The following is a 54,339-nucleotide window of genomic DNA, read 5'->3' as shown; positions in this document are numbered from 1 at the left end:
TGGGAAAAAAGAGAAGGTAGAAAATAGTACTAATAGTATTATTGAATAGAGGGTTAAAATTAAACTCAAGAAATGAGGGTCCCTATTGTCTTGGTGAAAGGCAACAAGAAGTAGTAAACCCAATGGCATCATGTTTATACACACAACCTAAAAACACCCATGGTCTCATCTTTTGCCCCCACATGCCCTTGTTTTTCCAATTTTATACTACCAAAAAACAAAATTAATAATTATATCAGCCCATTTAAATTTTCAACTCAAATTAATTAACTCCCTACTTTAAATATATAGTACTACTACTATATATATAACTCACTCACCCTCATTTCTTTCTCCACACCCTTCTTTCCAACTTCTCTCTCTCTTTAAGTTGATCACTTTGTTACTTGCAATGGCCATCAGAAAATCTAACAAACTCACACAAAAAGCAATGATCAAGCAGATCATGAAGCGGTGCTCGAGCTTAGGGAAAAGGCACGGGTACGAAAACGACGAGGCTGCCACTGGACGTGCCAAAGGCACTTCGTGGTGTACGTGGGCGTGAACAGGAGCCGATACATCGTTCCTATCTCGATTTTGAACAGGCCGGGAATTCGTGAGCCTGCTTCAACGAGCTGAGGAAGAATTCGATTCGATCACGACATGGGGATCACAATTCCTTGTGATGAACAAGTATTCCAGTCATTCCTTAGATAGAAAATAAATTTTGTGCTTCAATTATTTATTACTATTAGACTTGAAAATGGATTAGGATATATAGGAATCTGGAAAATATTTGGTCAATTTTTGCTCTAGCAGTGGTTGTTTGGCTGTAATTAGTTTTGATTACAGGCGTCATTAATTGTACCATGTTGGAGTACTAGTAATTAGTAGTAATATATATCAACTTAAATGAAGATGAGTAACATTATTCCATTTCTTGATTTCTTTTACATTCAATTTTTTTCTCTTTTACATGCAATAATTATTCTATATACGTACATCCATTTCGAAGAGGATGAGTAATTAATAGATGACGAATGAAATTATGAAATAGATTAATAATTGGACCACTTAACACCTAATTTTAATTAGAGAGAAACAAGTCAGGAGAAAAAAGAAACCAATGACAATATAAGTAAATATGGAATCTGATAATGATAGATTGTGTTGTCTATTTTTTTGGCATATATTTCCCATGTGCCATACCACTGCATCTGATGTAAAATTTATATCATGCTGAGTGATTTTCCAATTTTTCTAGGGTAAATATAATTTTAAATCATATATTAATATTATTTCTTAAAAATATCATGCGTCTATTTTGGAGCCTTGAAATTTTGACGTCGTTGGTACCATTGTGTAGTTTTTATTTTCTTATATATATAGTATATTGTTTTATATGAAATGACACTCAATTTTTTGCCCTAAGAAAATATTCAAGTTGGAATAATCGTTTTTGTGTTGTTTCACTAAAAAAAAATTTGGAATTAAGAATTACACATCGGCAAGTTACATCAAAATTTCGGGGCTGAAAAATGGATGCATGATATTTTTAATACAATGTCGATAATTTTGAAACTTAATTAAATAGTATAGTTTGGGTCTTTGAGATAAATGTGGGTATAGTTTAAGATTTAAAAAAAATCACATTCACAATTAATATATCATCTTCGCATAGTTGATTTATGAATCACGATTTACAAATACTCAGAAATGGTCTAATCCTGCAATGATTTTTAGTTCTTCGTGAAAATATTATATTTTGTTGAAAAATTATAGGTAAAATGAGTTGGATAAAAATTTTCTTGATCGCAAAATGCAACACGATTGCCCAAAGTGTAAATATTTGAATTCCATAGTGCTGGCTCAGAAATTGATAGGTTGACAAGATTAGTCGAAATTTCCTCTTACATAATTTTCAAGTTTTAATACTACTACATTGTTTTCTCAAATATAACAAAATTAAAATGCAGCACGTAAAAGATAAAATAGACTATATTGGAAAATTTTATTTTCTATGTTCAAAAAACCTTGATCTATATTTAATTGATTTCGACTCACTCTAATTAGGTAGAAATCCCCTAATATTAGCTTATTTCCATCACTCTCCTTCAAATTGAGTGTTAAGATTATTTGATACTTAACTTGCAAATCTTCAATTTCTTCATTCCAACACTTAGACTCAATCAAGCAACTATTTTAGTTTTTCTCGTGACACTTTTGACTCCTCACGAGCCATTCATACGTTCTTGACAGTTTTTGCTCATGTCTAGGAGCCAATTTCAAATTTTCTTTTAACACTTTAGGCTCTTGTCTAGGAGCAAACTTGACAGTTTTGTTCGTATCCAAGAGACACATCAATTTTTCGATATTTTTTCCGCATACTTTCCATCGGAATGGGCTCGTTATCCCAAAATCGAATGTTTGAGGTCAAAGCCAAAAAATGTTGAGCCCCAAACAAATATAATTAACTTGAATAAAAAAATTTGCTAGACATATGGTTGATCTAAATTATTTACCTCTTTAATTTTATTTGTTCATTTATCTTAGTTACCAAACTCTCCTTTGAATTCATGTAACTACCCATGCATATATGAACATTAGCAGATGTTTACGCGAAAGCGACCTTATTTGCATTTGCTCATCCAGCTTTAAATAACGTAAACTTTGGACTATATTATTTCTAGAATATTAAGTACTATATCCGTAGAACACATTTTTGGTCCATATTTCACTATCATCATAAAACTGCTTCCTACGCTAATAAAGTTTATTTCCTCAATTGCTTAATTTCAAAATGTATATTACATTGTTATCAAATATCACAATAAGTGATATATATTTGATTTTACATTAATACCGATAGACAATTTAAATAAAACATAACCTGAGGTTTCTACAATAGTAATGGCACTCCCTTCGCCTTCCAAAGTCATTGCCCCATTTTACCATTTTCGTCTGCTCCACAAAGCTATTCTACTTAATTTACCTAGACATCAAATAGACACTCAATCTCCTCAATGTGGGACCCTTATATATTCCACTACACACCTTCAATTAATACAAAGTCAACGCGATCAAATTAAGACAAACTTTGGGACTGAGGGAGTATGTGTTAATTGGTGATATAATTATATTCAGCTATCAAGCTTTTCTATTTATTTCTCATTATTATTATTATTATTTCAAATCTTCAAATAAATCACGAAATATCATCATATTTTGTTCCAACTCACAATTTTTAAAAACTGAAATATAATTGTCCATTAAATATGAAACGCTTGCTTTTTCATAGTGTTTTGGAAAAATGATACTAATAAATAGTTAAATTGAAGAAAAATAAAGTAAAAAAGAGAAAAATGTAAATGGACTCTCCTCTACATTATTTTCTTTCTTACTTTTTTTTTCCCACGTTAGTTATTTATATAGTATAAAGTGAAAAAGCAAATATTTCATATTTAATAACAAAGGATACAAAGTTAGCAATTTTCGTAACTATCTCATCCATCACCTGGCCGTTGAAATGGGTGGAGTAATCTTAGTGATATGGCACTGATGTGTTAAAATGAGCTAGTGGTGCTCATGTGGTGTGAGATTAGTGAGCCATCTTAAAACGATGTTGTTTAAAAGAAGGTCATGTGAAGTCGTTTCTTGGTCTCAGATTTAATATACGAGTTTTCACCTTCAGACATCGAATAGTTAAACCCTTCTTCGATTTTCAGACATCGAATAGTAAAACCCTTCTTCAATTTTCACATCAAACTTCTTCTATTTTCATTGTTCGTCGTTAAATTTATAGTGTAACACCCCATATTTTTAATACACTATTCAAAGCAATATTCACTAAAAAAAAACCCTTGTAACTACCGACGGATTGTCGATGAAATACATGTAGTCCTGTTCGGTTCCCAAGATAACTTTTATCTTCTCCATTCACATTTTTAACAAAATTTTAGCTAACAATTGTAGATTTAGGTCTGCTTTTGGCCCATTTGAATGGACTCCTTCTCCCTAATCTCATGACTATCCATCTCACCTCACCCCTCCTACTAATTAGTCCATCTCCCTCTACTCATTATTCTCCTCTCCACCCTACTCTACAATCATACATAAGACTAATTTAATCCTAAACCAAGGTCTATTTTAGTGTATTTTACAAATACATCTCAAGACAATTTTGTTTAATGAACCGAACACACGTAGTCTACAACTAAAAAAAATTACCGACGTATGATAGGAATTATCGACAAAAAAATTCGTCAGTAAAATTGTTGTCTTTTAGTTATCTCAACCATAATTGGTGCTCTCTAACTAATATGAGGAATTCTTTTAAATGTGTGGGGAGTAAAGACAAGGCTTTTGGCAAGAGGAATACACACAACATATTTTATCTGACGTGTTCCTTGTCATATTGCATATACCCTTTTCTTGCATAGAAGTTTGTTTGCTCAATTCTTGTAACTTCGTTAAATTTGTCAGTACTTTGAGGGGCTTTAATAGCTTGAGAAGTCGTTTTATTTTGAAGCATATCCGAGAGACTAGCACATAATTTGTCTTGTGGAAAGATAGTGTTTCTCAACTCTGACTTATTGTTATTTTGTTTCACTGTTTTCATTAAAATTTCCATTTTCATTCTTTTTCTTCGAATGTAATAGTTAGAGTATCGTTTGTACAATGCTTGAGAATTTTATCACATACTTTCTAACAATTTCAACTAAATACTAAGATCATGAAATATATTTTAAATTTTTGTATACAAGGACACGTCACTTGTCCATTGAATCTTGAGTCACGAAAATATTGTCACTCCAACCTATGCTCAGACTATTGCTACTTTACTCCATCGTTACAATTTTATATTTTCAAGATCAAAATAAGTTGCAGCCAAACAAACTAACACATCTGTCTATGAACATACTGGGGACCATAGCTAGTGGTTTAGTATTATTTTATTATGCTTAGTAACTTGATAATCCACAAAGCAACTTGGAAGGAAACAAAAATGAATCAATTAATTAAGTAGAGAGTCATGTCTGATTGTATACACAAATGTTCATCCATTAAATCTAAAACAAAATCACTTTTCAAACAAAAGCAAGATTCTACCATCTCCAAATGTGCCCATCAAATCTTACACTAAATTACAAGTATAAGAAGTAGAATAGATTTTACCATCATGTACACAAATGCTTACATCTCTATATGATAACTCCAAACTATAGTAGGTCGTTAGATTTCAAGATTAGATGTCAACCGATGACAAAGATGACAAACATCAACGAAAATGTCAACTCAATGTCAACACTGTCAACCTAATGACGTCTAGTTTACTTGTTGACATTGTGTTGACATTTTCAATGTCAACACAATGTCAATATTGTCAATCTATTGACGTCAGATACATTTTCTGTTGGACGTTACTTAACCTTATCATCTATTAACATCAAATCTGTTGACATCAAGTCTTGAAATCTAAATATTTAGATCATAGTTTGGAGTTTGTAGGAAATATGTAGTTTGCATTTTATCACTAACCTATATACACATAATATGTGTATATATATAGCATGCTGAAACCACTAATAGACATTCTTCGCTTTAGAGGAAAAGAACCTGCTAAATCCACGAGCATGTTTCTCCGGTGTTGGAGTATTCGAAGCAGAAGAAGAGCCTGACTTTGTAGGGCGGTGGCTTGGTTGTTTTGAGCCGACCGGAGATCTCAATAAGTCGTTAGCTTCAAAATCAGATGGACTGAAAGAAGCATTAAACAGATCCATAGGAGATTCTGAGCCAGCTCTGTGCAAATGGAAAGAAGCAGCAGTGTCTATTTCAGGTGGATCAAGATCTTGTAAATTCATTCCACTTATAGTTGGTTCTTCCTCAAAAGGGGCTTGGGTTTTTTGACTCCTCGGTTATTGGGGGCTTTCTTTTTGTGGATGAGGTTTTCTTTTGCTTCCAAAAATTGGTTTCTTGACACTCTGCAATTTTTCTGCTGCGCTCCAACTCCTTCTCCTAAAATGTTTATAGTGGTTTGGGTTTCCAAAAACTATACAAAATTTAAGATTTTTCATGAAATAACCAATTCAAATGTCTCAGAATGTTTCTTTTCAATTTAAACTACAAGCTACTAACACCCCATTTCTGTTTTTTCCTTTCACTGTTTCTTTAAAAATTTTAATATGGATTTTCACTAAGTTGCATTTTAATTTCAAAAATAAATAAATTTAATATTCAGGCTAAAACCCAAATGAATTACTTTTTAAGAAATGGTATAATTATAGCCCACCTGCAGACCTCTCAACAGTTTCAGCTCCCCAAATTACAACCTGAATTTGAATTCATAAAAAACATATTAGTATAAAAAGGAACTTTTTTTGAAAAAACTAAGAAAACAAATGAAAAAGACTTGGGGAAAAAAAAAAAAAACAAATGAAAGAAATTTTTCCATATGATAGAAAAATTGGATAATTTGGTTCATTGTTTTGGTTTTAATGAAAACGTTAAATAACCAACCAAACCAATTTTAAAAACCCCCTTTTAACAGGCCAGCCAACCATTTGGGAGGAATTTTAAAATTTTGCTCAGTTGTACCTTCAAGCTGGTCTTGAAGATCTTTATTGTTAAATGCCTCTTTATGGCTTCTTTTTTCTCTAAAGTTTTTTCTCCAAATTTTTATTTTCCTTTGGAAAGGTTTTTCAGTCTTTAAAAATTGAACGCGTTTCAAGGAATTGTATATTCTGCCAGCATTTGAGCTGTGTCTCAGCCAGGCTGTTTGACTTCTGAGCTGTCTTTAAATTTGGGGTTTTAAACCCCAGCCAGAAAAGGTTTCGTTTCCGCAACTGAGACTTGGAGTTTCAAATTTTCCAAAGATCTAGCAAAATTACTGCAGTTTTCCTTGTCCATTTTCAATTGTTCAAACTCCTCCAGTGAACATTTCCAAGAAGTGGCTGTTGATTCAGAGATTGGAACAAGATTCCCATCGTTAGGAACATCGGGTCGGATGCAGAATCCGAGAAGTGTGCACACCCATCTGGATACCTCTCTCCTAATGATTCCACAACAATCTTGTTCTCTGGTAGGGCAATCTTGTCTATACAATCGGAGCTACCAGTTTCAACTTCAGAACTTCTAAATCCAATAGCATTCAGATGCAGCTCGCTTGCTTTGTTCAATACTTCAGAAACGTCAAGAACAAAATCATTCAGATTGAGATAACTCTTCCTTGCTTCATTATATTTGGCAGAAAATATATCAATTTTTTTATTCAACCCATCTTCTCCATCAGGCCTTGCTTCTGTGACAGTCTTCACTTCTTTACCAAGATTAGTGATAAAGTCAGAAATCTGCATAATGGCAACTTCTACTTCTTCATTAATGGCTTCAAAATTATTGACAGATGAGCTAGCATCTCGAGGCACCAATGTCTCAGTTGTGGCTGTCATCTTGGCATCCTCAGTTATTTGATCAGTTCTTATGCCACAAGGAGAATTTGCCTCAGTAAAACCATTCACCGAGTGGTGATGTAAAGTTTCATGCATGTCCTGCATAGCTTGTCTAACTTCCTCTATTACTTTTTCCATGTCCCTTTCATTAGAGACTAATTCAAGAACCCCAGATATTTTTGACTGGAGTTCCACAAAGACCTGTGGGTCTGCTTGAAGTTGACGATTTACTACATTTGCATCTTCTTTAGAAATCGCTTGAGGTTCCAACCCATGCTCACCTGAATGAGGGTCTGCACTGGTGGCCACTTCAACTGAAGCTTCACACTTTACAAGTTCAGATCCTTCATTGACTGTTCCATTCGATTGATATGCCAGCTTCTCCATCTCTAAGAAGTCGTCCATAAGGTCCGCATGATTAGTACTTTCAGATTTCTGCGGACTGTCCATGGACTTTTCCTTCTTCAGATGTGAGAGCTCAGACATCATTCCAGCAGTCCATGAACCAGAACAGCTTATATTATCATAATTTCCATCTTCCGACATAGTGGTCAAACTTGATGGAATACTGGCTTTCTGACTACTGAGACTTTCAATTGGAACCTGAGGATTATAAATGTGATGATTTTTCTGCTCACCATTAGCTTCTAGTTGTGCTTCCATATTTTGAAGCTTGCTAGCCGTTTGAGCACAGATACTCCTAGAAGCTTGCAATTCACTGTTACGCTTTGCCAATGCCTCTTTAAGCATTTTTGTTTCTTCCTCCATTGCAAGTAGGCGTTCTGTGAGTAACTCATTTTCTTTGAGGCACTTCTGGGCATGGTCCAGTGAAAGTCTGGCAGCTGAGACAAGTGTGGAGTGGTAGGCTTCACAGGAGATCTCCTTAAGCGAGAGTCTCCATAGTCTCGACCCAAACTCTCAACTTCCAATTTCATTTGGGCTAGTGCAGCTGGACCAGGAAGTTTCTTCCGAACAAGGCCTCGTAATCTTTGACATTCCGCCTCAAGCTTAGCAATTTTCTTGACTCCTTCAAGGTGATGTTTGGTTGCTGCCTCGGCCGACCGCACACTCATGTTTTTCTCCTCATTGCGAATTTCCACCTCTTTCCTAGCGATATGGAGTTCATATTTGAGTGAGTTTACTTCTCTTTCACAAGACTCAATTTCACTTTTCAAAAGTTCTATCTCGGCATTAGCCTGCGATTTCTCTTCATTAATCTGGATCAACATGTTAGAGCGCTCTTGCAAGGACCTCGATAATGCAGCATTTTCAGCTGCAGCCTTCATTAACTCTTGGTCCAGATAACCTATTTTTGCTTCAAACTCTAACTTCATCTTGTCAAACAACTTTGCTTTGTTAAGAGCAAGTTCCTGCAACTTTTGTTCATGGTCTTCCTTCAAATTCTGATCTCCCTCATACATTCTTTGAGAGCACCATCCAGATGTGTTGCCCGATCTTCAGCAGTAAGCTTTAGCAGTGTGACAGATTCCAGGTGATTTTTCAGTGCTGCAGCTTCAGCCTCAGCCTTCTCCCAACCTGTCCAATAAAATTGGCGGCCATAAGCTCTACCATCTTAAAACTTTTATTAAGATAGAGATATTTGACAATAGTATCTACGAACCTGACACAGCTTCTTCAGCGACTTTGGCATGTTGTTTGACCAAATTTTCCTTATCAGTCATTTCAGTATCTGCTTCAGATAACTTTTCATTGAGTTCTTTCACTTCCTCCTCTAAGGTCTGCACCTGTTCTGCATAGGACTTCACTTCATCCTCCAATCCAGTTAGATGTGTATATGATTCAATAGAAATTTGAACATATTTGGGCTTTTATTTTCTTGTTTTGCCTACATAAAATAGATCAAATTAAGAACCAAGATAGAAGTCATTAGGTACAATAGTTCAAGAAAATGGGCATAACAAGAAACCAAGACTAATATAAACGAGTACGAACAAATTTGCAGAGTTTTATCAATGAGGCAACTTGAGACTTAAAGTCTTAATCAAGATGGCCTTAAAAGAACTAGAACTATCAGGTGCCTAATGTACACAAGCAAAACAAAAAATTATAAAGGGAAACTTTGGAAATAATTGAGGCAATTTTCGACTAGAAAGTCATAATTGGAATGGCCTTCAAGCATTTCAATCTCTAGAACTGTTGAGATGCTGAAGACCTATCTCAATTAGCTTTACTCAGTGAAGTTATTAGAGTTTTTGGTGTCCAAATCAATAAAAATGAGGCTTAGCAAAGTAACTGAAACTAAATAGACAGAAACCAGAATTTCTTGTACATCGGAACAAGTATGGATCATGTAAATAATGTGATGAGGGAATGATAGCAAATGGTGACTGTAGCATATAATTCAACATGAGAATCAATCATCTTAATATGAAATAACCTTGTCGATTTGAGCTGCACTTATATCTGAAGCAGTTGTAGAAGACTCTGATGCAGTGGCAGCTGCTTTCTCAGCAGCCTGCTTATCAGATGATTTCTTCTTCCATGGCCAACTCCTTTTATCCATCCTTATCTGTTAATGCAAAGAAAATTTATCAAAAAATGAAGCTAAAAAGTAGACAAGGTGGCACAAACATAACTTCAAAAGTACAAGAATACATGTTTAAATTGTTAGCCTTTCAGGTAAAAATTGCTACATGCACTTGTTTCCGATTGTAGCATTGCATAAATGTAACTATACAAGTGTGTACTCAAGAACATAAATATTTTTGTACACTAAATATCTCATGAATACAAGTGATATCCACTAAATGAGTAACAAACACATACTATTACTATGCTTGAATTGCTGCACCTGCCAAGGCTCCTATGGAATAAAACTTGTAAGCAAAGTGATCAATAAGCAAGCAAGCTCATGCACAAATTGCTACAGGAAAAAGAATTTATATCAGAAAAACCAGCCAATAACCAAATCAACCGACAACACTCTAGTAAGTGCAATCTTGAAAAAGGTCAATCAAAAGTCAACTTTTTTAAAGCCCCAAACTTGATCGTCAAATTTGTATCTCTTCAAATGCTTCATGAGCTAGAGGGGAAACGCAGAGGAAGAGAAACTGCATTTCTCTCTGTTCCTCTTTTTCTGTCTTTTCGAACAACAAGATGGAAAAAAGTTTATATCCAAAGAGAAAAATCATTATAGGCCATCAGATCATGGTCAAGAGCATAATCAAAGGGTCTACATGACTACTCTACAGTCATATTCTCAACACGGATACTGCACTAGCAGCTGATCATTTAAAAAAGCATACAACTACCGTAGAGTTTAAAACCTAGCAAATGAAGATAGAAAAGGATAGGGCAACCAATCCACCATGAAAAGGACATTCCCAGAATGTAACAAAATACTACAAAAAAATATAGTTGGCACTCTATTGCAGGAAATTTCTTAAGAAAGTGATACATTATCACAAGTATTAAAAACATTTTAATTAAATTAATATCCAAAACTGAGTTTGATCACACCATAAATTTCCGATGAGCAGCAATCTACCTCATTGAATCTAATTAACATCTAAATGTTCAAGCACAATTTCCTCGAATTTGAAAAACTTTACGATTTTCAACAGAAACTAGTTTTCGACACCAAACGCTTATATAAATATAGGAAACAGAATAAGCACAAAACTCAACAACCTGCAGGGCCTTATATAGCAATTAGCTGTACTTAACAATTAATACAGTTAAGTAGCTTTCAAATTTTAGATGCAATCTCAAATCAGAAACGCATTGCGAAAATTTGCAGAAATCAAGCACAAAAACATCCATCCACATCAAACCACCGACACTTCGAAGCAATTCTGAATCAGGACGACGAATTGCTAACCAACCGAAAACGGCGAAGCAAAATGAGCAAGTGAATCGGAACAATGAACTCAGATTAGATACTAAAAAGGCACAAAATCGAATTTCAAAATTGTGTAGCAAAATAGAGAGATTTTGCCAGACAAAGCAACTGTGGTGAAAACAAAGTCGTCAATTAGCTGCTCGTCATTCCGAAGAAGAAAAATCGGAAGCATTTGGAGCATGAATCTCACCGGCGGTAAGCAATGCGGTGGATGTGAGATTGAAGTGGAGCAATGGAGATCTGATTGATGGAAGGCAGTAGGTGTAGAGGTTAGAGAGAGGTTTTGATTGTGTAGAGAGAGAGGGGCGAGTGGTGGCGGGGTGGTGGTGGTGGTGGTGGTGGGGATGGGTGGTGAAAATGTCTCAAGCGTTTAAAGGCAAGACGACGGAAAGCTCCAAAACATCGGCCTTATTTAAAAATTGATTAAATTTGATTTCTTAATTTCGGAAAAATTTAAAATATTGGAATTGAATATTAGCGCTGCTGTGACAGAGCATTTTCTATTCAACCCCTCTATTTTTGTCTAATTCATCTATTTATATAAATTACTTTATTAATCAAGTTACTTCGAGATTGTCCTTATATTAAGTACTATGAATAATTACCTAAATTAACAATATTTGTAAAATTAAATTTTATCTAATCCACTAAATCAAGTGTCAAGTAATATTATAAATCTCAACCTTTCCACCTTTTTATAAGATATTAATCGATCGATGCGATTTCTTCTCTATTATCCTGCATGCCGTTCAGATGGTCATCTTTCCTTTTTGTTTGTCTTGTCAAGATGAGCGATCACTTCCAATTTTGAAAATAACCATTCTCTCATTTCTCCTCGTTAAAATATTTAACTACATTTTTTCTTCTCTCTTTATTTCACACACGTCAAAATACCGTGTCACTCGAGAATGTGGCGTCTTGAGTGGGACAGAAAATACATTTGTTTTCATAAATTTGTATCTTCCTCGTATGCTAGTAGAATCTTTTCTTGCATTTGGTACGTTCATAGTAGTAGAGTCATTTTCTTTCGTAAAGTCAAGCACGTTTCTTACCTCTTTCTTCTCTCTTACTTTCTTCTCTCTACCTTTTTAATTTCCTACTTTATTAATTCTTAACTCACTTCACACTTTTTCTTGTCTCGATCTTGAAAAGAAAGTATGCCATCTTATGTACGACGGAGTAATTGATTTGGTACTAGGCAAAATTAAGTTAATTTATGAAGATGGTGTAAAAGAAAGTTAATAGTAGCATTAAAAAAAGGTTTAAAAGGGTGAAATGACAAAAAAGGGCCTTAGGAAGTGAGTTATTGACAAGTGGGTGACAGAGTAAAAGGGTGAGCTGTATTTGAGAATTGGGGACCACCGTCACTTTGTGTCCAGCTCATGATTAGAGCGTGGCGCCACTGCTTCTCCACTTTAGATTCCATGTGCACCCGTCGTATCTGATTCCTTCCGCTCTCCTTTTGTAAATTTTATTTTTACTCATCTAGGAACAAGTTTATGATGAGATTAATCTCTATAATCACATACTTATGCAGAACTTTGTTGGTCACAAAAATAATAAACTTAGGTTTGTAATGAAATTTTCTCAAATTGGAACTGAATGAGATAAATTCATGATTTATGAGACCAAATTTAAGTTTGTAAAAAATACTCCTACAAAATTTGTACTCCAATTTTATATATTAAAAGCTCTACTATTTTTTCTAAGGTAATAATATAGGTCAATATATGTTAATAAGTATATTGTTTGAGCATACATTACAAAACTATTTTTGTAAAAATTTATACATGCAATATTTATAAAGTTTTCTCCTTATCTACAAATTTATAATGTATCTCACTTGATTTAGTAAAGTAGACAATATTCTTCTATTGCAAATTAAATTCACCAGAGTCAACTATTTAATAGTACACACTTAATTTTATTGGGTAATTAGTACTCTCTCTATTTCATTACAAGTTAGCACCGTCTTTACGAATGTTGTTATACAAAAATGATAATAATAACTAGTCAAAGTGAAGCAAAGTAAATTAAGAGAGAGAATAATGTAAATTAAAGTTCTTCTATATTCCCTCATGAGCAGTTAAAACTTTAGATCCGGTTTCTTATTTTTGGATGTCCTACTTTAGAAGTACCGGTTAAAATATTTCATAAATGGTAATAGGTACATTCATTAACTTTTCTTACTCTGCTTTATTATAAAAGCTAATATATAAAAATAGGATTTACAGTTTAAATTATCTTTTCTTAAAATCGTCTTTGAATCCAAATGAGACTCTTAAAGTGGGATGAAGGAGTATTATTTTTTCTCTTATTTTATTTTGACTTAGCTTTACTTATTTATTCTTATTATTTTCGCAAAATAATGATCAAAAAGAAACTGATCACTTGCGGTGGAGGGAGGGTATTAATTGGATGATAATATGGGATTATTAGAATATGAAATCATTTAAGAAAACATATGAAATATTTGACTATAAACATTTGACTTAATATGAGAAAAAAAAATACTACACCTTTTTTGTCCTGAAACACATCATACGCGTTGCGTTTTTGTTTTATTAAATTCTCGAAACAAGTAAGTGACAGAATATTTAATGAACACAGAGATGAATCTTATTAATGATCATACTTCTTACACACTATTAATTAAATTAAATTTTCTCCAATTTAAGATGGACAGCAAAGATAAATAAATATCGATATTAAATAAATTAAATAAATAGTACTGTAGTAATAAAGTTACATGAAAAAAATATAAAAAATGAGAGAGAATATTTTTTTCCTCAAATTAACACAACTCAAAATGGGTTACCACTCACAAATAGTATTAGTTTACTAATTATACCCCTAATTTTACCAAAAAAAGTCACATTTTGTTATATCGTTTCATTAATTAAGAGTCACATTTTTTTTTTTCCCCAAAATAGTAAGTAAGTCTTGTTCAAATTCCTTCCCCCTATTCATTATAAAACCAATAAGATTAAAAGTGACGTATTAAACTTTTCAGCCCATTATTCTTAACATTTTTTAAATAAATATCCAAATAAATGTGACTCCTATATCGGGATGTATGGAGTAATATATTTGTCACGGTTTACTTTTTTGTTGATCGCAATACTTGTCACTTTATTTTTTGGCACTTCGTACTTACTTTATTAATGGACCCCCACATTCTTAAGTCTTACATCATATTTTATTATAAAATTAATATTATTCGTCCTTCATTAATTGACACTATTTTTCTTTTGGCTACTTTTAGTGATGGATAGACATTAAATAATTTATCACATTTTATTGATATAAAAGTTGGAGCCACCTTCCCCGATATAAACTTTCTAGTCTATATTTTTGAAATCTCATGCCGTTTAAAAAATGTGTCAACTAATGAGATCGAGAAAAATATATAAAAACGGATTCATATTTCTTAAATTTAAATTATCATTTTTAAATCGTATTTTTAAAATTTAAAACTTACTTATATTTTAAAAGCAGCATTTGAAAAAAAATGTGACAATTAATATGGGAACTAAAATAGTAGTAATATGGATTCACCTAGAAATGATTGGATGCAAATTTTACAGCCAGTCACCCACGAAGCGCGGGCCCCACAGTTGAGAGGGTGTGTACATTGTAACCACAAACGCAGAAAAGGTAGAGCAGAGCACCAGACACGTGTTGGGTCGCGGCGACCGTATTGTGTTTCACCCATGTTTGTAGCCTCATTTTACCCAAACTGGATTTTGTCGGCAGAGTGAAAATATTCCTCTTCAAAAAGCGGCCGAAATAGTAAAATTAAAGTTTTTGCATTCATGTGTAAATCCCACAAGTAAAAGGAAAATAATCCGTAAAATAAAATTTGAATAATTAATATTTTAATTATAATAATAATAAAAAAAGTAAAAAATAAACACTTAATTAACTAATATTTTAATAAAATGATCTAATTCTTACTAAAAATGATTTTTTTGCAAGTAGTTGGACGGATCAAAGCGAAAAGTGCGGGAACTTAGGGCGGATAGGGGAAAGTATTTTATTCTCTTTCTATTTTATTTTTATCCAATTTAAATATTAAATTTTAAATTATGCATTTGAAAGAAATGCATCAATTAATATGGACGAATATACTTAGTAATTTTTGTAAATGTATTTTACAAAAAAAAAAATGTATAGCTTGGCGTTATTCAATAAAATAATAATATGGGGTAAAAAAGCAAAAAAATTAAAGAAGCCAAAATGAAGTTGTTAAATGCTGGCTAAAAAAGATGCTGAATTGGTGAATTCCGTAATTGACGTTGACTCCTTGGGAAAATTTTTAACATAGATTGAGTCCGCCGACATTCGCAAATTTAACGTATTTTGTATTTTAGTAGTATTTGAAAAATGACAAAAATTATAAGTATACATCAGAAAATATGGTGCATTTATTCTTAATTTAATTAATAAAAATAAATTAAAAATAAAAAGGAGAATAAAGCCCGACCGCACGTGTAGGGTTTTTTTTTGTTTAATTGCTAAAGTATTTTAAAACACTGATTTTCTATGATTGTCTGAACAAAGTTGCCTCAATTCATAAAACAAAAATGCCCAAACAAAAGAAATCAGTATTAAAAGCTGTACATTTGAATAGACCATAAAACAAAATTCAACAGGCATATAAATTAATTTGGCTTATTTAATTTTAATAAATATTTTAATGATGTTTATAACATTTGAGTCATAATCATAAATGGTGTTAGATTTGCAGTCATCTGAAGGGCCCACCATTTGAAGTTTTGAACTTCTACAAAAGTTATATTTTGACATTTTATCTGCGCTTTTCTTTTAAGCAAAACCGACTGTTTAAAATTAATTGTCATTTTTAAAAATTAAACTTAGCATGCTTGTTATTGGATATTGAATTATATGCTAGTTGGCTGAGTTCAACTTGATCATTGACTATGATTTATTAACTTAAGGGTATTTGATATTATGTCAACATTAAAGAGCAAAGTGGTAAAAAAGAAAGAATATTAAAAATATATTAGGAGCAAAACTATATTCCAATATGTTAGGCGTTTTTTAGATCTATTTAAGAAAATTTATGTTAAGTGAGTTAAATAAGGAAGAATAAAGTAGGGATAAAAAAAATAAAAAAAACGAAAGAGAATAAATTAAGTGAAGAAATGTTTGATTTTTACTACTGCAAAAAAGAAGAAGAAATGACTCAACTATTATAGAACGAATTTTAAAAAGATAACTGATCTTTCATGGAACGAAAGAGTATTATCTTGTGTGAATTGGTCTTATTCCATTCTCATTCCTCCTCAACACCTAATGCTGAAAATAAAATATCGAATTGGATGATTATAAATTGACGGGTTTACGTAAGCTTATCCACACAATATGAAAAATCACGAATTTCTACTTTGATCCTACTTTTTTTTTTAAGGATAAGGTGAAAGGGTGTTTATGAGTGGCTAAACGGTAGAAAGATAATGTCGAAACTAAAGATCTCGGATCCGAATATTTCCCTGGCACGACTCTTTTTTAAAATTTTTTTTATTTCCAATAAAAAAAGAGAGATAAAATAAAGGTGAGAGATTTTTTGATACTATTGTGCAACATTATTGGATGAAGAGGTCATTGTCTGAATTGGACTTTGGGCATATTCAAACGAGGGATCGGCTAAAATGTCAGAAAATAGTATTAATATATTGAAATTAATATAATTAAGTAGTTTGCGTGACAATTGATTGGGACAGTTCAATCATGCAAATGTTTAAGTTTTATAAAATATTGATTGCATTTTTTAATACGAATGTGGTCAAATTACAACTATATTCTACGACTTCGTGTACAATAATGCGGAATCACACCTCATTTTCCTTATCCGATTTCAATTCCGCAAACCTATATTATAACATTAATAGGGAGTAATAAAACAAAAATAATGGTTCGAGATAACAAATTTTAGTTAATACATAATGGATTGTATATAATGTTTGGTTTTTTAAAAAAACCCCCCCTCTTAAAATGACCCCGGAACCGCTTTATCCCAAATATTAAAAAACCCCTTTAAAAAAATATTATAAAACCCACAATCCAATAGTTTGGGCCAGATAACTGTTTGATACCCTTCCTGAAAATTTGGGTCGTATAAAAAAGACTTTTGGGGCCTTCCCTTTTTCCAAATTTTTTTTTACAACAAAAATATTTTATTATTCATTCACAGTACAAAGATGGGTTTTAAACAATGAAAGGGCGTTTTTTTAAAAGGGAAAGGCAAAACCCTAACAGCCCCTTACATATAATCATCTTCCTATCACTCCCCACACACAAGTGGAGGAATACTATTTTTTTAATAATTCAAGACTAAAACAATAAATTATTTCATCAATCTCTCTTTATACATTATATACACAGTACTTAATTTAATGATGATTATATATTTACTTATTTAGTATGGATGGCATTATGCATATAATAAAACTAAATATCCCTCTTTCCCCCGTTTTTAAAAGTTATCAATTAGTAGTAGTATATATCCATTATAAATTTCTTTTTTCCACAAATGAGCAATTTTTTATCTGAAAATTTAATTATATTTTATAAAAAGCAATCTAAAGGGTTCATTTAGTCATTTTACAGAAGTTTAATTTTGTTAAACTGGTAAGTACTAGTATTATTAATTAATTAATTATGTAAACATGATCGTAATTTTTTTTTCTAATGATAGTATTTTTTCTTATTCCCCCCAAATACTAGGGCAATTGGGAGAAGATTTGCCTCTAATAAAAAGAAGTACAATAATAATTTTGGGTACTTTTTCACTTATAGAATTAATGTTATCATCTTTTTTTTCTTCATATATAGTAGTAGTACATCACTAATTAACAGAACACATGTATTTTTTTTATGACTCATGAATCTTCAATTTTACGGGCATATTTTCACCGTCATTCATTTCACCTTGAGAAGGTGAATAATTCAAGAATGTGTAAAATAAATTATAAAAAAATAAACTACTAATGGGGGTATATAATTAGCTCCACCCAATTCATAATGATATGCATTTTAGAAGGGCCTACAACAAGTTTTCACTTATATATAGTTTTTAAAGATTCTCAATCCATATATAGTTTTAACTTTTTAGGTTAAATACTTACTAATATCATAAAACAATGCATAAATCAAGAATTTATTACTCCCTCAATCCCACTTAAATCCCAATTTCATACGATTATTTTAGTTTATTATGTTGAGAGAGAATATTATAAAAAAAATAATACTTTCAATGGACATTTTCTATGAGTATGATCATAACTCATAAGAGTCCTATTAACTATGAATTGAAATAATACTCCATATAATAGCTTTGAGAATTTGCTAAAGTACCATTATTGGTTTCAAAATACCCAATTTTCCAAGAAAAACAACTACACTTTCATTATTTTTGTTACTTTAATTATATCCTACAACCCATCAACATATCATATGCTATGAAGAAATAGCACTCAAGTTATTGACTTTGGCTTCCACAAAAAAAAAAATAAAATAAAATTTGAAAAGTGTAAAAAGAAGATAGTGGCATAAAGCATAAATGATAACAACATGACAACAAGATTTAGCAACAATTTCATGGACTCCTCAACATTGGAAACTTTTAACTTTGCTTTCGCAATACGAAATGATAGTAACACCTATTTCCTTTTTTTGAAAAAAAATTAGTCGTCGGTGTCTCACTTGAGATTGACACAAATTTTAAAAAAAATAAATAAATGCAATCAGAAAATATTATTTAAGAAAAAAATACTTCATTTCTCCATTTCTTTATATAGCAAAATGAGACAAATAAAGTAGTTAGCATCACGAAATGTTAAATTTATTAGTACAAAAAATTGAAGTAGTTATTAAATAATACTAGCAATTCATTATAAATAATTTTCATATAAAATGTACTATAAAATTACATTTCTATGTATATTATTATTAGCCTTCTATGCTATTGCTACACCTCACCTACCCTTATATAGTGTTATTATAAGTAATACACATTCACTAGTAAATTTTTGCTCTATTTGTGTGGACAAACCTCAGTGTATATATTAATATTTTCAGATGTTATCTCGAACTCGAAATAAATATTTGCCACAAATATCTCCCCCACTATATTAAATAAATTAAAAATATTAATCTAGGGAATTTTTATACATGGCCCATTGCGAATTTGTCTTTATTACTTTCTCGTTTCACACTCTAGGAATCCTAGATTTTTTCTATGTAGCTTTTTGTTTCACTCACCGATCTCAATTCACCTCAAAAATGCAATAATTTTTTTACTTCAAACAGATGTAAAGCCAAATCTTTACTATCTGTACTTCCATCATTTATTTTTTATTTATTTCTTAATTTCATTTGTTATTTTTAAATTTGAAATAAATAAATAAAATTTAAAAAATTACTATATATTTGAAATAAAAATTGAAAATTTTGACAATCAGAAAAAATTACATAATTATTCATCCACTGTAAGGAGAAATAACAAAAAACTATTCGAACTACCTTACCGGTCGACAGGATCTACAAGGGGAGCACACCTTATGCGAACCTTTTAAACCCTTGCACAATATTTTCATTGTGATTTTTATTGAAATTTTCTTAAACCATTCAACTTTACTAAATTGACACAAATAAAGATAATAGTCTTAATAAGTTACTACAATATTTTTTTTTCAGATCCGCATTGCTATTGTGATCGAGGGAGACACACACGATTTTGCGCGACCATACTTGGGGTGCTCGCCGGATTCTACATATCGTTTTTGAGGCTGCGTTTTGGATGTTCTAATTATCATAACCGGGTGCGTTCCGGGTGCTCTAATTGTGATAACTAGATAACCTAATACACTTTACTAGTAATAAATTTCTTAATTTTGTAATTTTGCAGATGAGTCTATTATTCTTCATTGTATTCCTTCATTGAAACTGAACTGTAAATGTTGGACAGTACTGTCAGTAGCCATCCCATGTGCGCCCACCTAATTTTTCCACTTTCAGACAACTACATTCCCATATCGTTAAAAATAAAAAGACAAAAATATAAAAATAAATTCATTTCGACTTATTAAAGTACTACTACTAGACTAGTTTATTTTCATTTTCAAACATCCTAAAAGAGTCCAGTAGTTATTAGTATACTATACTTAATTGTATATAGTTCGAAGCCACTAATTTAATGTATTTTCAAGTTTAACGTGTTATATTGATAACTAAATTCGATTCATTGAGTATCTTTCTATAGTTAGTTAGGAGAGAAGTAGTATTTATTATTGGAAATGTTTTTGCACTTATTTGATTTGTTTGTCCGCTTTCAAACTTTGAATGATAAAATTATGTAGTCTCAAAATTTCAACTGTCCATTCTACCAAATTTAATATTTATAATATAAATGTGTGCCAATATTCATGCAAATCTAAAAAATTTTACACGTTACACACGAACTCAATCACATTTGTTTGGAAAATTAATCATCTTGAGACATGTGAATTTTTAAACTTCGGTCATTCAAATATAAAATAAACTAAGAATTTAACTGAATCTTGTGATTTACATGCAATCAGCTCCTTTTTACAACTATTTTATAATTTTAAAATGGTAGCTACTATTTTAGTCTAGACAAAATTGCTCTTTTATTTGTTGCCTCAACTTATCATGACACATTGTTAAGTGAAAGCTTCACATACATATTGTGTAGGGAGCACACTCATATACATCCATCCATTCCAATTGAATTACAATTAGAATGAATAAATATTAATAAATTGAAATAAATTAAATTAAAAGTAAATAAATGCATATAAAAATTAAAAAAGTACAAACTTTTTACATTAGGATTGTCATTTAATAGCACTGGGGCTGTGGCTGGGCCATGTCCTTCTGAATTCGAAAATCTAACCCACCACTTATGAATTAATGATTTCATTGATGAGTAGGCCCAATTTAATTGTCTTGAATTCCAATAATTTCATGCACATGGAAAATGGTGCACGTGTTGAATCCTCCTTATTACACCAAACCGAAATAAAAATGATAATTTCGTCATCAATTGGTTGTAAGATCAATTTATGTAGGCATTCATAGAAAGAAAAGTAATATTACTCATTTTAGACGATACGACCCTAAAAAGAATATGCAATCGCTTATAATGAGATGAACTGAACACATTTTATTTGATCGGCCACAGAAGGAAATCAAGATGATTTTTTCGTTGCGGGATTAATTAGTATTTTCTCTAGATCTAGATCAATCTTGATCGAACCACGTATTATTCGCAGCCATCTTTCTTATTTTGCCATTTTCTTTTGATATCTTTTCTTAACAAGAGCTTAAATGCATACCCTCTTAACAAAGTAGAGGCAGGAAGAGTTGAGCTCTTAACTGACATACTTAGTAGATAAGAAGTTGAAGGAATTCATTGCCGAGTTCCTCTTGCTCCTCTCGTATTCTTCGAGCCGAATCCACGACAGAATCACTGCAGCTATCCAACTTTATAGATTGAAGCGTTGGTATATCTCCGATGCTCGAAGGAATCTCCTTCAACAACGATAAATCGCAGAGAACAAGGTGCACGAGGCGTGGGAAGTGGGTGTTGTCTGTGATCCAACACTCTAGATCACAACTTTCAATCAGCAAGTACTTGAGCCTAGAGAATTGGTCTTCAAATGTTTCCCACTCAGATCCAACGAAGGAATAATCTTTCAGTCTGAGAATCTGAAGAAGGGGCAACGAACCTATCTTCGTCTTCATATCTTCCCACGGGAGCTTGTGTTTGTCAATGTCAACTTCTTGAGGAATTGGGAAGCTCACTTGTCGACCAAACCGGAAAAGTGTGTGTTCTTGGGAACAATTAAGGCGAAGAGACTCGAGTTTTGGAGACGGTAGAGATTGTTGAGGCAGTAGTCATCTCCTCCACTTAACAAGTTTTCGTCGTAATATAACTTGAGCGCTTTAATGTTGGGGATTGTCTAAGCAATCCCTCACCGGAACTTGAGATTGCTTACTACCAAAGCGTCTGTAGGTTTTCCAACACCATTCTTGCGACTGAGGTCGGGACATAATAGGCACCTTTACGCTTTTTGGATTGCTCATGACATGCCAAGCTGCGGCATCTTCCAATCTCAAACGAAATCATGGCCAACTTTGACCAAAAGTACCGTCTGCAAATTCCAGAAAATGAACCAAACGAGGAATCTTTATGAACGGATGGTCCTTACCAGCACAGGATAAAACCCCAAGTTAACCAGCCGAAGTAAAACCCATCTTCATTTTCACTTCCCTTTTCTGCAAAGATTGCATCAGAAAGACATACCCTCAGCAATCGAAAATTATTCGATAAAGTCTTGGGAAATTGCCCTATCCAAGAACGAACACGTGATGTGGAAGGGTCCAGAGATTGAAGAAGTTGTGGAGTTGGATATGCCATAAACGGGGCTTCCAATACGCGTTGAGAATTTATACCTTGGGGAAACGCTTGCTCTTCCAACACATATAGAAACTTTAATTTTCGAGTTTTCTCAAGCACACGTCCCTCAACAAATCATGGATTTTGAATGATTTTAGTTTTCCATAATGGTTGCGATTTATGACTAAAAGGAGATTTCGATCAACAAGTTCCTCATATAGTCTTCCGCTGACTCTTCCAAACTTTTCCCATGAATTGGTTGTAAAATCCCCCCCGCAACCCATAATGGGATGATTAAACTGACTTGAATCTCCATATCTTCAGGAAAAAATCCCATATAAAGAAAACAAGGTTTTATATAAACCGGCAAATTATTATAACTCGTATAAAATCTGCAAGCAAGTTTCATCGTCCTCCAAGTTCACAATTGAACTTAAATTTTCTTCAATAAAACCCCAGTTTTCTTGTGTTCGTTCAGACTTTGATAAGAATCCCCAATCACAACAATCGATAGTGGAAGGCCTCTACAACCTCTCACAATCTTCTTTCCAACATTCTCTAACTCGAGTGGACAATTTTCTTTGCCAAACACAATTTTGGAGAATAGGTTCCAACTCGTTGCCTGGTCCAAAAATTGCATATCAAGACCGTTCGAGTAATTAAGCTCAGAAGCCAAGTTCGATAGCCTTGTAGTCACTACTATTCGGCTCCCATTTTGATTATCCGGGAAGAACCTCCTAACTCTATCCCATGCCTCAATGTTCCACATATCATCCATCACAACAAAATACCTCCTTCCTATTAAATATTTGTACAACTGTTCTCCTAATTCATCTTCTCTCAAGATCGAACAAGAATTTGATCGACAATATAGGACTCGATCACATCTTCAGCATGATAAGCCGCTTCTGCAATCCGACTCTCCCAATAGTCTTCTTCTTCAGTGCAGCCAACATGGGAAGAATAGCCTTCAAGAAAGTCTTGAAGGAAAGTAACTAGTTCAATTAGAGATTCAACTTGTTTTTGATGGAGGGAAATAGGAGGGTGTGGATGACTTCGAATTTGATCTATAATAAACTTAACAGAAACTAGAGCTCCATAGGCAGCCATTTTAGGACCTTCACACATGTGCAGGGTGAGTCAAGGATCATAAGAAAAAGTCATAAAGCAGTTACTTTCCCTAAAACATAAATCCCACAACTTTATTAAAAAATGTAATGCTAGTTGTAAAACTGGATAACTAAGTTGACAATAATTGAGAAAAGATAAGAATAGAAGTACTTTTTATAACAAGGACACTTCACTAATTAACTTATTTGAATACAGTTTTAGCATGGACAAATTCTACAGGATCAAACATATGGGACATAAGGAAAGATAAATGATTATAACAAAAAGAGAGTGAAAAGAAATTAAGATGAACAAATTCAAACTTAATAAATTTCCGATTCTCAAAGAATGAGGGCCAAGTGGATTGATCGAGAAAGATCTTGTTCTTATTATAGGATCGTGATTGGATCCGCACATGTTTAGTAAAGAGAATAGCCCTGTGTGGCTTCAGTGGCCACTAGATCAACGCCTTATTTCTTCAAGATGAACTTCCATATGTTTGGTGAAGAGAAATTCTTTTCTATACATTCGAACCAAGGTTGGCCATATTTCTCTTTATCGAGAAACTGAAGAAGCCACACAGGGGTTTCCCGGGCCTGTTCATACGGTATCTAAACAGTAGGCCAAGGTATCCTACGATACCAGTAGGAAAACAGAATTTTGCACTTTACTTTATCCAAAATGTGAGTGTGGGGGAGAGAGAGAGAGAGGCATGTTATCAGCATCTGCTATGAAATTCTGATATCTAATATACAAACAAACAGCAGGATAGTAACCCTCCATTCAAGGTTGACAACTAGTTAATAAAGACTATTACTTGAGGAAATAACTTAACTAGCAGTTGATGAACAAAGACAACATGGACTAAATCAAATTTGAACTTTCATCTTCAATTTTACATTCCTCAGAGTAAGCTAATAAAGGACAGTCTCCGTTTTCAGCTTCCTTATTTTTCTTGCCTACTTTCCTATAAGAGCATCTCCGACAAGCCTTACCGTGAGTATACAGAAGACAGTTGAGATCAAATTTCAGTTCGGGTGGAATCCGCTGATTGAGATGGAGATATGTGGTCTTGACATCGGCAACACCAGGTACCCAACCCATTCTCTTAGCTATTTGGAAAATCTGTAGCAGCACCTCTTTAGCATTTTCTTAGCTATTAAAAAAAAGAAGCGAAAGGCATATATATGAAGTACTCACATGTGTGTCCACTGGGAAATCGTCGTGTTGTAAATTAAACAGCAGGACACACGAGACCTGCCAAAATTTTCAGATAATTGTATTACAGTACAATCTACAAATTGAATTTCTAAGAGTACTAATAAGCAACATAACCAATTAATTAGTACCGCGGTAAATGTTATTTAGAACGTGTTTGGTTTAACTTATAAGCTCGTGAGAAGTGTTTGGCAAAACAAGCTCCTAAAGAGCTGTGAAAATCAGCTGCAACAACTTATAAACGCCTAAACAGATAAACTCTTGAATCATCTTTTAACACATGAGAGCTTATATAAGTTGTCTAAAATAAGCTTACCAACACACCCTCTTAATTTAACCGTGTGATGTGACCATATCTTATTCATTACACATCATTCATTCCCTGTATAACAGATTTTTGCATCATGGTCTTTTACACTTACAAGCCACTTGATAGTAAGTCGAGTACCAGCATAAATAAACGTTCAAAATGATATTCTGGGAATACATGAACAGGTTTGAATGTAGCTTTAATGAAGTTAAAATAGGCACATTTGTTACTTGGTTAACATCGCAAGCAAATCTTACAAAGAAGGGAGTATATAATTCAATAAGATTTGATTCTTGTAAGAAAATAATGCATACAAAAGGAGACATATCATGGACCTATGATTCTATATTAGACATATCAACACTAATGCAGTCATACGTCCCTATACGTGCATTCGCCCCAGTTAAATCATGTAATATGGAAAAGGAAATACTTACGGTTTTGGGACCAATTCCCTTCAAGAGAGAAAGCTCTGCCTTGACCTCCTCAATGGACAACTCTCGCAAATACTCCATGCACAATTTCCCTCTTTTCTCAAGCAACACACTCAACAAGTTCTTTATACATGAAGACTTTGTCGGAGCAAGACCTCCACACCTTATTGCATCCTCGACATGTTTGGACTCCGCCTCAAGAACCTAAAACAAGCAGGCAAAATGCACTGAGAAAAACAGTAGCAATAACTGGAACGAACCAACAGATACAAACACATAAGGGGAAGGATACAAACACATCCAAAAAAGTGCCTTAACTAGTTAAGTCCTTTTAATATATAGCAACAAAAAACTGCATTCTCAGGCCATAAACGCCTGAGAGGCTGACTCAACAACACTATATTCTGTGATGGGATATCCCAAATTAGTAAGCAGTATGTCTATTCAAGTCACTGAAATAGAATCCCATGAATAAAAATCAAAGCTTTAAAAAAGAAAATGCAAGAAATAAACGGCCAAGAATCATAAGGTACAGATAAATTCATTCACATTCTCATAGCAGCACAAGCATATCAAACCAAAATCAAGAACATATCTGAAACATCTGAATCCAAACAAGAAACTTCATTAACACAGATTGCTGAAATTGAGGCAAAAGCTGAATACTTAAATATACTACTACCATACATGTTGCCAAGTGGGGAAAGCTTTCTTGAGTGAAGCAAAAGCCCTATCAGAATTAAGCTCAGTGGTGTTTTGGGAAAGTATGGTTTTCACTAAACCATCCAAAACACTCTCAATTCCATCCTTTTCTCCTCATCTTCCAAAGGCTTGGCCTTTTGAGTTGAGATTTTGCTTCCAATCTTTGGTTGCGATATTTCAAGAATTCTGGGGGAAATCCGTGGAGGGACAAGAGGTCATCTCTTACGGAAACGCATTCTTCATGGGTCGGCCGAGAATGATCCGGAAATGGACTCTGACCGGCGCCGCCGCTACTGTTGGCGGTTGTTTTGGGTGATTTGGCGGAGGATTGCTTTCTTTTACGCATTCTGTCGAACAGAAAATAGTCTACTTTTGTGTGAGAATTTGAATAAAAATTTACTGCTACTATTTCGTCAAATTAATGAAAAAAATCAGTAATTCTTAGTATATACCCTGCAAATTTAAAAATAAGTCAAAACAAAAATTATGAATTTTAACATTAATTGTTAAGTGCGTTGTTAAACCTCTGTTCACCGTAGTTAGTCGTTTTCCATTTCGAAGTCTCATAGTTAGTCATTTCAAATTTATAGTAATTTTTTCCCCTCTCTTACTTTACTCTCTCTTACTTTTATTCTCTACTTTATTCACTTTTTACTTTATTCTCTCTACCTTTTTCTCTTTCTTACTTTTTTATCTATTTATTTACACATCAACATTCATTTCTTAAACTCCATTGAAAAGTTCAAGCTAACTATGAGGAACGGAGGGAGTATTAAATTGATGAAAAGTATGAATATGAAAATTTAGATGAAGATATTAATTCAATTTCAGCTTACATTAAATACGATTTTACCAAATCAAAGCACGTGAAATAATTGTAAATAATGTTAAATTTTTTACTTTTTTACCTCTTTTCAAAATTATGGAATAGCTCAAAATTTTACTAATAAATGATAAATTTCTTGATAAGAAGAAAAAAAATCTTACTGTTATCGAAGAATTTGGACTTCAAATCAAAAGTGAAGGTACGAAGAATAGAAAAGAAGCGAATAAATAGAATAGAAGAGAGAAATTTTTTGCGTATATTTTATCGTCTCTATTAAAATCCTCAGATTTGAAAAAGAATACCTAGGTTAGGCTAGGAAATCAAAATCCTATTTTTTTGCTCAACTTTTCTCATTTTTAGGAATATGATTACTTTTCTAATTTCTTTAAAAATCGAACAAACATTAGAATTTTAATAATTAGGGAATCAAATTACTTTCCCTCCTAGAATCCTACAACCAAACATGACTTTTGATTATTTTTAAAGTAATCTATATAATATATATAGTGTCTCCTGTTGAATTTATTAACGAAACTATAATTAAAATAGTAACTAGATTCTCACTGGTATCAAATCATAGTTAGACTAAATTAAAATACGTAAGTCGTTTTTAATTTTTTCATTTTCTATTCCCCATTTCGACAATTTTTTCTTAAACTAATTGTTTGCAATAATTTTTGTTCGTTTATATTCGGTCTCTACCAATCTTCTAATAGAGCAGAGTTGATCGACTAAGCAATAGAAAAGTTTTGATTAATTATTGATTGCTTTCGACGTATTCGATAATCGGATATAGTAAAATAAAGAATGTATTACAGTGACATATATGATATGAAAATAAGTTGACTTGAAAAGTCTCTCGTTACGTTTGATTCAGTAGTGCCAATTTTGTTTATATGTTTGATACTTTTTTATGTAGATAAGCCTACATTGAAATAGTATTATAAAACTCTTTAAAATAAGATGTTTTGTGATCAATTAATCCACTTTGCATACTGATATATTTTTTCACTTTGTTTATTGGTAATGATTTCACCTCCATGCGGTACTATATTTAAAGTAATTAATATATAAATTTTTTGCTTTTAATTTGGAGTCTGATACAAGTTTTATATTTATATTCATTTATTAATAAAAAATAATAGAGAATGAAAAGGTCTAACATAGAAATTCATATGACGAATCAGTTACAAACTAGCTATAACATAAAATATGGTTTGACGGTTTTTTTGTTAGTATAATCGTTTACTAGTTGTATTAATATTAGGGAAATGATGAGTGGTCACGCATTCATATTAGTATATTGGAGTAATATTTATTTCATTCTAATCAATTTGTTTTTCTATACTAGGCACCAAATTAAGTGCAAGTGTCATTATTCTGTTCAAGAAATGTGGATGACTTTTTAAGAAACCAATAAGCTAGGTATAAAAGTATTGGACATGAAGAATAAGAATTAGTACAAGCAAAAAATAGGTAGATTTCGTCACAATTTTGAATAATAAAATCATTCTCAGCTTATATCTAAGTATATTTAAAATTTATTCGCCCTTTGGCAGTTTGATTTTCACCACATATATAAGACTCCATATAATAGTAAATGTTAGATTCAATTGTTGTAGATATATTATACTCCACTTAATTGTAAATGTTCAAATATGTGTGAATCATGCTTATTTTTGTATAAATGAACTCATGATGATGATGATGCACTAAAGGTAAAATATCTTAATTTTAGAAGTGGAACAATTTAGGGACATAAAAAGTATATGTATATATAATTGCGTTAAAATGACAACACCTCTAAAGTAACACATACTACAATTCTAATAATCATTTGTACACGCTGATCTAATAATCACGCCATGTGCAATCATAAAAAATGTTCAAGGGTAAATTTTCTACGCCAACAATATCCAATACATTGAAACAATATCCAATACATTGACAATAATTTTTTCACAATGAATATCCAATACGCTGACATCAATTTATGATTGTTGTATAGTGTTTATACTATTGTTCAGTAAGCGTTTATAATATTGTTGGATACGTGTAGTCACGTTATACTTTAAAAATATTGTCATTTTAACACAAACCCTATATATATAACTGCAAGTTTAAACCGATATTTGTTAACCTAAGAATTTAGTACCAATGACAATCCTTCTATATATCTTAAAAGTCTACGAAGATTTTTTTAAAATCTTACTGATGAATGCGCTTTTGTATTTGAATTGTAAAAATTCAATGTAAATACTAATCAAATATCTCATTGAATTTTTACTATTTTTGATAACTAAACTTCGTACATTACTAAATTCCAAATCAATGTTAACACGTTACTTATGACAACATATTCTTTAAAAATTCTTACTTTCTATATATACATATTTCCTCATTCTAACTTCCATAATTCAAATTTCCCAATTATGGCCTTCCAACTATTTTCAATCTTCATGATCATCTCAATTTTCCTTCTTCTTCCGTCATCCATTTCCCCCGGTCCAGTCGCCAAACCCGATGTCCGGACCGTGTGGAAGTTACCCATCCCATATCCATTCGAGTCGGCCCGGACTGCTTCCTCGACCCGTCCTTCAACATCAGCTGCATAAGTTCCACTTCAACGGATCCTCCAAAAGCGTACATCACCATTCTTGATAAAGAAGTGATCGAAATAAACGAAACTTACGTTCGGGTCAAGTACCCCAACTTCGTGGCGTCCGCATGCTACGGCTTGCCGGGATATGAGCCGCACGGTGCGGCCGTTAATTTGACTGGGACTCAATACACGCTGTCGTCGGAGAACTGGCTCACCGCCATCGGCTGCGACGATATGGTGCTGGGGAATGAGCAGCCGAATGGGAGCTCGGTGGGAGCAGCTGCGCCTCGCTTTGCGGCGAGAGGAATCACACCGGCGGCGTTGGGTATTGCCCGATAACGGGTTTTGGTCGGTGCTCGGTAATGGCTGTTGCCGGCTCCGTTACCGGAGGTAATCGTTAATTTTATATTAGGGCAAATTGTCTGAAAAATCATACTCCCTCCGCTCCGAATAAGAGTTACTACTAATTTCCATTTTGGTCCATCCCCCATTAAGAGTAACGCTTCACTTTTACCATAAATAGTAAGTAGTAGGTCCCACATTCTACTCATTCACATTTTATTACAAAACAATATAAAAAAGTGAATTCACATTCCACTAACTTTTTCAACCAACTTTTCTTTACATTTCTTAAAACCCGCTACCGGCAAAGCTTTATTCCTAATGGGACGGAGGGAGTAAAATTTTATTCGTATTAGATTCATGCCGCCACTTTAAAATCGGTCTAAAAAGCATGGATTTTTACAATCTTCTAATTTTTCCATGACCAAAATTTTGATTTCATATTTGTAACACGTAGTTGATTTGACGCACACATGTTTTTAAATTGATGCATAGGTGAGTTATCTGCAAAGTGGCACTTTGAGAAAAATGATAAAATTCACGTGTGTTGTTGCCCTCGATGAATTTTTCAGATATTACATTAGATACAATTTTACTCAAATTAGACCTGTGGTAAAATCGAGAAAAAATGTTAAAAATTAATGATGTGTTGATTATCAAAGTTGCAAGACATATCAAGATTTGAGCAAAACTACAACTTATCCTTTATATATTTAGCACCAACTAGAAAGGAGAGGGAGAGGTAATATTAAAATTACAAAATGAATTTAAGTTTTTCATTTGTTTTTAAATAAAACCTTTATTTATTTATTTGGTAAGGAAAGAGTCACTATTATTTTGCAAAATGGCTCATTAAATGGTGGACCAAGATAGTATTTAAATATTATTTTTTGGTATCAAATACTGTAATGAAGTTATTATACTCTATCTTTGAATATATCAATCCCTAATAATGAACCATTAAACAATAAAAGTCAAATTAAATATTTTTAAAAATAACTTTGCACAAGTTGATGATTAAAAAATCAAACCAAGGTATAGAAAAGTGATAAACGAGATAAAAATAATTAAGTTAATTAAAACATACAAAATGGAAATTACTGACTCTAGTGTAGAAAAACTTGTTCCACATCAGTCGTGTAACTGTAACACGAGATACGAGGTTTATAGACTAAATGAGCTTTTATTTACAGGCAGCAGTTTCCTAAGAGCACAATTAACTGACCTAAGTGGAGCACTGGTACAAGGTAGGGTTTTCCCATGCAGCTACGCCTTTATCCAGGAGATGAGATTAGGAAGTGGAAATCAATCGGTATTTTCGTATAACTTGGAGTTTCTACAGAATAACTCAAAGGCATTCTCTGATGAGTTTATGGAGACGTACAATGGCGCCAGTGGTGCGTCTGGATTGCGGATTGGGAATAAGAATTGCAGTCAGCAGATACTCAATGATCCTAGTTATGCATGTAAAGATAGGAGTATTTGTGGTAATATGTATGAAGTTGATGGATACTATTGCAGCTGCTTTCAAGGATACACGGGCAATGCCTACCTCCCCGGAGGATGCCAAGGTATTACATACCGATATTCATTCTTTTCTTAAGCTATAACAAATTATCGGAAAAACATGAATTTTGGTCAATGATGTGTCCCAACTTTAAAAGACGTGAAGTTTGGATTTATTTTCAGTTGGTGAAATTGTGTCTGATATGGCATGGTAGTCGGAAAATTATATGTGGACGATGTCGTCTATTCATGTAGAAAATGACGTCTTTTAGTGGAAAAACATCAAAATTATACTATACATAAGTGATGAGAGTTTTTCGTTGTGGGCTAACAAATTCAAACTTCATTTTTTCCGATATCGCTGAATAAATCTGAACTTCACAAAAAAATTCAATTGTTCCAAATTATATATATTAATCACAATAAGAATGTAATTATAGGACAGGTTCACCCTAATATTAGTCATTAACCTTTTTTCTTCTTCTTCATCATCCATCAGCATATTCAATACCAGTTGCTAAACCTGGATGCTTGGACCAATGTGGGAATTTATCGATTCCATATCCATTCGGAATTGGGGCAAATTGCTACATGGATCCATCGTTCGAGATCAGATGCAATGCCTCCACCAATCCCCCAAAGCGTACCTCTCTGCTCTCAACGCTGAAATCTACGACCTTAACCTAACCCAAATTAGGGTTAATTACCCTAAATTTGCCTTCGCCTGCTACAATTCGTCAGAGAGCCGAAGCTTGATCATTGATTTGTCAGCAACTCAGTTCACACTGTCGACGCAGAACGTGCTCACCGCCCTCGGCTGCGACGACATGGCGGTGGCCTACGGAAAATCCAAAAACACAAGCTTTGTAGGCGGCAGCTGCGCGCCTTGTGCACCCGCTCACTGATCGCGGCGATTATGGCTCCTGGCAGAATTCTTCACGCTTTCTTCCGGTTTGGATTGGTATATGCCGGGCAGCGGCTGTTGCCAGACCCCCATTTCTAGAGGTAAACCCTAAAAAGTAGAACCCTAATCTGATTAAAACCCTAAAAACTAGAACCCTAATCTGATTAAAATTCCTCTAACAAATTAAAACAATACAGGTATAGCTTACATGGAAGCAAATTTGACAGATTTAAGTGGACAGTGGCGTAGGAAACTATTCCCTTGCAGCTACGCTTGTTATGGAGAAGACGATGTATTCGACTACTTACCCACTGGAATATCTTACTAATCTCAACTGCACCAATCACAGATGAATATTTCATTCTGCCTGTGTTGGTGTTGGATTGGAGGATTGGGAAAGAGAGTTGCAATGTAGCACAAACAAGAGGTGATGCTTTTGGTTGTAAGGCCAACACTAGGTGTGTTGATTTTGATGAAAATGGTGGAGGCTACCTTTGCCACTGCTTGGAAGGATACCAAGGCAATCCTTATCTCGGACAAGGATGCCAAGGTCGGTATTCATATTTCACTAACTCGAATTCATTTTATTTGTATTGAACCGGTTTATATAAAAGTCGACTCGTATTCTTTAGAGTTTGTGTCGAGTGTCCGACATAGTACTAAGTTGGGACAGATGAAATATTCTTGCACATTGTTTGGTTCTGTTGAATTAATCTGATCTTTGTGACTCCACTTTGGTCAATTATCATAAATATTTGAGGGATAAGGGAAATGGGAAAAAATATCAATAGTGAAATACTAACATCAGTGCTATAATATGATTGTTTCTACTTCTGAAACTGTAATTATAAGTTGGTTATCAGTCTAATCATAGCAACTTCAAATGTGAGCCTTATTTAAGATAAATCTTTTGTTTACAACTTTACATGTTAAATTAATAACTCCGTCAACGGAAATTAGTCCTTGTAGTATGCAACACGAGTATTAATGCGAAATTAGTCAAGTAGGGTATAGACACAAAGAAAAAGTAGTTAAAAAAATTTGTTAGTGAAAAATAGAACCAACCTTATTGCATATGAAACTTACCATAAAAGGATAAAGACTAATTTTGGTGGAAAGACCAAAGTGGAAAAAACATAACTATTTTTCGTGCATGAAGGTAGTAATATGTCTAAATTGATCATTTTCTTGTGATGCTTTTTGTCCTAGTAGATATTGATGAATGTGGCGATGATACAACAAATCCATGCAATTCAAATTCAACTTGCATCAATACTCCTGGTTCTGTTAGCTGTTTGTGTCCAAGTGGATTTTATGGTGATGGAAGGAAAGATAGCATTGGCTGTATTAAGGTCACACAATCCAAGTCCAAGACCATAATCATGACGGGTAACATTACAATTACATCATCATCATTCATTAAAGAAAAATCAATAAGGATGTGTTTTGATGAGTAAATTGTACATTTAGGTATGGGATCTGCATTAGGGTTTCTACTATTCCTCCTAATGTGCTTTGGGTTGTATAAGATGCTGAAGAAGAGAAAGGACAAAATGGTTAAAGAGAAGTTCTTTAAACGAAATGGTGGTCTTCTCCTACAACAGCAAACCAATGAAGGTGCACTCGGAAAAACAAAAGTTTTCCCCTCACAAGAGCTTGAGGTCGCCACGATTACTTTAATGAAAGTCGGATTCTTGGACGCGGAGGGCAAGGTACTGTCTATAAAGGAATGTTGTCTGACGGTAAGATTGTGGCGGTCAAGAAATCAAAGTTGGTCGAGGAGAATCAACTAGATCAGTTCATAAATGAGGTGGTGATACTGTCGCAAATCAATCACAGAAATGTGGTCAAATTGCTCGCTGTTGTTTAGAGACGAGGTTCCTCTCCTTGTTTATGAATTCATGCCAAATGGGACTCTTTTTGAGCTCATTCACGATCCAAATAATGAATTTCCGATCTCTTGGAGCATGCGTTTGAAGATTGCATCAGATATAGCAGGGCACTTGCCTACTTACATTATGCATCTTCCGTGCCTATCTATCATCGAGATATCAAGTCTAGTAACATCCTTCTAGATGAAAAATATGTAGTCAAAGTATCGGATTTCGAACTTCAAGGTCGGTTAATGTAGATCGGACTCATTTGACTACTATGGTTAAAGGGACGTTCGGATATTTAGATCCGAGTATTTTCAGTCGAGCCGTTTACGTAAAAGAGCGATGTTTATAGTTTTGGAGTAGTTATTGTCGAGCTTCTAACAGGACAAAGGGCGATATCAATGGGGAAAACAGACGATGATAGAAGCCTAGCGACACGATTTCTTACATGCATGGAAAAAAAACATCTTGACAAAATTTTGGATCCTCAAGTTTTGGAGCAAGGTAGGATGGAAGAGGTGCTTTTAGTTGCGAGGCTTGCGCAAAGGTGTTTGAATCTGAAAGGGAAAATGAGACCAACAATGAAAGAGGTATCAACTGAATTGGAAAGTTTTAGGATATCTCATATGTCCTGTTCAACTTTGAAAGAAGAATTTGAGGATGAGACAGACATTGAAGTTAAGCCCATATCACTTTCAGATATTGAATACTCATGGACAGCCAGTTACAAGAGTCCCTCTGCTTCGTCCTCAGACGCACATCCCTTCATGCCCGCAACAACTTAAACTTCGTAAATTCTATATGTTTGCTCTTATATGTACTGGTGAACTCTGTTGTGTGGAGATATTCACGTGTAAGGTGTAACTGTAAGTTTTCTCATTTCAAAATGTGAAGTAACAAGAGATCAACTTAAATACATGTTTCTTCTATATTCAAGTTTTTTCTTAAATACTTCCAGCCAGTCTGGTTTTGACACATTATACCGATTCATCAATCTCTCGTAATTAAAGAGATCACAAAATCTGTTACTCTGCTAATTAAAGAGATTTTCAAAATCTGGTAATTTAAATGAAGAGGTCAGCATAGAAATTCACATGTCACGAATCAATTACCCCTACAAAGTACAAACTACTTATCAAATAAAATGTGGTTTGTCGGACTTTTGCTAGTCAAACAATCATTGCCACATTAATTGCATTAATATTAAAATTTTCACAAAAATAATATGGAAGAAAATGACGAATGACAAACATTAATTTTAGTTTATTACTATATTTATTTCATTTGAATCAATTTGTTTTAGGAGTAACATATTAAGTTTAATTAGCACTCGTAAGTCATGGTGTCCATGAATCAATGAGTAGAGCTGTAGTCCGTAGAGGTCAACTTACAAGGCACCAAATTAAGTGCAAGTGTTATTATACTATTCAAGAAATATGGATGACTTTTCATGAAATTAATAAGGTAATGTGCATAAATTATAAAAAGTATTGGATATAAATAATGCAATTTGCATGTAAAATTTTTTAAACTTTTACCACAATTTTAAATATAAAAGGATTCTTAGCTTCAAATTTGTTCTCCCTTATAAGGAATAAGGATTCTCATTCTTTTTCGACACATATTTTAATTAATAAAATGTTAAATTCATTTATTATAGTAAGAAGATGTGTGAGTAGTCATGCTTAATTTTGTATAATTCACACATTCATAAGGGACAAAAGGAGTATACTGATGACTGCACCATTTGCATTCGACCTTTATATATATCTAAAAGAAATTAAATCAATGTTGGCACGTTACTTATTAATATGCGGTCTTATTTTATAGATCAAAGCCATGTTTGTAGTGTGTCATATCGACATAATCCTTGTGTTCTAACTTATATATAGATTATAGAGGTAAAAGCAAAATCACAAGTTCATATTTCCAATAATGGCATTCCAACTTATAATTCCAATCTTTGTGACATCGATTTTCATTCTTCTTCGTCATCCATTTGTGCTGGCCCGGTCGCTAAACACGGATGCCCGGACCGGTGTGGTAAGTTACCCATCCCATACCCGTTCGGAATCGGGTCGGATTGCTCCCTCGACCCGTCTTTCAACATCAGCTGCATAACCTCCACGGATCCTCCAAAGGCATACATCACCATTCTTGATAAGGAAGTGATCGAAATAAACGAAACTTACGTTCGGGTCAAGTACCCAAACTTCGTGGCGTCCGCTTGCTACGGCTTGCAGGATTATGAGCCGCACGTGCGGCCCTGAATCTGTCGGGGACTCAGTACACGCTGTCGTCGGAGAACTGGCTGACTGCCATCGGCTGCGATGATATGGTGCTGGGGATTGAGCAGCCGACCGGTTGGAGGAGCAGCTGCGCCTCGATTTGCAGCGAGAGGAATCACACCGGCGGCGTAGGGTATTGCCCGGATAATGGTTTGTGGTCGGTGCTCGTAAGCGGCTGTTGCCGTGCCTCCGTTGTCGAAGGTAAGTTGCTATGAAACCATAAATTTTGGTCAAATTCTTGTGCGTCCGCAGTTATTATGAAAATCATTAATTTTAATATTTTTAGTAAATAAAAATAAAGCTACGTGGGCTAAATGAGGAATGCTCACGAATAGTAGTTGCATAAAGTCAAGTAGCATAACATTTCTTTAGATTGATAATGGGGCCTAATATCAATAAACTTGCCAAAAATTTGTTTTTCCCACAAACTGTAAACCTGACCTATAACTATAATATGATGAACTGGAATGATCAATGCCAACTAATCATTTAATTGTTAACTATAACTAATTTAAGGCACTAGGATTTTAGAAAACGTGGTCTATAATTGCCATGTGTAATTTTGTTTTTATTAATAAAATAAAAAAGTTAAAAAAAAAACTCCAAATTAGGGTTTTGGATGACATTGTCAATATAGTGTTTCGAAAATATCAACACAGTGTTTGAGAATGTCAACACAATGCTTTAAGAATGTTAACCAATTGTTTATATTGACATTCTACGTGTATTATATTGACATATTTTATATAGTATATTGACATTTCGCTTGTGTCATATAGTATGATTGAAATATTGTGTTATTGTATTAATAATATTGCGTTGTTGTGTCGGTGGTTGTGTTGATGATGTTGTGATATAGCGTTGATACTATTGTGTTACTGTGTTGATGATGTGATATAAGAGTGATAATATTGTGTCACAATAATATCATGCATCAACACAACAACATAACAGTATCCTCGAGTTTTATTACTCCCTCCGTCCCCGATTAGAGTCACACTTTAACTGCACGAATTTTAAGAAAAATAAAGGAAAGTTGGTGAAAAAGTTAGTGTAATGTGAGACCCACTTTTTCCTACTTACCATTTATGGTAAAAATAAAGTGTGACTCTTAAGTGGACGGACCGAAATAGAAATGTGTGACTCTTAGTTGGGGACGGAGGAGTATTACTCTATGTCATGCATTCATGCTATATGTGGAATTGATCAATATTGATTTCAATCAAGAAGAGTTCTCTTAAGATTAGTCTCCTCTGCATGTAACTTAAATGTATATTGCAGGCAGCAGTTTCTAAGAGCAGAGTTAACTGACCTAAGTGGATCATTGGCACGTGGTAGGGCTTTCCGTGCAGCTACGCCTTTATCCAGGAGATGGAATCAGGAACTGGAAATGAATCTGAATTTTCGTACAAGTTGGATTTTCTACAGAATAACTCAAAGGCATTCTCGGAGTTTATGGAGACGACGATGGCGCCGGTGGTGCTGCTCAATTGGCGGATTGGGAATAAGAATTGCAGTCAGCAAGTGCCCGATGATCCAAGTTATGCATGTAGAGATAGAAGCATTTGTGTTGATACATATGATATTGGATACTATTGCAGTTGCTTTCAAGGATACAAGGGCAACGCCTACCTTCCCGGAGGATGCCAAGGTATTATACACGAGTTTTTCATTGTGGGTAATTGCGAACAAATTTAAACTTCAACTTAAAAAATTATGTTTTGAACAAAATATCACAAACAAATCCAAACTTTATGATTGATCATAATTTAATTTAATTAATTGTTCTGATTATAGTCATTAATAACAATAAGATGTACTTAAAATAGGATGGAATGTTATCCAAGGTGCTATTATAAATTAGTTACTTACTTTTTTATCCCAACCTTTTACTATGTTTACGTAGTAAATAGGATGATGGATTCACCCTAATGTTTTCCAAGTTACTATTATAAATTACTATCTCCGTCCCAAATTTTGATATAGTTCTATTCTCTGTCCGAAAGTTTGACACTTCACTTTTTACCATTTTTGGTAGTGAGCCCATATTCCACGAACTCATTCATACTCACATTTGATTATAAAACAAATACTTTAAAAGTAGGATCTACATCCACAACTTTTACACATTTTTCATTACATTTCTTAAACCGTCTTTGTCAAAGTGTCAAAATTTGGGGGACGGAGATAGTAGTTAATAGTACTACTTTTATCCCAATCTTTTGCTATGGTTTCAAATTTATCCATTCCTTAAAAATATCTTACTTTGTATCTAATCTTTTTAATTTTTATGAAATCTCAATTTTCGGCATCGCATTGATGACATGGCATGATGGAAATTTATCCTCTCTAATCTTGTTTCTTCTTCCATGTAGCATATTCCCTACCAGTTGCTAAACCTGGATGCTTGGACCAATGTGGGAATTTATCGACCCCATATCCATTCGGAATTGGCTCAAATTCCATGGATCCATCTTTCAGATCAGCTCAATGCCTCCACCAACCCCCCAAAGCATACCCTCTCCGCTCTAACCGAAATCTACAACCTAAACCTTCCCCAAAATTAGGGTTTACTACCCCAAATTTGCCTTCGCCTGCTACAATTCGTCGGAGACCAAGCGATCATTGATTTGTCAGCAACTCAGTTTACGCTGTCGCCAGAACGTGCTCACCGCCCGGTTGGACGACAGGGCATGGCCTACGGAAAATCCAAAACACAATTTTTGAAAGGGGCAGCTGCGTTGTGCCCGACGCTGATTCCAGCGGTTAGGGTTTCCCTTTTAAAATACTTTACGCTTTACCCAGGGTATGAGAGTTATATGCCCGGCACTGGCTGTTGCCAGACCCCCATTTCTAGAGGTAAACCCAATCCCCTTTAAAATTTAAATTTTTTTTTAAAAAGTGAATAAAGTAGAGAAATAAAGAAAAAATTTTTTATATATGAAAATGACTCAACCAGGGGAAAAATTTTTCCCAAATATAAAAAAGCTAATAAAGGGGAAACAGAGAGTATATAGTTTTAGGGTCCTCTTATCATGCTTATAACTCATAACCCAAACCCCAAGACAAAATCTAAACTTTGAAATGAGTGGATAAATTTAAAAGGCCCAAAAATTCATAAATGAAAACAAAATATAACAAAATAATATTCTTATGTTATCTATGGAGTAAAAATTTTTGGGGTTTTTTTATATCAACACGGGTTCATTGATATTATACATACTATATTGAGGTTTTTTTTTTTTTTTTTTTTTTTTTTTTTTCGTTGATAAAATTTGTTTACCCTGCGAAAAAAATATAAATTATCTATTTCATCCCCCGAACATCGTCAACATACATGAGATTTCGTTGGAATTTTTATAAAATTGTTTTAATTTGATACTCCCTCCGTATAATAGATGCCCCGGGGATTGAAAGATTTTAGGTTATGTTGTTTTGTGTTTTAGGTGGAGAGAAAATAATACTATATTTATATTAATGTGAGGGGTTTTTTTTAAAAAAAAAAGGGACATTTTTTGTGGACAAAAAAAAAAAGGGAAAGTATGACGTCAATATGGGACGAAGGGAGTATTTTTTTTATAAAAAAAAATTTTAAAATCAGAGTTGTAAATTTAAAGTTTTGAGATGATTTTGATGAAAGATAATTTATATTAATATCTTCAAAATATAATCCACTTAACATTTTTTTAATCATTGGATTTTTTAATCTAATGATTAAAAATTTTTTTTGGATTGCTAATTAGTTAGCAATTGATCAAAACCCCTATAATTTTAAGTAGATTAATGTATTGTAGTACTAATATTAAAATGAATAATGTATTATTTAATGATTTTGTGTATAATATACTCTTCTGAGAAATTCTCTCTTTTTCCCTTTTTAATAGGTGTCCATAAAAAATAGTCTCATTTAAAAAAATGAAACCTTTTTCATACTTTAGTACCCACCTTTTCTTCTTTCCTTTTAAAGTACTTTTTTCTTTTTTATTACATTATCTATTTTTCTCCACTCCCCGGACTTTATTAATTTCCTTTTTATGTTAAAAAAAAGTAATTTTGGGATATTGGGAGTATTTCTTTTTGTAAAGCCCTAATTACTAACATTTTTTTTTACATCCGCGTCCCATGCAGGCATAGCTTACCTGGAAGAAACTTGACAGACTTAAGTGGGGAAAAGGCGTAGGAAGTATTCCCCCGTAGCTACGTTTCATCGAGAAGACTTCATCTTCTAGTAGTTACCCCTTCAATTTTTTTTGTGACTCTACCACATCTTTAACATTCATAAGGTTCCTACTACTATATTGAGCCGATGTTGACGTTAATTGGAGGATTGGGAAAAGGAAATGCAAAGTAACAAAAAAGGCTATAGTTTTGGTTGTAAGGGCAATACTAGTTGTGTTGATTTTTATAAAAAAATGTTAGGCTACCCTGCAACTGCATGGAAGGGTATCAGGGCAATTTTCCTTGGACAGGGATGCCTATTAAATACTTTTGTTTTTCAATACAATTTTTCCCTACATTCGATCGAATTTAATTGAGTTATTTCTAAATTATATAGACAATAAGTAATAAAATTGATCATTTTCAAAGTTTTTGGGCCCCAGTAGATATTGATGAATGTGGTGATGATACAACAAATCCATGAAATTAAATTCAATTTGCATCAATGCTCCTGGTTCTGCGCTGTTTGTGTCCAAGTGGGTTTTATGGTGATGGAAGGAAAAATGGCATTGGCTGATTTAAAGGGCACACAATCCCAAATTCCAAGACCATAATCTTGACAGGTAGCATTACAACTCTAAAATCAACCACTTTTAAAAATTTTTACAATTACATGCATATGATCATATATTACAACCCTAAAGATAATGTGTTTTGATGAATAAAGTAAATTTTGGTATGGGGTCTGCATTAGGGTTTTAGTATTTCTACATGTTCCTTGGGGGTTTTAAAAATAGAAAAGAAAAAAGGTTTAAAGAGATGTTCTTTTAAAAGAAACGGGGGTCTTCTCCACAACAACAAACTAATGACGGGGCACTCGGAAAAAAAAAGTTTTCCCCTACAAGAGTTGGGGATTGCTACTGATTACTTTAATGAAATCGGATTTTGGGCCCGGGAGGGCAACCTGTCTACAAAAGGGAAAGTTGTCTGACCCAAAATTGTGGCGTGAAGAAATCAAAGTTGGGCGAGGAGAATCAACTGGAAGAGTTCATAAATGAGGTTGGGGTCCAGATCAATCACGGGGGAAAGTGGTCAAATTGCTCGGATGTTGTTTAGAGACTGGGGTTCCTCTGCTTGTCTAATTCATGCCAAATGGGGCTCTTTTTGAGCTGATTCACAACCCAAAAAAATTTCCCAAACTCATGGGGGATGCGTTTGAAGTTCCAGCGGGTATAGCAGGGGCACCCACTTACATTATGCATCTTCCTCCCTTTTATCATCAGATTCAAGTCTGTAACATCCTTCTTATGAAAAAAATGTTGTCAAAGTGTCAGATTTCGGGAAATTGTGGTTAAGAGATCGGGCGCATTTGACTACTGGTTAAAGGCGTTTGGATATCAGATCCAGTATTTTCAATCGAGCCGTTCACGGGAAAAAATATGTCTATAGTTTTGGGTAGTTTGTCGAGCCCAAAAGGAAAAGGGCGATATCATGGGGAAAACAAAAAGCTTTTCACACGGTTCCCTTTTCATGGAAAAAAACTGCCCTTACAAAATTTTTGATCCTCGTTTGACAGGTAGAATGGAAGATGGTTTTGTTGGACTTCCAAAAGGGGTTTGAACTGCAGGGGAAAATGAGACCAACAATGAAAAAAGTTTCAACAAAATTGGAAAGTTTTAGAATATCTCACATGTCTTGTTCAACTTTGAAAAAAAATTTGAGGAAAAACAAATATTGAAGTTAAGCCCTCCTTTCAGATATTGAATACTCATGGACAGCCAGTTACAAGAGTCCCTCTGTTGTCCTCAGACGCACATCCCTTAATGTGATACGCATCATGAAGTAAATGAAATTGCAGTTTCAGCATCAATGGGGTTTAATGAATTTGGCAGAAATTTTTTGGAAAGGGGGAAGTAGTGAACATGGTTGTTACAAGAGGTGGGGGAAAGGCTGAAATTTTTATAAAGCATTATTTATTTTTTTATGATTTCCTTTATATGTTTTAATGTAGAGACCACTGGTCCTTAGTATTTTTGAGAATGACTTGAGTGTTTTGTATTGAACAGCATTTTGTCCCGGGTGCCTTCGGGGGAAAGGAGTTGGTTTTTTTTCAATCAACTGTCCAAAAATTTAACATTCTAACGTGTCTGTCGAATTCTTATTGCTTCTTTTTTAACATAATGCCCCAACTAACTCAAACTTCTCGTAAACCCTATATTTCCTCATGTATGCTGGTGAACTCTTTGTGTTAAGATATTCACGTGTGAGTTGTCTCATGTCGAATATGTGAAATTAAAAGAGATCAAATTAAATGTACATGTTTTTATATTCAATTTTTTTTTTTCTTAATTACTTTCCGGTTTTTTTACATCCCAATGTGCTTTGACACATTATATTATACCGATTCATGAATCTCTCATTGGTTAGAGAAAATCGAGAGTAGTTCAAAACCATGAAAGTGAACGGTTGTGTGATAATATCACCACAGTCGGTAGAATAAACGGGTTTAAAAAAAAAAATTCTATAGATCTAGAAACAAGAATAAATTCTGCGTACAGCATATTTTAGCAACAAATTAGAAAAACCCTAAGGCCAGGCCAGCTCTAAGCAACTAACTGCATAAAGATCATTCCAACCCAAAAAATAAAAAAAAAGTTTTAGCGAATTAAGAACTCATAGACATACAAAAATGGTTAGAAGAATCAAGAATGAATCATAATTCATCATCAATTATATATTTCTTCTAAAAATATAATTTTAGAAATTTAAACTATGTAATTATCAATATTAAATTAATATTAATATTAGCGGTTATAGTACGTTTTAGTTATTTGTTTTCATTTCACAAATGATGAAAATTTAACAATATATGAAATGGGAGATTAATAAAAGAAAATATAATTAAGTAATGGTATAATTTAAGATATAAGTTGGAAGTGCTGTGATATGATTTGGAGGTCGAACACAATGCCATGTAATAATTGAAAAAAATAAGTTATGACATGATTTAGGATGTGAAATAGGGCTGAGTTGCTGATCGACTAATTAACGATGGAAAAGTTATGATTAATTATTGATTGATTTCGACATATATATTCGATAATCGGACATAAAAAGAATGTATTACAGTGACATATATTATATGAAAAACAAGTTGACTTGAAAAGTCTCTCTGTCACGTTTGATTCAGTAGTGTCAATTTACATATGATATCGTTTTCTATAGATAAGCCTACGTTGATATATTAGTTAAAATAAGATGTCTTGTGTTTAGTTAATTTATTTCATTTTAATTAATTTGCTTTTTCATTACTAGGCACCAAATTAACTGCAAGTGTCATTAATTATACTAAGAAATGTGGATACTTTTCAAGAAACTGCAAGTGCAAGTGTGCATAAATTAACATAAATGTATTGGATATGAATAATAAAAAATACTACAAGTGAAAAATAGGTTGATTTTGTCACAATTTTGAATATAAAATCACTCTCATCAGCTTATTATATCAAATATATATCTGAAATCTATGCTCCCTTTGGCAGTTTACTTATACTTTTCCACCACATATTTAAATAAATGCTATTTTAGATTCATTCGTTGTAGAGATGTTAGTATAATTTGTTATCGTAAATTAATGTTCGAGTATGCGTGCATCATGCTTATTTTTGTACTCCTATATGTACTAAAGGTAAAATATGAGAATTTTAAAGTGGAATAATTTGAAGGACATACTAAAATGAGATACTATTAAACATATTAATAAGGGACATAAAAGAGTAAGTATATAAGTTCAAGTTCGTACCGATATTTGTTAACCTAAAAATTTAGTACGTACTACTAATTAGATCGTAAAAATTTACTCATTAAATATTTTATATTTACTGCTCCATCCGTCCCGATTTAGTAGTCCCATTGATTTTTCTGTCCCCTTTTTGTAAAAAATAGTTAAAGTGGAGAAGTGGTAAAGCAAGAGAGACAATAATGCAGATAAGACTTTTCTCTATAATATTATTCTTTCTCTTAATTTACCATTTCTCCTCTTTAACTATTTTTTATCATTTTTACAAAAATAGGACAGAAAAGTTAATGAGACTACTAAAGTGGGACGGATGGAGTATTTTTTATAAATAGACTTTGTATTTTCCTAAATCATTTCCAAATCAACTTTAACTCGTTACTTATGAGTTATGACAAATTCTTTAAATTCGTACTTTCTCTCTGTATATATATGAGTTCATGGTAGAAGTACTTATTTCCCTATTCAACTTCCACAATTCAAATTTCCTAATTATGGCTTTCCAATTATTTTCAATTTTCATAATCGCTTCGATTTTCTTTCTTCTTCCGCCATCCATTTCTGCCGGCCTTGTCGCCAAACCCGGATGCCCGGACCGGTGTGGGAAGCTATTGATTCCATATCCATTTGGAGTCGGGTCGGATTGCTCCCTCGATCCGTCTTTCAACATCAGTTGCATAAATTCCACTTCCACGGGTCCTCCAAAAGCGTACATCACAATTCTTGATAAAGAAGTGATCGAAATAAACGAAACTTACGTTCGGGTCAAGTACCCCAACTTTGTAGCGTCCGCTTGCTACGGCTTGCCAGAAACTGAGCCGCACGGTGCGGCCTTGAATCTGTCGGGAACTCAGTACACGCTGTCGTCGGAGAACTGGCTGACCGCCATCGGCTGCGATGATATGGTGCTCGGGACTGACCAGCCGAACGGGATTTTGGTGGGGACTGAGCAGACGAACGGGAGCTTGGTGGGGAGCAGCTGCGCCACGCTTTGCGGCGAGGGGAATCACACCGGCGGCGTTGGGTATTGCCCGGATGGCGGGTTTTGGTCGGTGCTCGGTAATGGCTGTTGCCGTGCCCCTATTACCGGAGGTAATTAATTTCAAACCTCTTAATGGCTGTTTCAATTGATGTCGTTATAAGTGCAAATATTGTAGTACTAGAATAGTACTAATATGTTTTCAAAGATTGAAATTAATTAAAAATTTAATTTAATTTTTTTATTCTTTTGCAATCAATTCTTAGGGGCATGTTTGGGGGTCACCACCCCTTTAAATAACATCATACCACCATTTCTAGCCAATCATTTGTACACGAGGACGAATAATAAGCTGCCACATGGCAAAAAAAAAAAAAATCTGGAAAAAGATGGGCAGCAATGTGCTGGTCTTTATACAACAATTTTCCTTGAACAACAATATCTGACACACTATACAACAATTTATAGATTTTTGTGTAGTGTTTGTAATATTGCTGTGTAGCGTTTGTAATATTGCTGTATAAGCGTGTCACAGTGTCATTTTAAGAGGGGTTGTCATTTTAACACAAACCTCAATTCTTATATATATATATATATATATATATATATATATATATATATATTTATTTATTAGGCAAAACACTAAATAAATCATGAAAGATATTCAAATTCTAATCCAGTCCTGTACTTTCAAAATCTAAAATTAAATTACAAAATATGAAAACATAGTGATCAAACATTAAAGAATATGTTTTGGAATGCGAGGACAAGGATGGTTATTTGCTTGTCACTCAAGATTTATGCCCACGTATTTTGTCGGAATATAGACAATGTTGCAAAATTTCACACTCTGTGTCTCAATTAAGTCGGATCAAAATTTTAGGACATGAAAATTAAGAAATTGTATTGAAAAGTGGGAGAGATGAATAAAATAGGAAAGATAAAGATAGAATAGAGTAAGTGATGGAATAAAGTAAGACTAAATGAATGTTTTGTTTTTATATAAAAAATGACTCTACTTAATTAGGACATCCCAAAAAGGATTACAACTCAAGTTATAATATTAGACTCAACTTAATTGGAACGAAGAGAGTATTAAATATTTCGTGATTTTAATCGGCAATTTACACTTATTTATTTGATAGGAAAGAGTCAATATTATAAAGAAATAGATACTATTTCACTATCCACAAATGGATGGCAAAATCATATTTATTAGTATTTTAATATTATTTTGTGGTCCAAATGATTATAATTTAGTTTTTTTTAAAAAAACTTTCTTTGAATATATCAAATAATGAAGTTGAAAAATATACAGTACCCTATCTTTGAATTATATCGATCCCCAATTAAAAATGAACCATATATTAAACTAAAGGGGAGTGTTATATTGCTAACTCAATGCTTAATTGCTAACTACAACTCAATAATAGCCATTAGATATTCAAATTAAAGGCCTAGATCATTAACCACAAAATGTCAATACGATCAACAAAAAACATCAATAAGGCTATAGGATTAATTCCAATAAAAATCAATAGGGGTATTAATGTCAAGTTAGTTATAATTAACTTTTAAAAGAAATTCCAAAACTTTAAATTCATATAACATATATCAAATTAAAGATAATTTTATAAAGATTCCAACGATATACCACATGCATAAGTTCCGACGTCAAAATTTGAAAAAAAAAAATCTAGAATTTTCGTATTTTTCACAGGTAATGTCAATACAGCTAAGATAATATGTCAATATAAAGCATATACAATGTCAATCCTAAATTTGTGTTGACATTCTCAAAGCATTGTGTTGATATTTTCGAAACACTATATTCACATTTTCATTCAAAACCCTAATTTGGCGTTTTTTTTAATCTTTTTTCGATTTAATTAATAAAAACGAAAATTACACGTGGCAAATTGTAGACCACACATTTTTTAAAATCATGTGGCCTTAAATTAGTTGTAATTAGTAATTAAATGATGAGTTAGCAATTGATCATTCCCTTAAACGGAAATAGTCAAATTAAATGATACAAATTACCATGCACTAGTTGATGATTAAAACTTCAAACCAATGTATAGAAAATTGATAATTAAACGAGACAAAAACAAAATAAATTAATTAAAACATGTACAATATTACGGACTCTAGTGCAAAAAAAAACTTACGGACATGATAACGAGGTGGTTTATAGACTAAATGAACTTTTTTTTTTCCGCAGGCAGCACTTTCCTAAGAGCACAATTAACTGACCTAAGTGGAGCATTGGCACGTGGTAGGGTTTTCCCATGCAGCTATGCCTTTATCCAGGAGACAGGATTTGTATTTGACAGTGGAAATCAATCTGTATTTTCGTATAAGTTGGAGTTTCTACAGAATAACTCCAAGGCATTCTCAGATGAGTTTATGGAGACGTCGATGGCACCGGTGGTGCAGCTAAATTGGCGGATTGGGAACAAGAATTGCAGTCAGCAGCTGCCCAATGATCCTAGCTATGCATGTAGAGATAGGAGTATTTGTTGGGATGAATATGATGTTGATGGATACTATTGCATCTGCTTTCAAGGATACAAGGGCAATGCTTATCTCAACGGAGGATGCCAAGGTATTATATTATACTCCCCCATCTCCGATTAAGAGACACACTTGCATTTCTCCACTCGTTTTATAAAAATGGTACTCCTTCTGTCCCACAAAAGATGTCACACTTGTGGAACGATGACGTGATTTTATGAGGTTTTGTTTTGTGTGTTAAATGGAGAGAGAAAATATAATTTTTATATTCATGTGAGAGAGAACTTTTTTAAAAATGGAAATGTGACATCTTTTATGGGACAAACTAAAAAGGAAAGTGTGACATCTTTTGTGGGACGGAGGGAGTAATAAATAGTTAAAGTGGAAAAATGGTAAAGTAAGAAAGAATAATATAAAGAAGACTCTTCTCTACCTTATTCTCTATCTTATTTTAATATATATCGACTTTAACTATTTATTATTATTTTTACAAAACGAGTGCAGAAATGCAAATGTGTTTCTTAATCGGGGACAGAGGAAGTACTACATCCGTCCCTGAAAATTTGTCCTATTTTTCCATTTCAGTCGGTCCCCCAAAATTTGTCTCATTTCGCTTTGTACCATTTTTGGTAGTGGACCTCATATTCCACTAACTCATTCCTACTCACATTTTATTATAAAACTAATACTATATAAAAGTAGGACCCACAATCCATTAACTTTTTCAACTCACTTCCCATTACATTTCTTAAAACCCGTGTCGGGTCAAAGTGGGACAAATTTTGGGAGACGGAGGGAATAACAAATTAATAAAGTAAATTACTTGCATGGTATGTTTTGCATCATTAGATTTATTCTTGTTTCTTCTTCTTCTTCTTCCATTAGCATATTCCCTACCGGTGGCTAAACCTGGATGCCTGGATCAATGTGGGAATTTATCGATTCCATATCCATTCGGAATAGGGCCAAATTGCTACATGGATCCGTCTTTCGAGATCAGCTGCAATGTCACCACCAACCCCCCCAAAGCATACCTCTCCATTCTCAATGCAGAAATCTACGACATTAATGATCAATCTCAGGTTAGGGTTAATTACCCGAAGGTAGCCTTCGCCTGCTACAATTTGTCAGAGAGCCGAAGCTTGATCATTGATTTGACAGCAACTCAGTTTACACTGTCGACGCTGAATGTGCTCACCGCCCATGGCTGCGACGACATGGCGGTGGCCTATGGAAAATCCAACAACACAAGTTTTGTAGGGGGAAGCTGCGCCGCCTTGTGCACCCGCTCCAGCGATCAAGGCGAATATGGTTCTTGCGCAACATCCTACGTGACATATGCAGATTTTAAGAGGTATATGCCCGGGAATGGCTGTTGCCAGTCCCCCATTTCTAGAGGTAAAACCATCACCTTCTTACACAATAACCAACTACTGTATTTATTTATAACCCTAAAAAGTAGAATCCTAAATCTGATTAAAATCCTCTAACAAAAACATACAGGTATCGCTTACTTGGAAGCAAATTTGACAGACTTAAGTGGACAATGGCGTAGGAAGCTATACCCTTGCAGCTACGCTTTCGTCTCAGAGAAGACTTCATATTATTTTGGTGGTTACCCACTGGAATATCTTAGCAACTCAACTGCACCACTCGAAGATTATAATTATTTTCTGGCCGTAGTGGTGTTAGATTGGAGGATTGGGAAAGAGAATTGCAATGTAGCACAAACAAAGGCTACTACTTTTGGTTGTAAGGGCAATACAAGTTGTGTTGATTTTGATGAAAATGCTGGAGGCTACATCTGCCGATGCTTGGAAGGATACCAAGGCAATCCTTACCTTGGACTAGGATGTCAAGGTCGGTACTCACATTTCACTAACTCATTTTACTCGTATTAAACTATATAAACTTTAGATCCATATTCTTTAAAATCTGTGTCAAGTCAACCGACACTCCTAAGTTGGGACAGATGGAAAATTCTTGCACATTGTTTGATTGTGTTGAATTATGTCTGAATTGATCACTTTCTTGTGATGCTTTTGGTCCTAGTAGATATTGATGAATGTGGTGATAATACAACAAATCCATGCAATTCAAATTCGATTTGCACCAATACTCCTGGTTCTGTCACCTGTGTGTGTCCAAGAGGATTTTATGGTGATGGAAGGAAAGATGGCAAAGGATGTATTGAGGTCACACAATCCAAGTCCAAGAGCATAATCTTGACAGGTAGCATCATCATCATCATTCAATACAAAAAAATTCAGTAAAGGATATGTTTTGACGAGTAAATTGCACATTTAGGTATGGGATCTGCATTAGGGTTTATACTATTCCTCCTTATGTCCTTTGGGATGTATAAGATGCTGAAAAAGAGAAAGCAAAAAATGGTTAAAGAGAAGTTCTTTAAACGAAATGGTGGTCTTCTCCTACAACAGCAAACTAATGAAGGGGCACTTGGAAAAACAAAAGTTTTCCCCTCACAAGAGCTGGAGTTCGCTACAGATTACTTTAATGAAAGTCGGATTCTCGGACGCGGAGGGCAAGGCACGGTCTACAAAGGAATGTTGTCCGACGGCAAGATTGTGGCGGTCAAGAAATCAAAGTTGGTCGAGGAGAATCAACTGGAACAGTTCATAAATGAGGTGGTGATACTGTCACAGATCAATCACAGAAATGTGGTCAAATTGCTCGGCTGTTGTTTAGAGACTGAGGTTCCTCTCCTTGTTTATGAATTCATGCCAAATGGGACTCTTTTTGAGCTCATTCACGATCCAAATAATGAATTTCCGATCTCGTGGAGCATGCGTTTGAAGATCGCATCAGATATAGCAGGGGCACTAGCCTACTTACATTATGCATCTTCCGTGCCTATCTATCATCGAGATATCAAGTCCAGTAACATCCTTTTAGATGAAAAATATGTAGTCAAGGTATCGGATTTCGGAACTTCAAGGTCGGTTAATGCAGATCAGACTCATTTGACTACTATGGTTAAAGGGACGTTCGGATATTTAGATCCAGAGTATTTTCAGTCGAGCCAATTCACAGAAAAGAGTGATGTGTATAGTTTTGGAGTAGTTATTGTCGAGCTCCTAACCGGGCAAAGGGCGATATCTATGGGGAAAACAGACGATGACAGAAGCCTAGCAACACGATTTCTTACATGCATGGAAGAAAAATGCCTTGACAAAATTTTAGATCCTCAAGTTTTAGAGCAAGGTAGGATGGAAGAAGTGCTTTTAGTTGCAAGGCTTGCGCAGAGGTGTTTGAATCTGAAAGGGAAAATGAGACCAACAATGAAAGAAGTTTCAACAGAATTGGAAAGTTTTAGGATATCTCATATGTCCTGTTCAACTTTGAAAGAAGAATTTGAGGATGAGACAGACATTGAAGTTAAGCCCATATCACTTTCAGATATTGAATACTCATGGACAGCCAGTTACAAGAGTCCCTCTGCTTCATCCTCAGACGCACATCCCTTAATGTGATACGCAACAACTATCCAGAATTTAAAGTTCTAAAGTGTTTGTCAAATTCTTAGTGTTTTTAAATTTCTCGTAAATATTATATTTCCTCTTGTATGTACTAGTGAAGTCTGTTGTGTTGAGATATTAACGTGTAATTAAGTTGTACCATATTGAATATGAAGTTGTTTGTTATTTCTATGTTTAATTTCCTAGTTGAATGATTATCGAAAAGTGATTTGATGCATGTGTGAATCTAATTATTTATGTTATCAGTATTTAATTTGTTGCTAGTTACCGAAACATACAAATGACCAATGATCATACATGATAAATGCCACGATATACATGACCACTTCAAAAATTAATTAAATATCTTAGTTTGAGAACTAATGAACAGCAATTATATTAAATTAACATTTATAGTTTTACTTACTCACATTATCACATACTATGTTTTTTTCTCCATAGTTTATACTCCATTCAAACGTATCAAGTAAGCAACCACAAGTCCACTATAGATCATTGTTAAATGTTTCTTGTAAGAATGGATATTGATATTGATTGACCATAACATTTTATTAAGATATTATTCCCCACAGTAGAAGAATCATTTTATTTTTTACATTCATTTTGGAAAATGATAATAAATAATTAAAGTATAGAGAGAGTAAAGTAAGAGAGAGAATAATATAGAGAAATCACTATTTCTCCATTTTAACTATTTATAATTATTTTTTTCAAAAAAAGTGCAGAAAATGAAATGACTCTACTACCGTTAATAAAGAAAGTATTTGTCAACTAGTTGTCGTTGATGTTGATTTTTTTTCTTTTTCTTAAAAATAATTACTAGTCATGATTCCAAGTTTATTTGTAGACTTTGATAATTAATTAAGAGATAAACATCATATAAATTAAGTTGAGTTTACAAGTTACCCTCTTATAGTTTGTCACTGTTTGACCTAACACGAGTTTTAAGAAATATAATAGAAAGTGGGTTACAAAAGTTAGTGGCACGTAAGTTTTACTTTTATAAGATGTGAGTGAGAATTAGTTAGTGGAATATAAGTTCACAAAAAAAATGGATAAAATAAAAGGTGACAAATTTTTAGGGACGAATGAAATTAGAAAAAGTGATAAAATTTAAGGGACTGAGATAGTATAGCTTTATCAACTAAGTCATTCTTTGTGTGGATTAATCATTAATTATAAGGTTTTATAGGGAAAAAAAGTAAATGAACAACAGAATTCTAATTATTATATTGATTATATAGACCTAGCTAGTCATGCTCCATTTTGGCTAATATCGAGTACTTTTCAACAACATCAATTCATATATTAAACTGAAGAAATATGAGTGAAGTCATAATCACAGTCATTATATAATTTATATTCAGTAGTTGATTGATTCCGACTAATTCTGTGGACACAAAAATAATGTTTTACATATAACAAAAAGAAGTTGACTTGAAAGTCTCCGCCACGTACTTATGCTTGCGTGGTTAACTGTCAATATGTGATTAGACCATCTCTAACCGTACACTGAAACTCATTTTGGTCTAGATAATTTCTCCAACCATACACCAAACTCAAACCCATTTTTGGGTTTTTCAATAGAATAACACCAAATATGGTGTTTACTCCAAAATTTTGTTAAAGAAATACTCAAAAATGGTGTAAACTCAAAGATGGTGTAAATGGTTGGAGTAAAACTATTTTTTGGTATGACATATACCAAAAATAGGTTTGAGTTTGGCGTAAATGGTTGGAAATGATCTAAGACTCAATTATTAGTACTCCGTATATGAATATATATTTGGCATGTACTAATTCTTAAAAGATTTTGCATAATCACATTAGAAAATGTCATACATCCATTCGATCAATTTATCTTATTTAGAATTTTAGACGTCTCATTTCTAATAACATAAAACATCCGAGTGACTTCACTTATTTTATTAATTCTCTTTCTTACACCTATTTTTCTCCTTTATTTTATTAATTCTCTTTCTTACTAGTTAGTTTTAAACACGGTCAATAAAAGACTACATTCTCATTCTCAATCTATAAAATATACTTCATCCGTCCAAAAATAAATAATCACATTGGATGACACGAGTTTTAATGAGAAATTAGTAAAAATTATAAGAAAATGAGAAAAAAGTGAGTTAAGTCAGAAAGAGAAATGAGAAAATGGGTAAAGTAAGAGAACAGAGAAAAAGTGAGTAACATATAAGAGGAAATTTTTTGGATATTCCAAAATGACAGAACGAGATCGAATTGTCAGTTTCGGTTAGTTAAACAATCGTTGACACACATCAACTTCCTAGTAGTTAACTTAATTCTTCTTCTATCAACAAAATTCATTATCCACATATTCTTTAAAGTCTACTGACTATATATACACACACTAAGTAAAAACAGTGACAAGTTTATAGTATATATTTCTTCTTCTTGCACCACCGTTCAAATTTCCCGAATTATGGCTTTCCAACTAATTCCTATCTTCATCATCTTGATTTTCCTTCTTCTTCCGTCATCCATTTGTGCTGGCCCGGTCGCTAAACA

General features: G+C 33.5%; 2 protein-coding genes and 2 pseudogenes across 2 annotated transcripts; 2 read left to right on the top strand and 2 right to left on the bottom strand.

The window, feature by feature from the left end:
• Positions 1-347: 347 nt before the first annotated feature.
• Positions 348-900, top strand: LOC125198825 (annotated as a pseudogene).
• A 4,501-nt stretch (positions 901-5,401) lies between these two features.
• On the bottom strand, positions 5,402-11,584 carry LOC125198829 (annotated as a pseudogene).
• Positions 11,585-24,593: 13,009 nt separating this feature from the next.
• Positions 24,594-26,905, bottom strand: LOC125198833 (putative DNA glycosylase At3g47830). Its single transcript, XM_048097088.1, is given in 5 exon segments — positions 24,594-24,967; positions 25,043-25,099; positions 25,808-26,008; positions 26,492-26,621; positions 26,623-26,905. Coding segments are annotated over 5 exon segments (879 nt in total). The 5' UTR covers positions 26,853-26,905; the 3' UTR covers positions 24,594-24,706.
• Positions 26,906-45,299: 18,394 nt separating this feature from the next.
• LOC125198832 (wall-associated receptor kinase-like 8) lies at positions 45,300-51,795 on the top strand. Its single transcript, XM_048097087.1, has 6 exons — positions 45,300-45,897; positions 48,009-48,392; positions 49,187-49,699; positions 49,805-50,161; positions 50,357-50,533; positions 50,609-51,795. The coding sequence occupies exons 1-6, from the start codon at positions 45,300-45,302 to the stop codon at positions 51,793-51,795; spliced, it is 3,216 nt and encodes a 1,071-aa protein (XP_047953044.1).
• The last annotated feature ends 2,544 nt before the right edge of the window (positions 51,796-54,339 follow it).

Source organism: Salvia hispanica, unplaced genomic scaffold (assembly GCF_023119035.1).
Source record: "Salvia hispanica cultivar TCC Black 2014 unplaced genomic scaffold, UniMelb_Shisp_WGS_1.0 HiC_scaffold_29, whole genome shotgun sequence".
Lineage (NCBI taxonomy): Eukaryota > Viridiplantae > Streptophyta > Magnoliopsida > Lamiales > Lamiaceae > Salvia > Salvia hispanica.
This window is presented reverse-complemented; position numbering and strand designations above follow the sequence as displayed.

Excerpts from the sequence above, each read along its gene's own strand:
- LOC125198832 (XM_048097087.1), top strand. The coding sequence starts at position 45,300 with ATGGCTTTCCAATTATTTTCAATTTTCATAATCGCTTCGATTTTCTTT. Across the intron at positions 48,393-49,186 it reads TCTCAACGGAGGATGCCAAG|CATATTCCCTACCGGTGGCT; the intron begins GTATTATATTAT and ends TTCTTCCATTAG. Across the intron at positions 49,700-49,804 it reads CCAGTCCCCCATTTCTAGAG|GTATCGCTTACTTGGAAGCA; the intron begins GTAAAACCATCA and ends AAAAACATACAG.